The sequence below is a fragment of the Candoia aspera genome, chromosome 1 (assembly GCF_035149785.1).
Source record: "Candoia aspera isolate rCanAsp1 chromosome 1, rCanAsp1.hap2, whole genome shotgun sequence".
Taxonomy (NCBI): domain Eukaryota; kingdom Metazoa; phylum Chordata; class Lepidosauria; order Squamata; family Boidae; genus Candoia; species Candoia aspera.
The window spans coordinates 157,531,692-157,603,780 of record NC_086153.1 but is presented as its reverse complement, the minus strand read 5'-3'; the positions used below and the strand labels follow the sequence as shown (position 1 = coordinate 157,603,780).

Sequence of the window (72,089 nt, the reverse complement as noted above, 5' to 3'; positions counted from 1 at the left end):
CTGTCTAGAGAGAAAACCGCCTAGGCACCAGTGGATGAGAAGGATGCAAAATGTTTGAAAATGAGAGCGGCCTTTCTCGACTGAGCACAATCATCCTCAGTGGCCAGACAAAGTTGAGAGCTGTTTTCTCAGGGCATTGGAGGGGAGCGGGGTATAAAATGCATCTGTTTCAAAATAACATTGGTGAGCGAGTTTATGTGGTATATGTTAATTATGTGTTATTTTCATTCTGAGTTGTAATGCTACGCATCAAAGAAGAATGTTAATTGTTCACGTTCCTTACCTAGCACACCACATTATAATAATTCTCTGCCAAGCCTCCTCTCTCTTGCCTTTCTTCCAAAGTAAAGTGTCCTAAGTTTTTAGCTTTCATAAATCAGTTTCCTCACAACTCAGCAACACGCTTACACAGAGCTCTTGCCCCTTTTTATTTAATGCAAAAGTCGATTGCAAAGTTGTGTTTTTAATTAAGCTGAAGATGAGTCTGCCTGATTTTTTTCTTTAAGGTAATTTTGTTAAAAGTTACAGTTAAAAAGATAAAATTTAATACAAGCTAAAAAAGAATAAAAAGAATAAATGGAAAGTGCAGAAAAGAAAAAAGAGAAACAAAAAGAGAAAAGAAAGAGAAAATAAGAATATAGTAAAGAAAAAGAAATATAAAGAAATGACTTCCCCCTTCATCACAAGTATAAACAATTTTTGTAACCTATCACCTTCTCTTAAAATACAACAAATGATCTCTTCTTCCCATATCCCATCTCTTATCTATAAACAAATCCTTAAAAATCCTTAATCCTCGTCATTTCAGTCCTCATCAGCAAAAGTCCATCAAGGGTTACCAGAGAAAACAACATACCTATTTTGTTAACCTTGATCAAATAAACCAACTTCATATTCCTTTTACTTTTATCCTTGATCTAATAATCCAACTTTATATTCCTTCCTTTTACTTTAACAATCTTGATCTTTAGTCCCTTCAAATAATGTTGTAGAACTTGATTTCTTTTCATTTTTTCTTTACCCCTTCTCATAAAATTCTTCAAAGATTTAACAAGCCTCTTTTGTAAATCCAATATAGGAAAATTATCCAGGTCACTCTCTTGGTTTGTTATTTGTATATCCCTTTTAATTATTAAGACAGCAGCAGGTTTCTTTTGTATGTCCAGTGTAACATCTTTTTCCCTGTTATTGTTGTAGCCTGTCACTTTTAAATCCACTGTCAATTCAGCCTTGATCTTGTCAGGTAGAACTTGTTCCTCTTTCATAACATCTTTGAAATACTATCTATCTATAGAGGCAGACACTGTTAAAATTAACTTCTGGGTCCAGTGTTCAAAAATATCCTTCAGTATGTCCAATGTTAAAATATTTTGCTTTATTCTATATTAGTAAGTCAAATTTAAGTGTTCTTCTCCTTTAATTGTAATCTTTAGTTCCTTCTGGTCTCCTGTAGTGTCCTACCTTCAAAGTCTCATCCGACCATGTACTTTTAAAAAAGAGAATTCAAAAGTATTTTCCCATGGGAGGGATTCTTATAATTAATTCCAAAATCTTATTTCAAATCCATCTGGACCTTTAGTCCATTTGTAACTTTTCCAAAATCCAAGTTCTAATCACCCGTTTGCTGTTTATTCCAAAAGAATTTTTTGAAGTCCTTAAACTTGTATTTAAAACTTCCTTTTGCTAAGAATTGAAGGAAACCTAGCCAGTGCTGTAAAATCCAAAGGTTCCTAATAACTGAAAAGCATTTAACAAGCAATTTCTGAAAGTGATTAGAAAGGAAGTATGTGAACCCAGTGTCCTTTTGAAGATGCCGACTGTGGTTTAAGCAAGATGGCTATTCCCTCATCTCCTAGACCCACCAGAGGCACCTGTCTTGAGGTTTCCTCACGAGGGGCAACTGTCTGGAGCACTTGTGGGCAATCTCAAGTCCTCTCCTTGTCCAGAGAGGAATTACGAATAGCCAGTCTACTTGCCGGCTCTTAATTCAGAGCTGTCTTCAGTTTGACATTTCTTCCCTGGAAGTCCAAGACTGCATGAATGTTGACTGAAATTCCTTTCAGGGAGAAGAGCCACTTGGAGCCATTCACTTGAGGGGCTGTGTAGTGACGGCGATTGAAGACACATCTGACGGTAATCACTACGCAGGAATACCTAGCTTATAAGCAGTAGTGCGATTTTGGAGAGATGCCCCTTGCCAGAAGTGAGGAGGTCCCTATGAGATTTTGCACAGAGCCTGTCTTGCCTGATTTTCAGGCTAGCGTTCTGTAAATTATACCATGCCTGTACCATATTATCTTTTCACCCCCAATTTCTGGGAAAAAGTTGCTTCCAAGACATGCCTCATGCTCAAGTTCATTTATTTATATATTAACAAACATATGATAAATATGAATAACTATATTAATATTAATTTACACATTTGCGTGTTATATAATAATATATTTCATAGATTATTATCCTTGTATTTCTACTGTCAGGAAGGAGGTGAAGTGCCAGAAAGATTCCTTCCTTCCTTCCACTTTGGGTGGCAAAATAATTTGACCACTCTTGGTTATGACCCAACCTGATTCTGGGAGGTGGCAGGGCTTAATTTGCAGCTCAATCTTAGACAGTAAAAAGTTTTAGAGCAGCTCGTTTGAAGAAGGAGAGGCTTATATATGCAGAAATTCTGTATCTGGGTTAAATGGAAATGGGAAGAGTTTCATTTGTGCTTGTTATCCAGTAAGAACAGAAGTGATTATTTCTTCTGAGGCAGAAGTGCTGAAACAACCCTTCTCCCTGATCCTTTGCTCACTGTTTTTTCTCCCCCCAATCAGGCAAGAAAAATGAAGTGGAGGGAAACCTGTTTGAGATTATTACTGCAAGCGAGGTGCACTACGTCCTTCAAGCAGCCACCTCTGCAGAACGTACAGAATGGATCAAGGCCATTCAGCTTGTCTCTAGAACTGGAAAATGAAAGACTGTTGATTTTAGCAAAAAAAAAAAAATTACCAGCCCGGCAGCTCTCTCAAAAAGGAGTATCAGGCTGGTTTTACATTTAAACTGTTATTTGACAATAGCTTGTTTTAGAATTCACACAATATTTAATGTTGTGTAGATCAGGTTTTTCTATCTCGATTATCCCAAACAGGAATGGTAATCTATAAGACTTGCAGATGTTGCTGACAAACCACACCTAGCAGCCAACTAACATGGCCAGCAATAAGGGATGATGAGAGAAGGAGTTCACCAGCATCTGGAGGATCCCAGTCCCCCCCCCCCCCGTTTTTTCTTTTTGTTTAAAATGCTACCATACATATAATTAAGCTCTTCTATTACACTTTATTTTCTCTTATGGGGCAACTCTGAAGCAGATGAATGAATAAATATGATAATCTGTGTTACGATTGCTGCATATGGTGGTTGGGGAGAAAAATGTTTTCTTTGTAAAATATATATTTTTAATAAAGTCCTTTGATTTTCACCTCTCCAGATATCTTTGCAAAATTCCCACAGGAATAATTAGAATTCTTACTATGCCAATAATGACAATACAATCACAAACCATGGACAATATTCTCATAGAACTATGCGTGGGAGAGGGGGAAACACAAAACACACAGACATATATGGGTGAAGTAATGAGAATAATAGTGTCATGTTTCAGAAGTATTGGTTGATTTATCCAGCAATATTGTGTTTGCTAAAAACACATACCTTCAATTCTTCTATGTCAGTGTTTCTTAACCTTGGCAACCCTAAGAAGTGTGGACTTCAACTCCCAGAATTCCCCAGCCAGCAATTCTGGGAGTTGAAGTCCACGCATCTTAAAAGTTGCCAAAGTTAAGAAACACAGTTCTGTGTCATAAACATCTGAGGTCTTGTAACTTAAACACAAAACCATAAGTCAAAGATATTTTTCTGCTTGATAATAGTAGTAAGTATCTTACTAACCTGTATTTCATATGCTCTATAACAAGTTCAACAAAAATACATTTTAGAATGTTTGCTAATTTAAGGTGTAAATTCGATTCCCCTCCAATTTTTGCATAACATAGTTTTCTGGCATACAGTTATAAAGGTTTTTCCAACAGATGTGCGGGGACTATAACTTCCAGAATCTTTGCATTCTCAATACATCTGGAGGGTATCATATTGGAAAAAGCTGAACTGCACTGATCCCTTTTCATTTCAAGACTCTATATATAGCCAAGTTGTGAAAACACAACTACCACAAACTAGTAAACAAGAAATCAATTTTTATAACTTTACAAGCCAGAAGAGCAACGCTTGCAAAGCCAGCAATCTTAACGGCAGCTTAAGCTACTTCACCCTTGGGAGAAGAGCAGTGACAAATCTCGATAAAATAGTTAAGAGCAGAGACATCACACTGACAACAAAGGCCCGCATAGTTAAAGCAATGGTGTTCCCCGTAATAACACATGGCTGTGAGAGCTGGACCATAAGGAAGGCTGAGAGAAGGAAGAGCGATGCTTTGGAACTGTGGTGTTGGAGGAAAATTCTGAGAGTGCCTTGGACTGCTAGGAGATCAAACCAGTCCATCCTCCAGGAAATAAAGCCAGACTGCTCACTTGAGGGAATGGTATTAAAGGCAAAACTGAATTACTTTGGCCACATAATGAGAAGACGACACCCTGGAGAAGATGCTGATGCTAGGGAGAGTGGAAGGCAAAAGGAAGAGGGGCCAACCAAGGGCAAGATGGATAGATGATATTCTAGAGGTGACGGACTCGTCCCTGGGGGAACTGGGGGTGTTGACAACCGACAGGAAGTTCTGCTGTGGGCTGGTCCATGAAGTAACGAAGAGTTGGAAGCGACTAAACGAATAAACAACAACAACAAGCTACTTCACACATCAGCTTATATTTTCCATATAGCCAAGTATGTGGTGTGACCAACTTTAATCAGTCACTCATTCTGGGAAAGTATGTGTGAAGTAGCTTAAGCTGCCGTTAAGATTGCTGGCTTTGCAAGCATTGCTCTTCTGGCTTGTAAAGTTATAAAAATGGATTTCTTGTTTACTAGTTTGTGGTAGTTGTGTTTTCACAACTTGGCTATATACACAGTCTTGAAATGAAAAGGGATCAGTGCAGTTCAGCTTTTTCCAATATGATACCCTCAGAGTCATTTTATTGTTCATTTTTACAGCCACTTGGTTGAAGCTCCACCTATATAATAACCAATCCCCTACCACTGATTTGTAGACCCACCACATGATTTGGGGCCCACTGAGAAATAGAAGATCACAAGAATGTCCTCAACAGATTTTTTTTTTCCTATGGGAAGGATAGCCATACGTTCAGAAGGAATTCAAAAGAAATGAATAGGAAAAAAAGAGATTCCTTCATTGTCAATAGGAATATTTGTAACTAAGCGCTAGTCCACCTGCATACGATGAGAATTATATGAGCAGCAGAACAGGGATGACAGCTTGCCCTCCTACCCCTTTTGTTATTTTCTTATCACCAGTCTTTCCCACCTTTGCAGCCAGTCTTTGAAGAGAAGCCTTGAATAGCAGGGAGACTTCTCCTGCCAGAGGGTTAGAGAAAATAAGATCCAGGAAGGAATCAGATAAGCAAGAGTGTTTCACATCTTGATGTTTGTGCTGAGCCATTCTAACCATGGTGAAAGTTGAATGAGTTCAAGACTGTCAATTTCCTAACTGCAGAGTTTGGTCACATAAAGCAAAGTAATCACCAGAAACAAAATGTTGCATCATTAATTCTAGGTCAAAGAAAATTGATTCTCCTGGTTTACAGGAGAAAATCAGGCTACAGAACAGTTGATTCTCAGACAAGTTCTGCAGAATTGTAACTAATCCTTTTCAAGAACTGACACAGTGGACTTAAATTAGTCATTCTCCATCAGCCTGAGTTCTCCCCTCCAATAGAAGTTAGGAAGTGGACATTTTCTAACAATTGGCCAGAAGCTATCACTACTTTCTTTTCCGGAACTGATGCTAGGGCCTAGTTTGGAAATATGTATTGGGATTTATAAGGAAACATCACATGTGTAGGTACATGTGTAGACAAATTTTTTTACCCAGTCATCTGAGAACTTTTCCAAAGTAGCTCAAGCATAAATAGAACAGAAATAATATTATAATGTATTCCAGAGGCTCAAAATGCTGCACATGCATTGCTTTATGAATAAACAACAGCTCTAAGAGGTGGACTAGTATTATTAACATCTATTGGTGGTGAGAACTCAGGCTGATGGAGAATGGCTAATTTAAGTCCACTTAGAAGTTGTAGTTAAGATATTTGTACTAAGGAAGGATTTTCTAATTCACAATTTAGTCTTTTTGAGTCATGACACTGTAACACTTCTCAGATGAAAATATATCATAATATTTCCACTCAACTGGTATATACTTACATTCTTACTAGAGAGTAAACTCTGCTAAACACAATGGAACTGATTGTTGACTAAACATGTATCACATTACAATGAAAGCCACTAAATCTGGTTTTCCTTAATTCAAGCAATTGTTACTATTATACCCAAACTTGTTTTGAAATTCTCTCTCTCTCTCTCACACACACAGAGCTATATCATAACTACATGTAAGCAGTCAACACAAGGCAAGATGAAGCCTCTTGTCCTGAGCTAAAAGTAGGGGAAGCCTCATCAATTCTGGGCTGTACAAAGCCAGATAGAATATTGATAACATGTGTCAAAATACCCCATTTTAAAATATTCCAGATTTACATGCATCTCTTTCATTAAATAAATAAAAAAAATTAAAATGCAGGGGAATAATAATGGATGTACTGTTGTTCATGCCTAAGTAAATAAGCATCCCATTTCTCTGCTTTTAAAGAGGCATCAAATGTTGACATATGTTGCATTTCTGTGCTGTGCAGATAAAAGCTGGGTATTTTGAGGTGTAAATACTGTAGATTTATTTATTTTCCATGACTTCTATACCACTAGAATTTCACATCACTGGATGGTTCATTCAGAAATCTACATTATAATGCAGTGGAAGCCACATTATAATACACATTAAAAGGAGCTCAAAATTAAGATAACACAGTGCCAAACTGATGGCTCACAAAGCACAGATACTAATCTCTAAAGGCTGTTCAGAAAAGCCAGGTTTTGACAGCTTTCCAAAAGATGACTGAAGTAGAATCCAACTGGATCTTGGACTAAAGTACAGAAGAGTTAATTCCAGAGTAGCAACACAGAAACATCATTTGGTGCCCCAACCCTTCACTTCCTGGACTAAAGGTTTAATTTAATCTTTATTTTTATTAATTTTAATTTAATTTAGTTTTGCTTTGTTTAGTTTAATCTAATGTAATCTAGTCAAGTGTAATTAATTTTAATTTAATATCATTAATAATTTGAATAATTTCCATTATCAAATGCTAAAGGATAGGTCAGAATTACAAGGCCCCATAAAATGGTGTTGCTGCTGAAATCAGCCACCTGATTCTCTCAATCATTTGGGCACCAAAACTAAGGTGGGGGGAGCACAACAATACAAAGGGGAACAATGGAAATCCACATTCTCTGGTTTCTTTACCCAGAAAGTGTGTTTCACTTCTATAAAGAGTCACTTTCATGAGATGGGCGGCTATATAAATATGATTGATAAATAAATAAATAATGAGGCTGGTGATCCTCAGCTTAGAGTTCTCCAGATTAGTTTAGCTCTCTGCTGTAGCAGACTTTACTTCATATTGTACCTTTCTAATTTTGAAACTGCTTTTTAAATGAGAAACAGCTCAGGAGAAGTGATCAATTGGACACTCATGCGAAATTCACCCTCATTTAGAATGAGTTGTAAGTATGTGCCTTCCAGAGCAAGCCATTATCGTAAATCTTCCATGCTGACAGAAACATGGGTATCTCAGTGGCTCAAAACTTTAAAGGAAGCCAGAGGACGAAAATAAAGCTTACTCACAGAGTGACTGCCTTCTTGATAATTTGCAGTGTGGTTGTTAACAGTCAAGTGTTCTCACAACTAAAAATATGCTATCATATGCTGCAAAACAAGGAAACAGGAAATTAACTAATTTATTACAGCAAAGTGTCTGTTTTAAATAGTTAAAAGAGGTCACTGGGGCTAACCTCTACAGAGATTACAGTGGCCACCAATGCAAAAAGACAGAAAATGTATCACCCCATAAAACGTAACAACCTGCATTAAAATGTGCGTATGCTAATAGAAAGATATAAATGTAGTAACAATGATTATACTTTCAACAGAAATGCAGTACCTCTCAGCAAATGGAGAAACCATGTGACCAGCTGGCTGTAACCTCCAGCTGAGCATAATTGGAATAGCCTTCCAGATATGTTGAATTGTTCTGCTTATCATTAATCTGGCTTGTGACTATGGAAGTTGTAATATATTACACTAGGAAAGTGCCAAGTGAGGGAAAACTGGAAAAGATATCTTCAACAAAAGGACTGTCTTTTCCAAACAGGAAACCAACCTCTATAAAGTAAGATTTATCATAAGCTCTCCCATGGGTTTCATTCATTCATTCATTCATTCATTCATTCATTCATTTGCAGGGCTTATATGGCCATATATCTCATATGATGACTTTAGGTGGTTCACAACAATCCATAAAAAAAGTTAAAAGCAAAAGCACCTTTTCCCCCAGGTGCCAGAAAAATCAACCTCACAGCTCAACCCCCATCCTAGCCCAATCAGGTCTTCACAGTCAGGTCTTCAGAGCCCCCCAGAAGGCTAAAAGGGTAGGGATCCCTTGGATCTCAGGTGGGAGGCTGTTCCAAAGGGCTGGGGCAGCCACGGAGAAGGCATACCTCCAAGGTCCCATCAGATGGCAACATTTAAGGGAGGGGACCTGGAATGCACCCACCCTAACTAACCTAGTAGGACAGGCAGATACCCTCAGGGAGAGGCAGTCCTGCAAGTTACCTGGCCCTCATTCCATTATTATGCTTAGTTTAGATCAAGACTACACAACTTCTGTTGGTTCAAGGACCATACTGAGTTTGTTGAGGGCTGTAGTCCAAAAATGTAGAGTATGGAACTCAATGTTCACCCAATTTGGGAAAAGTCTTGGCAGTTTTTTAAGGATTGAAATGGGCACACTATCTCTGCAAGACTTAAGGCACCTATTTTGCCCCTTAAAATTCCTCCATATTTTCCCCAGTGTAAAAACATATATTGATTTGCTGCCCAAAGCCATTATGTGGAAGGTTGTTCTGGGAGCCACAAAAGTGATGCTGGAGTTGCATGTGGCCTATGGGCCCCATTTTGCACTCCTACCTCATATACGTTGTGTGTCATTCTAAAAAGGGAGGTCAAGGGACATCTTTACTAATCGTTAGATTAATCCCATCTAATCTATACTTCGTACTCACTATCATGAAATTACACCTCCTCTGTGAAATAGGTTGCTGTTGAAAATAGGATATTTTCAAATAACTATTTTAGGGTTCCCCAACCTGTTTGCACTAATGATCTTAACATTATTTCCCTTTGGTTCCTCCTCTCTTGAAAAGGTTCCTGCTTGAGGCTGGGCCAGAAAAATGTGTGTTCAAATAAGTGTTTTTGTGTTGCCCTCTGCTTTGTATTTCTGGCTTTGAAGGTACTTGCTTCTGGAAGATATTCTGCTTGTCTCCATCTCCAGCTTCTTTTACTTGTCTATCTGTCAAAGATATGTTCTGTTCTTCCAAAAATACTGATGAAAAAGTAAAGGAAGTGCTCCACTGAATTATTTTGCACTGTAAACCTCCTGAACATAGGGGAGCAAGCACCATTGAATTCGTGTACAAATGTTCTATGGCTAGCTAGAAACAAGTCCTGCTCCTAGCCTAGCCCAGCCAATATCAATATAATTTTCTACTGAGAGTCATGCAGAACTCCACAGTCCAGAACTTCATACCCCAGATCAACCAAATGACTGTGATCCTGTGCTAATATCCTGTGCTAAAATTAATATTTAATTAATTTTTATCCCACCTTTATTATTTTTATAAATAACTCAAGGCGGCGAACATACCTAATATTCCTTCCTCCTCCTATTTTCCCCACAACAGCAACCCTGTGAGGTGAGTTGGGCTGAAAGAGCGTGACTGGCCCAAGGTCACCCAGCTGGCTTTCATGCCTAAGGCAGGACTAGAACCCTCGGTCTCCTGGTTTCTAGCCCAGCACCTTAACCACTAGACCAAACTGGCTCTCTTTTATATGTAATGTAATGTAATGTAATGTAATATAAATATACTGTGTGTATATATAATATAATATAATATAATATAATATAATATAATATAATATAATATAATATAATATAATATAATATAATATAATATAATATAATCTCATTTAGTCATCTGACTTATACAAGCTAAAAATAATTGCTTATGCCCTGGATTACACAAAGGATGCTCTTTGCCTCCAATGAATGTATGTGGTATAAAGGGCAGCTTGTTACAAATGTACAAACGTTTTCATTAAATGCAGTGTCAGGCTTTGGGGGTTAATATAGTGTCAGATGTTAATATACTCGTAAGAGTGCTAACTCAACCACAGGGCTCAACCATATTCATTCAATATTCTATGCTAATAATTGTTGATACAGCTCTATATTCATGTTACACAATGTTTTGAGTATTTCACAAGGACTCAAATTGTTCAACAGTAAAAAATTAAAAATGAAGAAAGAATGGAAGGAAAGAGATCATTGAAGGGACACAAAAAGAATACTTCAAGGAAAGCTCATGCAATAAATTCTTCCTGCCTACCTCTTGTCTCCAAAAATGCCTCTTGGACAAGAAGGAAGTAAGCAGATAGGGAGAGCTATCTTACAGAGCCAGAGTGGGAAATGGCCAATAACAACAACAAATGAAAGGAGGAATTTGCAGTGCTGTTGCAGGCCTGCCAATTTCAATTACTTCCTCTCCTGCTTGTAGCCCAGTATCACTTTGCCCACAAAGTTTAGCAGAACCTTACTCCCTGGGTATCTACCAACAACTTATTTTTTAGGGGTGGGTGGAAGTAGATTCAAGGATCTGAAGGGGCAGAAATTGTTGGGTATCACAAAACACTGTTCTTGATTGCACCAACTTTTTCAGGCTTGAAATTCCCATGAAAATATCAGTTGCTTTTGGGTTGGGGTGGATTTTTTTTCTCTTAAGGCTAACATTATCAGTCTACTGAGCTTAGAAGGAAATTAATTAATAGGTTGTGGGAATAGTTCTTACTAAGGTTTTGACAGTAACCACATGTGGACCTAATCCTCATGAATTCAGTTTGTGGTAAGGTAATAACTATTGTTGCTGCAGAAATGTGTTAGAATTCTTCTGCCTAATGTTCTAATTTTCAGATGAGTTTTTGGAAAAAAAGAATTCCATCCCACTGTTTAAGATGATATAGCCTAAAGACATATTCAATGCGAATCAAGCTTTTTGGCTGAAAAACTGCATTTATCACAATTTTGTGAGTAATGAATTTGGATTTTAATCCTAAGTATAAGAGTTAAATAAAGACAATTGTGTGTGTGTGTGTGTGTGTGTGTGTGTGTGTAGGCCTATTTTAAAATTTTAAAAAATACAGTAGAATTTAATTTCAACTGTATACATTTAATTGCGATCTTCAAACTGAATATTTATAAGCAGATAAATCAAATCAGTCAGTCAGTCAATCTTTATTTTGATCAATGACCAGCATAAAGATAAATCAAATGGTACGTTTAGTAACGATCTTCTAAATCAATGTACCATAAGTATAGCTAAAAGTATATCCTCCAGAAGTTTTACATTACAATTTCCATCATTTCTATCACAGGACTTGCAATCTTGCTTTGAAAGGAATAGCAATTCTAATTATTTGGAAGTCCTACTAGTACACAAAGCCACCAGTTTATAAAAATATTTGACATTATTTGTAAAGTGCTGTCAAAGAACTGTTTTTGCATATAGCATTTCAAATTATACAATAAAGTATTAAAATATTTGCAGTTCTGAAGGTGCAAAATTAAAATAAACACATATAAAGCTGCCACAAAGCTACAGAAAATGTACCTATACACATGTGTGCGTGTGCACAGAGACACACACATACACACCCATGAACTCATCTCTAATTTCCTCTGTATAAGACTCTTTCCAGTTCAGCTTCCAAGATTTCTCCCCAGGTATCCACATCCATAGGATACATACATTTTTCTGGTAAACCACTGCGTGACTGAATATTGCTATATTTTCCACTCAGCCATTCATACTTTACTTTGCTTTTCCAGTAGTTTCTATGTAGTGTGACCTGATAAAAGCAATTGGGGAAAAACAGAAAAAAAGAGATATATATAAATAAAGATGTAATACATAGATTTCTTAAGTATGAAAAGTCCTATCTTGCAAGTGATTCCATAAGTTAGGGGGAAAAAACTCACCTACTTAAAGCTGGCTTCAAGCCAGCTAATTCCTATTTTTTACATGTGAGATTAAAAATCATGCCAGTTGTACTATGTGAAAACTCTGTTTTCAACAGAAAGTACATGTCTATTCCACACCATATAGTTTTCATGTTTCTGTTCAAGTCATTTGAAACCAGTATTCTCAGAATGACTTTTTCCAGAAATTTTTTTTAATTTAGAATGGACTTCTAATGTATTGCTGCCCACTAGTGATTTATGGAAATTATTACACTTTCATGCTACAAGGCCAAGGGCTTAAACCCTCATAACCAATGCGTTTACTGAAATTTTTTTTATAAAAAAAGAAAAGGTACTTTGAGAGGAAGTAGATTAGATTAGACAAGTGGTGAGTGGCAGAAACAGCTTCATTCTTTCTCTTCCTGACCAAATCACATCACCAGCCAAAATGTATTCACATTTTTTTTAAATGTCACAATATGTGTTTGCTGTAACATTTAATTACGCCTGTGCAACTTTGACAGTAGACTTTGTCTGGGCTGCAGTCCCATTTTTGTCACACATTCACACAAACACACCCAGAGCCCCTAGGAACGTGCTGTTACTTTTTGCTGGTAAAATGAGAATTTTAGTGTCATCTCTGTCACTGTCGATTTAAGATATAAAATAGGTATGTTAAATAGGGCTGTATGGATCTTTGATCTATAGTGGTTGCCAGTTGCTTATCAGGCATAATTTAAGGTGTTGGTATTCAGCATCATCTGCAACAAACCATGATGATGACAAAATTACATGCATGTGGTAATCTCATCATGCTAAAGATGACATTAGGTACTTGTACCCCAACATCTGAGGCTAATCTGTAAGTTACAGTATTTGTGTGATGATGTCACTAAGCACGTTTCATCACTTGCCCCCTCCTGTGGATGCCCATTATGGTAAGGTAAAGGTAAAGGTTTCCCTTGACATTAAGTCCAGTCGTCTCCGACTCTAGGGGCCGGTGCTCATCTCCGTTTCACAGCCGAAGAGCCGGCGTTTGTCCGTAGACACTTCCATGGTCATGTGGCCAGCATGACTAAATGGAATGCCGTTACCTGCCCGCCGAAGCGGTACCTATTCATCTACTCACATTTGCATGTTTTCAAACTGCTAGGTGGGCAGGAGCTGGGATTAGCAACGGGAGCTCACCCCGTCATGCGGATTCAAACCGCCGACCTTCCAATCGGCAAGCTCAGCAGCTCAGTGGTTTAACCCACAGCGCCACCGCATCCCATTATCAATACCCATTATGGTATTGATCTTTAATCTATTGATCTCAATGGCTTAGCACTTGATTATTCAAAGTTTTGTATCTCTCATTATGAATCTGTCTAGTTGTTAAAACAGCAGGAAAAATCCTTCTGAAGAGCCCCATAAGAGTACTATCTTTCTAATGGAGAGAAGAGGGCCTTCCTTTGCTCCTAGGCTATGGGGGCATGCTCCCTTGGGAGTTGTGTTCAGCCCCAATTTTCTCTGTGATTAGAAAATCCACAGAGATTCATGTCCCTTGTTAGGCTTTGTACTATTAAGTGAATTTAGGATCTATTTTATTGTTAATTCTAATAAGTGTTTTTAATTTTTTATACCCTATTTTTCTTTTTCAGTTGTGTCAAGAGCCTTGAGTATTTCCAGAGTAAAAAAGGCAGAAAGGAAAAACAAACAAAAAATAAAACTGTGATGACCATTCTATTGTTCCCCCTTGTAGACTTAGAAGGTAAAGATAATGAACAAAGGGAGAATAAAGTGACCCTTGGTTGAAAAAGATATCCACACTAATCATAATCACCCCTATGACATCGACCCATCCCACTGGTCAGGCAGAGAGGGCATGCTACAGACCCTGTCCATGAGGGATTGCCAATTGGCAGGGTCCAGGAGGGCCTTCTCTGCCATTGTGCCTGCCCTTTGGAATAAGCTACCCCCGGAGGTGAGACAGGCCCCCACTCTCCTGGCCTTCAGGAAGGGGTTTAAAACCTGGTTATGCCACCCGGCTTGGGGTGGGGGGAGCGATAGCTATACATGGGGGTGGTTGGCACCATGATGGTGCCAACAGGAAGCTCTCATTTGCCATCTTATATTTATATCTTATATTTGTATTTTTATATGTATACTATGTTTATATATATTTATATTTATTACATTGTATTTTTAATATCTTATTTTTATTATTGTAAGCCGCCCAGAGTCATTGCGTGTGAATTGGGTGGCTGAGAAGTTCAATCAATCAATCAATCAATCAATCAATTAAGATAGTCACAAATTTAGTGGGAGTGAAGTTAAAAAGTAACTGTACTTGAGAGTAAAAATCCAATATAGGTTGCTATTATGTTTCTTTTCTTCCTAATCCTTTTTTTTCCTATCTCTTTTTATGAATACCTACAATTATGGGAACTGCCAGAATATTCAGTCTGTGAATATTCATACAAGAAAGACCTATATCTGTCTATTTAGGCAATAGAGTCCTGACTGATTCTTATAAATATGGCAGCTTAAAAATATGGCAAATAAATAAATAAAGCTTCCGAGATAGTAAAGCATCACTGTTGTCTATAGAACATTTGGTTTTGACAAGGTAATATACTGAGTTGGCCTTCAGTGGAAGAAAAAAGTGGTAAAGAGGGACTGCAGAGAATACTTCTGGGTAAATTTTGCTCCAGAAATGCAGAAGCAAAAGACTGAAAGGATATGCAGTTTTTATTTTGCAACTTATTTCTTGTATGAGAAGAAATAGTAATGTTATCATGAGGCTTCCCCAACTATGAGACTGGTGCATGATAGAAGAGTTTCTTTAAAATAAACCCCCCTATGATTGCCAGTTATCCCAGTACAGTAGACCTTTTCATTAAGTAGAAACTATAACTGAAGCTATGTTCCATTCTGAGAAACTGCCCAGGCTTATTATAGAAAGCAGGCAGAGTACAACTAGATAATTGTACTGTTGAATCAACGCTAAAAGGAACTGCAGCTATGGCCCACTCCATGAGTCTTAGGAAGGTACAGACATTTGGTGGTAACCTTATTGCCATCTACCTTAAAGGATGGGCTCCTTGGACATGACCCAAGAAAGCAAGCTCTCTTGAAACCAATCCTAGGTTTTGTTTAGGCTAGGGATGTGCAACCTGCAGTTCCAAGAACTGGAGGTCAACCCCAGAATCTTATATTAGAGCCTTACAAACTCTTATTCTGGACTCCCTCTGACCTTCTGCTGCTAAAGTTTGGTGGCAGTGCAATTTGGAGAATGGAGACATGGAAACTGGTGTAAGCACTAAAATAGGCTTGTGTTTGAAACAAACGAAAAATAATAATTGCTATCCCAAAACCAGAAAAATCCCAGCCCCATGCATGTGATGCAATTCTGTCCATTTGGAATCCTGCCTCACCCTCTGTGGTTCTTGGCCTCTCAGAAATATAGCTCCTAACCAGCAAAAGATTGCCCATTCCTTCAGCCTAAATTCCTAGAACTGGAGCAATGGGAAGGCAGCTGATGATTTAGATACTCTTGCGCAACGATTCCTATCTTCTACTCTGAGTAGTGATGCTAGCTGAGACTTTCAGGAGCTGTAGTCCAAAAACATCAGGTGTCTTGAAAGCAGTTACTTTCAGGAATATATTGTCTCCTGTCTCCCTCCCTCCCTTTCACCAAAAAATAAGGCAAGTATAGCAACACTGCCTTATACTACAGATTCTCCTGTCAAATAAATAGCCAAGGGCAGTGTTTCTCAACTTTGGCAAGTTTAAAATGGGTGGACTTCAACTCCCAGAATGCTGAGAGAATTCTGGGAGTTGAAGTCCACCCACCTTAAACTTGCCAAGGTTGAGAAACACTGCCCAAGAGGCTTGACAAATTTCAACTGTGCCAAAAGACTTAGTGATACTGTGCATGGGATAGTAGATCTGGATATAAGAGGCCATACTGTAATCAAGCCTCAGTTAAACTTACCTTCCATGAATACCCTTCTCCTCTGTCACCATCAACTTCTCGCTGACAGACAGCCCTTATATTTAAACAGTGGTGTTTCCATAAATCATCACAATGCTCAATGGTTTGGTTCCAGCTCTTGCAGGTTATTGCAGCATTGCACAAGCTCTGAATGTCAAGTTTGCTAAAAATCTTTAAGCTGACTTCTAGTGGAAACAACTCCACAAAATCCCCTTGACTGTTGTTTTTCTTCTGTTTGGAACATTTAAAGAACAATTTCTTACAAGTAGTAGTTGCAACAGTCTGCTGGGTTTTTTTGGATGATTTCTGTTTAGACCCTTTCTTCATAGTTTAGACTTTGCTTAAATACCAGTCACCCTTTCTGAAAAAATAAAATTGTCAGAGATGAGACTATAATCAACTCTGTTTAGAAATATTTGCTACTATTTAGTGTTATTAAAAATTCCTTTCTGGATAAGTTTCAGTGCTATATAAATGTACACAAAAATACTGTATATCCCTATATATAATCACTGTGAGCACAATCATTTTGGGAATTTTGTTTTTAATGCTACTACTTACTGTTTTCCATGAATCATACCTTTCCTTCATAAGGACCATATTGTATAGATATGTGAGTGAATGTGTGTGTGTCCACACAGGCAGGCATAATTCTTTCCATTTAGTTAAAGTGGAGCATCTTGAAATGATACACTAACAGAAAAGTAGCAATTATCCAAAGAAACACATTTTCCATCTGAGCCCCAGGAAATAGTTGCTCTCAGATTTTTGTACATACTGTACATGTATCTGCCATATGGAACAATTAAATTGGCTGTTTTGCTCCAGTGTGAATATGAGCTCCTGGAGAAAAGGCAGGATATAAATCTAATACACATTATTATTACTTTATTCAGTTCCATCTTACACTTGTTCGTTGCCTTGAGGGCTGAATAAAAGTTTCTATGACTGCAACAAAATTGTCATTTTGGCAGCTGGGCCTGAGAAGCTGTCTGCTTGGAGGGAAGCTGTTCCTCCATGTAGAGAGGAGCACAGTCTCACTGGAAACCAAGAAGGGCCATTGAAGATGAGGGTAAAGATACATTCATGGCCTTCCTTTGTCTCATTCATGTATCTTGATTGATTGATTGGATTTACATCCTGCCTTTTCTTCCAGAACTCAAGATGGTTTACATGCTGATCTCCCTTTATTTTTTCACCACAAAAACCTTGTGAGGTACGCTAGGCTGAGATCAACTAGCCCCAAGTCACCAGTGGAGAGAGGATTCGCACTTGGGTCTCCCTAGTCTTAGCTTAACACTTTTATCCATAACCACACTGACTCCACTGTAAGTCATCTCTCAATGAACCTAATTTTATAATAACTGTAGCCATGGCCTGTAAGACAATAAATCATGTTCCTTGTTTTCAATCTGTAAGATTCACCCTTTCACTTATAAATGTATTGACTCTGTCCTGAATATGTAGGCAAATTTATGGCATCATTCAAAGAACTTCTATTTCAAAGGAAGTATAAAGACAGATAGATACTTTGAAATAGAAATACACACTCATGCATACTCTAAGGGTGCACTTGGCTAGGAAAATCTAGGAAATAGGGTTAATGGGTAGCATCTTGTTTGCTTGACTTGTTTGGCTCTTAGGTGTTTTTATTAATACTGTGTGACTTCTAATTCATGGGAGGAGGTATGCATCACAAACTGCTTTAAAAATTTCTGGTTGACACCCCTAACACCAATAGAGAAAAAGGAATTCAGGAGATTGTATGTTTGTTTTGCATAGTACAATTGTTCTGGCTCATTAGTGGGTGAATGGTGCTCCAATAAAATGGAGACATATGGCAGAATCGTATAAATGGGACAGGTAGTGACTACATACTTATGTATCAAAAAACTGTTTTTCTGGTTGAACCAGTAACTATTTATCATTGTTAAAGTTCTGAATCTTCACAGTTTTAAATGACTTCTGCATCCTACATAAAGCTCACAGCCTGACAAGCATGATCTGATTCCTTCTGTTACTGCAGCCTGACAAATTTGGTGGTGTGGTTGGGAGGAAAATTTATTAAGTGAGGCTATCAATGATCTTGAGCCATTCTAACGATGCAAACAAAGAGAGAGGGACCTTCGCCACCAACTGGCCAAAATACTTCAATTTATTTTTCGAAAAAAGATGCCCCTGAGGCTTTTTGCAGCAAAATTGTGAAAGGTGAAAAACCCACAGAAGTGTGGAATGTCTGTTGGGGCTGAGATATTGTGTTGTAACCTGGTGTTTCAACACCAGGAAAAGAAAGCTTGAGAACCGGAACATGGCAAAAGAGGCTGAATTATTCACCAGTAAGCTAAGAAACTGCATGTCTTATGTAAATGTAAATACAGTTCACTCAGTAACACAAAGCCTTGGCAGTTGTTTTGCGCAGTCACCCAAACAAGCAGATCTTAAATATTAAATGCAATGGGAGAGAAAAAATACTGAAGATGTTAAGAAAGCACTGGCCTGATTGATTCCCTACGATTTAAAATTGGGTGTTTTTAAAACATTTTCTTTTGGGTTCAGTGCAAAGCAATTAGCAATGTAAACCTTCAAAATTTTAAATGGATCGAAATGATGTTTCTCTCTCTTTGGAAATTATGTGACCATGAACAGAGTCTTGAGGATTCTTTCTAGAGGAATTTTTTTTAAAGCACTGGACCTTACTTAGTATTATTAGTCATCAAATTTACATACGCCTCAGATAAAAATTCCACGCCTTGAATTAGAATAAAAAACAGAATCAAATTAAACACACTCATTAGCTCCCTCCTGATATATGTAAGCACTTTTTTATTTGCGCTGCTGGAGCTAGAGGCTGAAACAGGATGGGCTGTGTTTGTGAGTGCATATAAGACTGTTACGAATGGCGAACCTTAGATGTTATGACGGGACACCTGTGCGCTGTCCACATCAGCTCTGTATAAACTGAAAGGAATTCGCCTGACATTCGTCTGGGACCAGATTTCCACAACCTCCTCGAGACTCCTTGGTCCCCGAAGGAGGCTCGCAGCACCATCCCGCACACACCCTCCCGCCGCTATTTAACTGCCCCGCTCCCCCAGCTCCGCCCTATTCAGCGATTGGATGAATAAGCAATCGCGACGTCACCGAGCAACGGAGGAGGCTCGAGGCCGCTCACCTGGCTCCCTGCCCTCCGTTTCCGCTAACGGTTTTAACGGCTTCTCCATTCGAATTTGTTTATTTACTTTTCCTTCCTCGTTGCACAATTACGTAACCAGAGACGCTCGAAACACCCGCCTTTGCCGACAAGAATTTTGGGAGCTGTAGTTTGGTAGTGAGACAGGAATTTCCGTCCTCGGTTTGTGGCGCAGTTATGTGTGTGTTTCTTTTAAAAGGCGGCGAGCTATTGGCTATACCGGAACGATAGATCTTAGTTCAGCAGATAGGAGGGGCCCATACAAGGACGGACGGTATGTTGCTGCTTTCCCGTGTGGAATCTTGCAGTGGGGGAAACGCCAGAGGCCTGTAGTCATGTCTGAGTTTCAGTTAGTGCCGGTGGACGGGGGTTGCCCTCTGCCGCTGCCGCTCGGGGAAACAGTGATAGGAAGAGGCGCTTTTTTGGGAGTAAGTGCCACGGCGGTGCGCCAAAGGAGTGCCAGTTTGTACAGTGCGTGTGTATAGTTGGCTGAGAGGACGAACAGAGTTGACAGTTCGTGAGCGACTCCCTTGTGGACAAGGGCAGGGGACACAGACTTCCTTTACGTTGAATCAGACCGTCCACTCGCGAAATAAGGACGTTTCTGGTTCTTTCCAGATGGCACTGTAGCCTAACATATTGGGGAAGGCGGTACCTTTTTTCTTTACAGATGGAGGCTTGCCAAGATCTTTCGGCATGCTGTGACAGCGTTTATTACCTAACTCCCTTTACCTGGTCATGCATTCTAAGCAACCTGCTTGACCAATGAGACCCGCCCCACCAGTCTATTAGGGGGCTTGTCTTTTGGAAAAGTTTTGTGAAGTGAAATCATTAAATCAATAAGATTTAACAGGCTCTGCTTGCAAGCTAACAAAAGAAAATAACACAAAAAGATGAAAAGGTTAAGAGTAGGAATATTGCTTAACCGAGCATCTTCAAAGTACAGTTAGGAGAGCTCCAGATCCTTGCATCAGATCTTACATGCAAATTGTCATTATATGCTGATACTAATACTTTGTACATGTTTTATCACCACTGGGTAGGACAATATCCTTAGAGCATCTGATAATTTAGTAACTGCTAGCTTGCACCCTGACTTGGTGAAATCTCAGAAAAAAACCACTTGAAGCTCTGTCTCTTTGCCACTCCTTCCTGTAATCTCTCCCACATAATATAGGAGAATAATGATAGGAATAAATGCAGAACAATATACAGTGTAAATTGGGTAATTGATCTTTGGATCCCAAGCTCCTTCAATCCTGCTCCTAACGGAACCCTCTCATACAATGTCATTCCCATGACATTGGGAAAACCCAGCTAGAATGTTCTGCTGTAAATTTTCCTCTTCCAAGACTGGAAGAGGATTTCTCACTTCTGAGAAGGAAAACTGATACATTCTGTGGTTTCTGGGACATTGCCTGGGATATCATGGGACTGCAGTCTTAATTAATTTTCTATAGAGGTTATAAGGAGAGCCAGTGTGGCATAGCACTTAGTTGCAAAATGCAAAGCCCAGATCAAATCTCAGTACAGCCATAAAGTTTGCTGGAGGTTCATCAGTCGACAGCCACCTCTCGGTCTAACTTACTTCACAAAGAAGGGATGAACCATTTAGCTTTAGAAGTCCTATGCAAGTACCTTAATAAATGCAAAGAAAACAGATTTATCCCAAAGGGTCCTATATCTTTCCTAACCCTCATTTTCACCATATAAGTAGTTATGTATAACTAGGTATGTATAGTCCATGCATTATACTCATTCCTAACATGCAGTCTCAGAACTAGTGCCAGTGTGATGCTGAATGTTCTTTGGTCATTTGAGGAAAATGTAACAATAGCTTATATAAGGAATACCTTTTTGATGAAGGCAAAGATTCAATAGCTGAATACAAATACTACATACTAGTTTTGTCTCATTTTGGCCCTAATTTTCCAATGTTCATTCTTCTGTTCAGTACAATGTGACATACTTTCATTCTGGGTACTTTTGTTGGAAATGGGCTAACTTGTGTTTGTTTAGTAATTTATGTATGCAATTTAGAGGCCACCCAACTCTATAAGATTCCAGGCAGCTTACACTATTTTAAACAGAAAACAGTAAAATGAAAAAGCATTGGCCAGACACTAAAGCAAGAACTTAATCAATTCCACAGGGGCTTGACACCCATCCTGACCCAAAGTCTGGGAGAACAGCCAAGTTTTCCGAAACTTTTTGAACATACATATTTCTGATACTTTTATTAGAATAAATGCTTTTATATATGTGCGTGTATGTGTGTTAACATTCATATTGATTGATTATGTGATTGATCAAGTCAGTGTCGACCCTTAATAACCACATAGAATTTGGGTTGATTTGTTTGATGATCCATTTGTTTGTTTTCCTGATTGTCTGTGGTATTCTCAGGAGCCTTCTCCAATACTAAAGTTCAAAAGCATCAATACTCTTTCTATCCTGCTTCTTCAAAGTCCAACCTTTGCTTTTGTAGGATGTTATAAGGAATACCATTGCTTGCAATATTTTGATCTTTGTGTATAGACATACCCCGGTATCTGAATATCTTTCTAAGCCCTTCATGGCCACTCTATGAAATGCTAGTCTGGAGCATATTTCTTGACTGCTTGTTGCTTTACTCATGATGGTTGATCTTAAGAGGCAGAAGCTGTCTATCAGTTCGGTATCTTCATTGTCAATTCTAAGGCTGGTTGTGGTACCTGCTGTCATTAGTTTAGTCTTCTTTATGTTTAACTGTAGTCCCATTTTTTTCACTGTGCTCTTTGAGTTTTATTACTAGAGTTTGCAGAGCCTTTGCATTTTCAGCTATCAGAGTAGTGTCTCACTTCTTTTCCAACTTGGAGCCAGTCTGCTTTGCTATGTTCTTTCTGTACTGTGGCTTCCAGACCTGTATATAGGTTTCACATGAGGACAATGAGATGTTCTGGGATTCTCATTTTTCTTAGCACATTCCACAGCATGACATGATCTATATGATCAAAGGCTTTTCATGAAGCCATCTTCAGTCTGCCTTTTCTTCCTCTGGAAACCATTTGTTCGATCTTCTTTGAATCAGTTGCTAAGTGTCTACTGGCATCCTTGAGCATACCAATTCAAGGTCGGAACCTCCTTCTGAGTTCAGAAACATGCATATACTCATTTATTGTAATTTCAAGAAAAAAAGGAAATTAGCAATTCTGATACAAATAAAGATTTAAAAGCATATAAATGTATAGTGAGAATGCAAAAAAGGAGGACTAATATAAGCAATCAAATACAGATGGATAACCAAGATTTCTCAAACAGCCAGGAGATTAAAAAAAAAACTACTGGAATAACATACCAATTTTCAAGTTTTCTGAAAGTTATGTATAACATTTTCTTAAAAAAAACATTGCTTGGTCTGTTTTTTATTTCATAAACCTCAGTGTGGTGGTGCTTTATAATATGCAGATAATTGTTTATTTTCAGTAGTTCAAAGAAGACTGTGTGTCAATACTAATTTCTTATGCTGTGTTTTATCAAGTACAGATATCTGTATTGCCCACTAGAGGTCACAATATACAAGTACTGTGAATGGACCCCTCTCCCACAATTAATCGTACTTCTTGAAGTATATATAGTATGTTATAACAACATACTATAACATATTTTTAATTACATTCACTATTTGCTTTTTTAGTTTTATAAGGGTTTTTCCAATTATTTAGGACTTTTTAAAGCTTCCTAAGTTGGAGACATCAACAAAAGAAGCTACAGCAAGACAATTTGTTATATTTCTTTTGGTGTTCAAGTGTCATGGGTCACTGTTGAATCATTTAGCAAGCAAAGTCCTTTCAAGCTTTTATTCTGACCCACTATCCATACTCTCCATGGACGGTTACATACAAAAAAAAGGACAAGGTTCCTGTATCTTTAATAGGAGTACAAAAAAGGAATTTTAGTAGTTGTAGCTTGCATGATTTTACATACCTTCTGAGCTCCCATTCTATATTGCTGTTAAGTTGGAAGAGCTCTGGCTTTAGTTGTTTTCACTGTCTATTTTCTACTGTTTTTTTTTTTTAACTTGAAAGCAGCTCTTTGAAAGTACCCACCTGCTAATATATAATTAGAGTTCTTTACTATTGCAGTGGGATTATTATTTTTTAAAAAGAAGAAAAACTAAAAACGTTATTTCTGCAGTAAGATTGTATGCTAGTTTTATCCAATATTCTAAACATTCATCAAGAAATACAATCAGTTTTTGAAAATTGTAGATGTAAATATATGTTTGTAGGTGTATGTGTGTGTTAGTATACACATACTGTACACACCTGTGTGTATGTGTATTTGCTTGGGAAGACTCCTGAAAATACCATGGATAGCCAAGAGAATAAACAAATAGAACATCAAACCAATCAAACTAGAATTCTCACTTGAGGCACAGATGACCAGGCTCCTACTGTGGACACATTATGCAAAGACCTAGCTCTCTGGAGAAGGCTCTAATGCTGGGAAAGGTGGAAGGAAAGAGAAGAAGAGGATGACCAGCAGCAAGGTGGATGGACTCGAATACAGTGGCAATGGGTGCAGCATTGGAAGACTTGAAGGAGCAGATTAGGGATAGATCATCATGGAGAAAATCTGTGTGGTTGCTAAGAGTCAACACTGACTTCATGGCACATACTCAATGAGTTTGTTCAAATAGAGATGTTCTTTTGTTTTCTTTTTATCCATTCTCTCTGCCTCAATCTGAATATGTATTTAAATATAGCCTTTTTAGTTCTTAATTGGATATCTTAATCTGTATTTTGCATGACTTGCCACACGTTTTACTGTGTGTAAACAGGATGAACAGTATTTTCATTTTAAAGGTAAAGCAAAACAGTTTCTCTTTGAAGAAGATTATTTATTTCTACAATAATTTTTTGCATCACATTGACTGTTGAGAAATAATTGCATTGTCTATTTCCAGGTTACGGATAAAAATGGCTCCAGGAAGCATGCTATACTGAAAGTAGTTGATGACCAGCTTAGCATCAGACCGGTGGGTACTGTTTCCTGTTTCTCAGTGTAAAACAAACTGAAAAATTCTAATTTTGTATTGCTCATTTTAATGTTGAATGTCCCTTTCATTTTTAGCCCAAAGTAGAAATGGAGGTTAAGATGATAGAATTTAAAATTAATAAAGAGTGTTTTTGATAATACATTGGATTTTCATTAGACTTGTTATCATTCTAACTATATATAGATTTGCAGGATTAAGAAAAAAGTAGAGAAATATATTTTCAGAATGTAATTTTAAGTCTGGCTTGTATTTAATAAATACAGTCTGACTGTCAGGAACTCTTGGGTTTGGTTCATGCATTATTGTAAGCCATAGGTTGTTCAGGAGGCAAGAAACAGACAGTGATAGGATGCAACCATGTGTTGCTGTACTGTTACTACATCATTTCTTCAAATGTATATTTTCTGAAGCCCACATTGATACTGTGCAAACCCAGGAGAAAACATATTTCCTTTAAAGAGCTGCAAACAGGTACAGAAAAGGTGCCTACGCTGGATCCAAAGCACATTTACCCTTTCTGTCCCTCTAGTTCACATGCTATAATGACCAACAGGTTGGCCAATTACATTTGCACCTACCATGATATACCAGCTGAACCCAACTCTTTAGTTTAAGAATCAACTAGTACAACTCTTAAAGAAGCTACATATTTTTCCAGGCTTGCATAGAAACTTGAAAAGGGACATGGCTATTTTAATGAACAACAGAGAGGTGCTGCGCTATGTTTCAAAACTCTTCCAAATAACTTTTGACATGTTTGTAGCCCTAATAACTGAGATGTACTAGTGTATCTTATTATTAGCCATTACTTCAAACAAGTTTCTCTCTTCATTTCCTAGGGTTCTACTGAGTATGTTATTTGGGAGGTGGGATTCAAAGAACAGCTACTTGTCTTCAGTCATCCAGTAGCGTTTAGTTTCCTTCCTTCCACTACAGCATGGGCATCCATGGTGGGGGGAAAATGTTTACACGTGTGTCATGATGTCAGCAAGGAAATGTCATGGTTTACTGGCTTCAGATGTTGTTATATAATTGTGCCATTTGTGCAAAACATCACAATCATTTGACATCATCATGGCTTGTGATAGATATCATTGTGCAGCTCCCCAAAGCTGTTCCCAAAGCCTGAACTTCTGTGTATTGGAATTTGGTAGGAGTGTAAATTGATGGAAATAACTCACGCAAGGAATTTTCTTGATCCTGTATGAGTAAACCTTATCTGTGGTCCATGAATGCAGTTAATATTTCAAATGCGATTAATATATATCATACATTCTCTCACTGTAGTTTAAAATAATAATATCCTACCTCTCCCAAAATTAGCTGTATTGCTGCATTGTAATGGAATCATGGCCCATTTATAATTAATTCTATTCATTCCTACAAGGTCTTCACTGACACCTATACCAAGTGTCTTCTTCTTCCTTGGCAGATCCATGTGAACCCCTGTTTTTATTGGCCTGTTGAAGATGACCAACTATTTCTGTTGGACAGAGATAAGTGGCATCAGTTGTGTCCAGGTGACCGTTTTTCTCTGTTGGTAGACAAATACATCTTCAAGGTTCTGTGTAGCCCACTGGAAAAGGAAAACCTGCCAAGGTAATGAGATTTGATGATGAAAATGTGACAGTGAGTTTCAGTGTCAAATTGCCTCTTACTATATAGTCTGATATGCAGTATGCCAAATGAGTCAAATTATGTTTGAGTCATTATGGTAAATGGTAGCTGAGTAAATTATTCTGTTAATTATCTCAAGTTGCTTTTAATTGCAGGCATTATTCCTTTCTCCTTCACAAAAAATTTAAGTTGATTCCTGTAATAATTATACATATGCAGAATGTAATCTAGAGATGTTGATACCAATATACAGATATAAATATACTAATACTTTAAATATTTGATGTTTCTGTGTTGTTAGGTGATTGAAACTTCAGTATTTTTTCAAAAATGACAAAAAGTAATGAAAGTTGTAATGACAGGAGTTCAAAGATATAAGACAACAATGCAGCAAACTTCTGATTAGTATTTCAAAGCAAAAGAAAATTGTTTTTATCAAATGTTTAGATGTAGAATGAAGTAGGTATTAGCTACGCTAAAATTTATAGGGCATTAAATTCAGAGTATTTAATATAACATAAAATCCTTATTTTTCTTTTCTCTGTGAATAGTGTTTATGTTTTGTGCTATAAAACAGAAAATATTGTTTAGACCTAGTAGCATGAGACTTGTTATATACATGCTAAATAAGATTCAGAACAAGCTAAAGCATACTGTCATGGAGAAATTAACTATAAACTACCAGAACTTTATATAGCACATCAGATTCATTAATTGGATTGTACAAGAGGTCCTTTGGAACAGGCAGGAGCACATATGAAACAGCTTTAAATTGTTATATTTTTCCTGGCTTGCACAGCTGTTTTGGAAGCAGCTTCCAGCTGTCCCTCTGTGTGCACGCGTGCAGACTCACTGTGTTTAGCAGCAGCAATAGGAGCAGCTTTCCAAGCAGCAAACAAGCCTGGAAACAGACATAAAAAAATCTTGTAGATGCTGTTGTGGTTTCCAAGACACTTATTTTAAAAGATTTGTACAGCTGTATTATTTAATGTATGTTTTTCCAAAACTCATATTAGGACACCACCATTTTTTGGCGACTTCAAAAGAAGCAAAATAATAGTCAAGCTTTTAGGCACAAAAAAAAATAAAGACCTCCCTCCCCCCAAAGTGGGAGTAGCATTATAGTGTTTAACATTTATCAGTTTGCATTCATCTATAGTTTTAATGTAGAATATGGAATATGCTGCAAGTATTAAAATTGGGGTGTGTCAAGCATTGAAGTGTTTTCATGATGCATCCAGGACTGTCCTGATCTCTGGTGAAACGATTGAATTTATTTATTTCTTCAAAGTATATGGGTGACTTTGGGCCAGTCACTTTCTTTCATCCCTAGGAAGGAGTCAGTGGCAAATCACTTCTGAAATCTTGCTAAGAAGGCTGCAGAGATAGTCCAACTGACTTGAAGGCACACAAAAAGGAGGGTTAACAACAAATATAACAGCAACAACAACAACAAACAATAAAAATAACTCCACTGATATAATTTGGGGCCTAAATCATAATTTTGGGTAGAATTTTATACCTTTAATTCTACATCTCTTCTACTAACTAATGAGTAGCAACCTGTGTCAATTCATTGCCGTTAAGAGGTTTATTACATGCAATAGGGAAAATAGTAATCTCTGTGTAGAAGACATGCCAGATCAAATCTCCACAACTCTGCAGTCAACCGTGATGTCTCACAGACAGCCTTCAGGACAATCAGCAATCCCTTCTAGCAAAAACCAACTTCCAGAAGTACATTCACTTATGGAAAAAGCAACTGAAATCCCAGAGAAGGTAATTTTCATTGTTGGGGTGCTGCAGTTTTGTTAATGGAAAAGTTAAGTGAATTTTATGATAGGGATGCTTTTCATGTATATCAAGAAGTATGAGGTTATAGAAAACCTATTTTCAGAGAGGCTATAGTGGCAGGGCTAGGCCAGCAGGCTAAAAGGTAGGTCTCAACTTACTATCCAAGACATTCTCAGGTATTACCCACCCTGGCCTGTCTTCTTCCCATGGTGTAGCTGGTACTACCTCCTGTCTTCTAGGAGGATGCCTTTACCTGCCATCCTCCCCACTAACACTGGTGTGTGACAGAAATAGGACTCTGTTTCTATGACCTTCTGCCAAGAGGCATGTGGGTATTGAAAATGCCCCTCCCTCCCCTTTTGTGGGAAGTAAGATCAATAACACAAGATATAATTTTACAATCAGCTTCATTAAGTAAGGAAATGTAAATGTACTTTTAATATTAGGTAGTCACATACAAAAAAAAAACATTAGTGGTGTTGATGAAATAAGAGAAAGAGCACTGATAAAATCATAGTATCTTAAGGCAATCACATAAATAGCTATCAAAGATGCTAAACATGAGACAGATCCAAGGTAAATGGGATTCACTGCTCAAAGAGCCCAAAGTACAACAAGCATAGTAACCAAGCTTGCATAAATACAATGAACTTCAGATACAGTAGATATCAGATACAAATAAAGGTTGTAATCAGCATGCACATTAAAGCAAAGTAATGGTCTGACTGCAAATTCTTGGCTAAAATGTTACCTATATCTGAGAGAGAAAGGATCTCCCAAGCAAACAATTTCCTATTTGTCTTCCTTAGATATTTCCCAAAACTTGTAAATTGCAACCTAAAATCAGAGATTTCGAAGAGCAGTGATCCCTTATTTCTTTTTCCCTGGAGAAATTGTTGTCTGAAACAGATTTTCCTGTCTCAGTTATTTCTGGATCCCCCTGTCCTCCTCAGATATTCCCTGAGGATTCCAGCTGCTCCTCCCTCCATTTCCATTTCCTCTGTTTCTGAGTCTTGGATTTAAAATGACTGAAAACTTTTCTGTTTTATCAAAAAAGGAAGGTGGAGTGTCTTTCATTATATGTGCTGCAGAACATGGACCCCCTGTGCTTCTACACAATGTGGATCCAAATCCAGACAAGTGAATGTGAATTCTGTCTGGATTACTAGTGTAAATCTTGTGATCATGGGTGGCATCCCAAGAGAGGTTGTTCTGAATGAGGTTACTTCTTCTGTCATATAATGATGAGTGTCATTACCCATGGAGAGTTAGGCTGAAAGTATATCCCTTTACTGTGAGTAAAGTAGTCTTAGTTGAACTCACTGGGATTAACTTCTCATTAGCAGAAGTCTTTATAGGTGCTCCTTGACTTACAACCACAATAGGGACTGGAAAATTCGCTGTTAAGTGGTGTGGTTGTTAAGTGAGGCATCACATGACTGCACCCGATTATATGACATTTTTTGTGGTGGTCATTAAGTGAATCATGCAGTTCCCCATTGATTTTGCTTGTTGGAAGCCAGCTGGGAAGGTTGCAAATGGCAATCATGTGACCCCGGGATGCTGCAACCATCGTAAATACGTGCTGGTTGCCAAGTGCCCGAATTTTGAACATGTGACCACAGGGATACTGTGATGGCTGTAAATGCAAGGACTGCTTGTAAGTCACTTCTTTCAGTACTGTTGTAACTTCAAATGGTTGCTAAACGAATGGTCATTACGTCGAGGACTACCTGTATTTGTTGGGGTTGAAAAACATGTAACCATAGTCATATGATCTGTAACACGTTCACTCCAGATGCATAGGTTCCTCTACCAAAACATACTGTATATTTATTTATATCTAAATATTATGTACTTCACTGCTATGCCAAACAATTTCTAGGTTTGAGAAATATGTATTCTTCATCTCCTTCTGAGTTACATTTTAACAAGGTTATTGAATTTGTGATGTGTGCCCTTAATACGTAGCAGATACTTAATCTTCATACATAATCTTTAAATAGTTTAAGTATAGTGGAATGCATTCATCAGCCATTAGGCCGTTAGAGTATGCTGGGTGACACTCTGCTTTCTTCTTTTCTGTGTATGGCTGAATGAAAGGAACATGGGTAGAACCAGTATGGTGCTATGAGAGGGGAACTTTCTTCTTAGCTGGGTTATGATTTGCACGTATGAAATCATGCCCAACAAGGGATATTTCATCCATCCATCCAGTTTAGAAGCTGCCTTAAGATGACCCTAGGCAGTTTGACTACTCTGAATCAAGAGCAGTACTCAAACACAAACATTAAAAGCTGAGAAACAGGTAACAGTCATCTAGAAGAGAACAGAAACCAAACCAAACAACAACAACCTGTAGAGGCTGAGCAACTACCTTACCCCAGGGCCTGGAAGAACAGCTAGGTTTTTAGAACATCCAACCATGAGTTAAAATGGGCACGATGTTGTTGTTGTTTATTCGTTTAGTCACTTCCGACTCTTCGTGACTTCATGGACCAGCCCACGCCAGAGCTTCCTGTCGGTCGTCAACATCCCCAGCTCCCCCAGGGACGAGTCGGTCACCTCTAGAATATCATCCATCCATCTTGCCCTTGGTCGGCCCCTCTTCCTTTTGCCTTCCACTCTCCCTAGCATCAGCATCTTCTCCAGGGTGTCCTGTCTTCTCATTATGTGGCCAAAGTATTTCAGTTTTGCCTTTAATATCATTGCCTCAAGTGAGCAGTCTGGCTTTATTTCCTGGAGGATGGACTGGTTTGATCTTCTTGCAGTCCAAGGCACTCTCAGAATTTCCCTCCAACACCACAGTTCAAAAGCATCGATCTTCCTTCTCTCAGCCTTCCTTATGGTCCAGCTCTCGCAGCCATATGTTACTACGGGGAACACCATTGCTTTAACTATGCGGACCTTTGTTGTCAGTGTGATGTCTCTGCTCTTAACTATTTTATCGAGATTGGTCATTGCTCTTCTCCCAAGGATTAAGCGTCTTCTGATTTCCTGACTGCAATCAGCATCTGCAGTAATCTTCGCACCTAGAAATACAAAGTCTTTCACTGCTTCTACATTTTCTCCCTCTATTTGCCAGTTATCAATCAAGCTGGTTGCCATAATCTTGGTTTTTTTGAGGTTTAGCTGCAAGCCAGCTTTTGCACTTTCTTCTTTCACCTTCATCATAAGGCTCCTCAGTTCCTCTTCGCTTTCAGCCATCAAAGTGGTGTCATCTGCATATCTGAGATGGTTAATGTTTCCTCCAGCGATTTTAACTCCAGCCTTGGATTCCTCAAGCCCAGCATGTCGCACGATGTGTTCTGCATACAAGTTGAATAGGTAGGGTGAGAGTATACAGCCCTGCCGTACTCCTTTCCCAATCTTAAACCAGTCCGTTGTTCTGTGGTCTGTTGTTACTGTTGCTACTTGGTCATTATACAGATTCTTCAGGAGGCATACAAGATGACTTGGTATCCCCATACCACTAAGAATTTGCCACAATTTGTTCTGGTCCACACAGTCAAAGGCTTTAGAATAGTCAATAAAACAAAAATAGATGTTTTTTTTCTGAAACCCCCTGGCTTTTTCCACTATCCAGCGGATATTGGCAATTTGGTCCCTAGTTCCTCTGCCTTTTCTAAATCCAGCTTGTACATCTGGCAATTCTCGCTCCATGAATCGCTGAAGTCTACCTTGCAGGATCTTGAGCATTACCTTACTGGCATGTGAAATGAGTGCCACTGTTCGATAGTTTGAACATTCTTTAGTGTTCCCCTTTTTTGGTATGGGGATATAAGTTGATTTTTTCCAATCTGATGGCCATTCTTGTGTTTTTCAAATTCGCTGGCATATAGCATGCATTACCTTGACAGCATCATCTTGCAAGATTTTGAACAGTTCAGCTGGGATGCCGTCTTCTCCTGCTGCCTTGTTGTTAGCAATGCTTCTTAAGGCCCATTCAACCTCACTCTTCAGGATGTCTGGCTCTAGCTCACTGACCACACCATCAGAGCTATCCCCGATATTGTTATCCTTCCTATACAGGTCTTCCGTATATTCTTGCCACCTTTTCTTGATCCTTCTTCTTCTGTTAGGTCCTTGCCATCTTGGTTTTTGATCATACCCATTTTTGCCTGGAATTTACCTCCGATGTTTCTAATTTTCTGGAAGAGGTCTCTTGTCCTTCCTATTCTATTGTCTTCTTCCACTTCCGCGCATTGCTTGTTTAAAAATAATTCCTTATCTCTTCTGGCTAACCTCTGGAATTTTGCATTGAATTGGGCATATCTCCCCCTATCACCGTTGCCTTTTGCTTTCCTTCTTTCTTGGGCTACTTCTAGTATCTCAGCAGACAGCTATTTTGCCTTGGTTTTCTCTTTCTTTGGGATGTATTTTGTTGCCGCCTCCTGAACAATGTTGCAAACTTCTGTCCATAGTTCTTCCGGGACCCTATCTACTAAGTCCAGTCCTTTAACTCTATTCTTCACCTCCACTGCATATTCCTTAGGAATATTAGTGAGCTCATATCTAGCTGATCTGTGGGTCTTCCCTAATCTCTTTAGTCTGATCCTAAATTGTGCAATAAGAAGTTTGTGATCTGAACTACAGTCAGCTCCAGGTCTTGTTTTTACCGACTGTATAGATGTCCGCCACCTTTGGCTGCAAAGGATGTAGTCAATCTGATTTCGGTGTTGTCCATCTGGTGAAGTCCATGTATAAAGCCGTCTCTTAGGTTGTTGGAAGAGAGTGTTTGTTATGCAGAGTGAGTTGTCTTGGCAAAATTCTATCAGCCTATGTCCTGCTTCGTTTTGTTCTCCCAGGCCATGCTTACCTGTAATTCCAGGTGTCATTTGACTGCCCACCTTAGCATTCCAGTCTCCTGTGATGAAAATAACATCTCTTTTAGGCGTGTTGTCCAGTAGGTGCTGCAGATCCTCATAGAACTGTTCTACTTCAGCTTCTTCAGCATCTGTGGTTGGGGCGTATATTTGGATCACTGTGATGTTAAATGGCTTGCCTGAATTCGAACTGAGATCATTCTATCATTTTTTGGATTGTATCCAACCACTGCTTTAGCCACTTTACTATTAATTATGAAGGCTACTCCATTTCTTCTGTGGTCCTCTTGTCCACAGTAGTAGATCTGGTGGTCAACTGATGTGAAGTGGCCCATTCCAGTCCAGTTCAGTTCACTGATGCCCAAAATGTCTATCTTTAATCTTGACATCTCACCAATAACCACATCCACTTTGCCCTGGCTCATAGATCTTACATTCCAGGTTCCAATGGTGTGTTGATCCTTAGAACATTGGATTTGCCGTTCACCACCAACACCATCGGCCGCTAGCCGTCCTTTCGGCTTTGAGCTAGCTGCGTCATCACGTCTGGGGCTAGTTGAACTCATCCTCTGTTCCTCCCCAGTAGCGTTTTGACCATCTTCCGACCTGGGGGTCTCATCTTCCGATGGTATACCGACATATCTCTGGTTGTACTGATCCATTTAGTTTTCACGGCAAGAATACTGGGGTGGGTTGCCATTACCTTCCCCAGGGATCGCATTTAGTCTGACCTCTCTGTCATGACCTTCCCGTCTTGGGTGGCCCTTCACGGTTTAGCTCATGGCATCATTGAGGCGCTCAAGCTCCAGCACCACAACAAGGTAACTATCCTTTACTGAAGATGGGCACAATACAGTTGCATAAATCTAGGAATATAAGGTATTACAACAATTATGGAGAAAGATGATAATTGATCCCCTGTGTATTATTATTCTTATTTTCTAGCCTTTGTGGAAAATATGTACTAGTATATTAATTTACTTTTTTTGTTAGTTTACTCTTCCTAAAAAAGAAGAATCAAGGTCTGTGCAGCGAAAAAGACAGCTTCCAGAATGGATGCTGCCAGCAGATCTAATAACCTCAACCCAGTTAACCTCAGCCTCTAAGAAAGGTAAGTGTGGAGATAGATTTGCTATGGAAGTCTTGGCAGTTATCTTAAATTCTCCTAAGTTCTTTAGGACACTAAATTCTCCTTTTGGAGTATGGAATAATAGAATTTAATTTACTTTTGCATGAGATTCCACACTATATGTTTAGCAGATTTGTGGTAAATAGTTAAGTTACTTATACAGCTTATGCACTGGAATCAGATAACATCAGCATAAACAGGATTTTGTATTATTGTTGTTTATAAAGTATTGTTGCTGTTGTTGCTTACTAATACAGCTAATACAGGACCAAATAAATATGTTTCTAAATAAGTAATGAGATGGTAAATTGGACATGAGATTGATTGTGGTTCCTGTTAAACACAACGCACCATTGTTAGTTGATTTCCTTCATCTGAAAAAGTTTTCGAAAAAATAATAAGCAAAAATTCTTCAATAATTGATTGTGTTTTCTTTTACTATATGTAGAAGAGGGCAGATTATATCTAAATTCTAAATGTATTGTTAGGGTTAGGTATTGTAAGTGTAAAACGTTTTTTAAGTATTTCAGAACATCAGAAATTAAAATAATAGTTATGTAAACAGTGTGTGCCCTTCAACATGCATACATCTATTAGATTGTACAAAGGGGTAATTAATGTTAGTAGATTGTTTACACACAATAAACCTCACAGAATTCAAGTCTTCTGTATTGTTTATCTGCCTAGGTAAGGATGTACTTAGTAATGACTGTCTATATAAATTACATTGAGTAGTTCAAATCTTTTATTTTCTCATTGATCTGATAATCCAAAACTAAAATTGATTTTTTTTTTACCCTGTTTTGAGTGTAGCCAATATAGTTCCCATGTTTTGTAGCTTTATTATAAATCAGGGATTATGTTCTGGAACATTGGTAATAAAAAGGACCATTAAAATTGGCATGCACCAATCAGTTGTAAATTTTTTTAGATCACAAATCTCTGACTTTATGAAGAAGGTGGGGAGAATTCACTGTGATACAATAAAGTATAATTTATTCATGCTAACATGCTATTTCAGTAACTATAGACATACTGCTGAAAATGGTATTTATTTTAATGATGGATACTTTTTTAATACAAGTAGATCATCATGGCATTTGTGGAGTAGCATAACTTATACAACACAATAATTTTGGGGTTCTCCTTTGGTAAAAAATAGTTTTGTGCAGATTGAGAAGTATTACAAATTTTTATCATGGATTTAAATAGAATCTCATATTAGGAATATTATTCAGTTTTGCATAGTTTTTTGCAAACCAATAGAATTAGTCTTAAGCAAACTTTTGATGCATTGTAGTTGACTTTTTGTTAAAATAAGACAATATGAAATCTTTCTAATATGTGCAATTATTCATAGCTTAGATGTTAAAATTGTTCTATTCAGTGGTTTTTTTTTTATGAAAATAGGTAATAATGAAGAGATAAAGCCAGGTCTAATAAAAAAGCAGAAAATGCTTGGAAGTGAAGATTCTGCCCTAGTAACAGAGGTATTTTTTGCTTTTCTACTTTTTCAATTAATACTTCATATTGTTAATATACAAGGACAGGATTGCAAAAGATATACTATGTTTTGCTGTTTTGTACATAGAAATGCATAATGCTTGTAGGGAAGAACCATGTCAGTAGAGAAGCAGCTATGAAATATCAGAACTAAGAGAGTGATTTGGTGCTAACTCCACAAGGTTCATCTTGTTGTCTTCTTCAGAAGCAGATAACAGTCATTCATTTATTTAAAATGTGTTCCTACTTTCTTCCATCTGACATTTTGTGCTAGTTTTTCTTCCATGAAGGGCACCAATTGCCTTTCATGCTATTAGAAAAGTCAAAATGGAGGTGTACATTCAGATACAGGAAGAATCCACTTTTCTCTCCTTAATACTAGTGACCTCAGTGGAAAGGACTGGTGAAAAGGACTGGTGGACCATTGCCCTGGTATCACTGAGAATAGCACCCCATTTTATTTCATATAACAGGCCACTGCATTCTTGCAAATACTGGTCCATAGTGAAGCTGTGAGTTACAGGAATGCCATTGGCTTCAGGAAGTCAACTACTTACTGAATTATGTCCAGATTTCCTAGTTCACATGACCCTGTGATGCAGAAATATATGTGAGTGGTCAGGTAATTTTGTTGTAGTTGCTTTGATATCTTAAGGTTAAAATAGTGTCACGGAGTTCTGCCTTTATAAAGTATATTACACTTAATATATATTTATTTCCAAATGGTGCCATTTGTGGGGTAACATCTTTTTAATTACTGGAACCAAGAAAAGCATTTCATTTGAGAAGGGAATTTGGGAACCATGGTGCTCAAAGTGGCAAGTCCACATTAATCTTAATAGTTCTGCAGTGTAGCTAAGAGAGTCTTTATGTAAGGATTGACACATGTTCAATTCTTACTACTAGTCATGAGGGAGCACTTTGGGTTGTGTGTTTTTTCAGCACACATTATAGAGATGTATACCTAATATTGGTAACTTTAAATGACCACACTTTTTTTGTTAACTAGTGGAATTATTCTTGGAATTATTTGCATATTGATAATTAGGCACTTTGCAAATAAGTGTCAGGGTCAGCCTCGCTCTGAATAAGACACGGACTCACTTAATAGGGAGTAAGGATTTCCGGTTTATTGGAACGGAATGCTTGACAGAACGAAAAACGGGAATGGAGGCGTGGGGGCATGGTGTCCTGTTTTATACCCCCTTGCCGGACCCCGTGCTCCTCCGCCCTCTATTGTCCCCATTCCCCTGACCGGATGGGAGATTTAGACGTTGATGGGATTTGTGATGGTGGCTTGGGCATTTTCCCGGCTGCCGTCTTTGTCCTATGGATGCAGGTGCGTCCTCCGGGGCACAAGGCGTGAGTCCTTCTGTGTCTTCGATGCTTATCTGAATTACCTTGTGATGTCCTTCTATGAAGCTGTAGATCAGTTCATGGGTGTGGGTGCTTGGGTGATTAGTTGAGCATTGATTTGATTATATCCTTCCTCTTTTCCTGATGATCATGATCCACGTTGTGAGGCTCTTGTGTGCCTTGCAACGGGGTCATGACATGCTGCCCCCCGAAGATGTCTTTAGGGTGCTGGTTTCCCTGGGTAAGCGTTTAGTCAGTTGTTTTGCTAAGACGTGTTGTGCCTGGACCCACTCTGGGTGTGGGAAATGCTTCCATTTAACGAGGTATTGTAGTGTGCCCCTTTGCTTTCTTGAGTCCAGAATCTCCTGTACCTCAAAATGCTGTTGTTTGTCTATCACGATGGGTGGGGGCGGGGGGTTTTCCATGTGCCATTTGGAAGGGCTTGTTGGTTTCAGCAGGGCACAGTGGAATACCGGATGGATCCGTCGTAAATTGTGGAGTAGTTCCAGTTTGAATGTGACCGGATTGATTACTTCTGAGATTTTAAAGGGTCCGATGAATTTCGGTGCCAGTTCCTTCGAGGGTTGTGGGGTCTTTATGAACTTAGTGGAGAGGTAGACCCTATCTCCCACTTTGTAGTTCGGTGCCTCCGCCCTGTGATTGTCCGCAAATTTCTTGTACGTGGTTTGTGCGTCCGCTAGGGCCGTTTGGATGATTGGCCAGGTTGTCGCCAGCTGCGCTGCCCAGTCGTCTGGTGAGCAGGGTGGGGCGTCCGGTTGAGGTAGTTCGGGTATTGGTACAAAGTCCCTTCCGTAGACCACCTTAAATGGGGTGTGGCCAGTGCTCTGATGTACTGCATTGTTGTAGGCTACCTCTGCAAAAGGTAGTAGGTCCACCCAGTTGTCCTGCTGGTAGTTTATGAATGCCCTTAGGAACTGTTCAAGGGTTGAGTTTAGGATCTCTGTAGATCCGTCTGTGTGTGGATGCCACGCAGTGGACAGTGCCTGTTTGGTGCCAATGAGTTTTAAAAATTCCCTCCAAAATTTGGACGTGAACTGTGTGCCCCTATCAGTCACCAAACGAGAGGGGGCGCTGTGGAGCCTGTATATGTGTGTGAGGAACAGGCGTGCCAGTTGTTGCGCGGTGGGGATGGTCGTACAAGGGATAAAGTGTGCTTGTTTTGAAAAGTAGTCTTTTACCACCCAGATGACTGTTTTCCTTTGGCTGGGCGGTAGGTCTACTATAAAATCCATGGAAATTTCTTCCCATGGGCGAGAGGGGCTGGCTACTGGCTGCAGCAGCCCTTGGGGTTTCCCCCCCTTCCGTTTGGAGGTGGCACATGTGGGGCAGGCGGCGACATAGTCTTTGATGTCTTTTCTAAGCGTCGGCCACCAAAATTGCCGTCTCGTTAAATGTAGGGTTTTTACGAACCCAAAATGCCCCGCAGTTTTATCGTTGTGTGAGCAATTTAAAACTTCCCCCCGCAATGACTCTGGCACGTAAAAAACGTTCTCTTTCCAGGCTAGGTTGTCTTTGAGAGATACATGGTGTTGGTTGTCTTGCAACCATGTATCCATTTGTAGTGCTTGAGCGAGTCTTTGTTGCCAGTCGAGCGGAATTGAACAGCGGCTCCGTTTGTTTTCTGGCGTTCGTGCTGGCGTGGGCTGATTCCTCGTCTGGCTGCACGTCACAGCTGGGCAGCCCAGTTGTTTGTCGGTCCCCACGATGTCTGAGGCTTGCGTGGCGTCCTGTGGCCGTCGGGAGAGGGCATCCGCCAGGAAGCTCTTCCTTCCCGGTATGAATTTCAACGTGAAATTGAACCGGCTGAAGAACTGTGCCCAGCGCACCTGCTTGGGGCTGAGGCATTTAGGCGTGCTGAGAGCCTCCAGGTTCTTGTGGTCAGTCCATACCTCGAAGGGGCAGGAGGCCCCTTCCAGTAGGTGCCTCCATGTTTCCAGGGCTGCTTTCACTGTGAACGCCTCCTTTTCCCATACGTGCCATCTCCGCTCCGTTTCGGAGAATTTGCGGGAAAGGTATGCGCAGGGTTTCAGCTGGTTGTCAGAGTCCTTTTGGAGCAGGAGAGCTCCGATGGAGAAATCGGAGGCGTCTACCTGCACCACGAAAGGCCTGGCGGGGTCGGGGTGTTGTAATACTGGCTCTGCTGTAAATAGGTTTTTTAGTCTCTCGAACGCCGTTTGGCAGTCAGCTGTCCAGTTTAGTAGCGCCCCCGGGTTTCTTGATTTGCGAGTGTCCCCCAAGCCCTTGGTCCTTAGTAGGTTAGTCAGGGGTAATACAATTTCCACCAGCCCCGGGACAAACCCCCTATAGAAATTTGTGAATCCGAGGAAACTTTGGAGTTGTCTCCTCGTGCGTGGGTGCTCCCACTCCAGTATAGCTTGGACCTTGCTTGGGTCCATTTCTATTCCTTTTTCCGAAATCCTGTACCCTAGATAGTCAATTTGTTGTTTATGAAACTTGCACTTGGAGAGCTTGGCAAACAGCTCTGCCTTGCGAAGTTTCCTGAGCACTCCCTTTAACAACCGTTTGTGCTCACGCTCTGTTTCCGTGTATATTAATACATTATCGAGGTAAACCAGCACCCCTTTAAAAAGGTGGTTGCGCAGGACCTCATTGATTAATTGCATAAATACACCCAGTGCCCCTGCCAGTCCGAATGGTAGCACCTTGTATTGAAACGACCCCAATGGGCAGTTGAAGGCCGTTTTCCACTCATCCCCCTCCCTTATTCTTATGCGGTAATAGGCTTCCCTTAGATCTAGTTTAGAGAAAACCTTACCCTTTGCCAGGTGGGACAAGATGTCCTTTATTAGGGGCAGTGGGTGTTTATTGGATACAGATGTGGCGTTCAGGCCCCGGTAATCTGTACAGAACCGCAGTGACCCGTCCTTTTTCTCGCGAAAGAGGACTGGAGCTCCTACTGGAGAGTTTGCAGGCTCGATAAAACCCCTCGCCAAGTTCTTATCCACAAACTCCCTTAATGCTGCCAGCTCCCTCTGGGTCATTGCATATATTTTGGGTTTGGGTAGGGGCACCCCTGGGACCAGTTCGATGGTGCAGTCCGTTTTCCTGTGAGGGGGGAGTCTGTCCGCCTCCTTTTCGCAGAAGACGTCTGCGAAGTCCGCGTAGTTGGTTGGCAGGCCGTGTGGCAACGCCGCCTCTCTGTGCTCCGAGGTCGTCGTTGCCCTTCCCATTGCTGCCCGGGGGACCCTGTCCCCTGTGGGTGCTTGGTAGCGCCCGTCAGAAAACTTGATCTCTCTAGTTTTCCAGTTGATAACTGGGTTATGCTGCACGAGCCATGGGATCCCTAGTATAAGTAGGGGTTGCCCCACGGGTGCCACGATGAAAGCCAATTTTTCCTCGTGGCTGCCGAGCCGGAGCGCGATCTCGCTGGTGTATTGGGTGACCGGGCCCCCTCCCGCTGCTGACCCATCAAGCTGCGTAAACACCAAATGGTGCTGAAGTGGATAGCAGCGGAGGTTAAGTGCGGCTACCAGGTCTGGGTGCATTAAACACTTAGAGCAGCCTGAATCGATCAGTGCCCAGACCTTTTCTGTCTTTTCCCCATGGGTGGGGGTAACACGGACATAGAGGGTGGGGCATTTTTCACTCACCTCTCCGTCGGTGCGCCTATTTCCTTTTTCCACCTGTCTTCTGGCGCCCATTAAGCCAGGTGGCTGGCGTTTCCCGTCGGCTCGTCGGAGTTGCTTCCCTCCTTCTCTGAGCTGTAGGGGAACTGTTTGGCTCTGTCCTCCCCATCGCCACCGGCAGTTTTCTTGGTGCTGGGTTTGGCGTGGCTGATGCCCTCCACGTGCTCTCTCTGGGTTTAGTTTTGGGGCAAGCCGCCGCCTTGTGATCGTCCTTGCCGCACTTGAGGCACTGGCCCTTTGCGAATCGCCGGTCCCATTCCACCTTCCACGGTTGGGGTCTCGCCTTCCCCGGCCCCTCAGCTGTGCGTGATGTTCTCGTTGCCTCCACCTGCTGCGCTTCCCTCTTGGCTTGGAGGAAAGTGTCTTGGGCATCCTCTGCTTCCCCCGCCAGACGAATCCACTCGGCCAGGGAGTTGGGGTTGTTGCGGCAGAGTGCCCACCTGAGTACGTTCAGGTTGAGTCCTTCTTTAAATTTCTCGATCAGAGTTGATTGAGACCAAACTTCCACTTTTCCTGCCAGGGCTTGAAACTTGCCGGAGCGCTTTCAAAGTCCGTTTTGCCCTTTCTTTCTCCAGGGGGTCCCTGAAGTGTAGTTCCATCACCCGAAGGAACTCATTGCTGTCCTGCAGCTCCCGGGCGCCTGATTGGCACAGTTGGACATACCAATCCGCGGCCCGTCCTTTTAATTTTATGGCCAGGGCATTAACTTGCCCTTTTCTGTCCTGAAACAGCGGCCCCACTCTTCGAGGTAGTACCTGGCATTAGTCAGGAAAAAGGAGAGTTTCAAGGGGTCCCCATCGAACTTTATGCCAAAGTCCTTGGCTGCCGTTCTGGTCTGGCTCCAGGTCACATCTGGGCCGTGCAGCATGCGTCGCGGGGGCTGACGTGAGTCGTCTCGTCTCCTGGCGCCTGGAGGTGTCGGTGTCCTCTCTCGCCGGGTCTCCTCGTGAGCAGGTCATCCCATCGACAGGGTGGGAGGGTGGGTTGTCGTCCATCTGGTGGGCTCCTGGAACCGGGCTCTCCCGTAGTCACCGCTGTCCTCTGGGTCATCCCTCTGTCTCTCCTCCAGGTGCTCCTCCCATCGTCGGGTGGGCTCCTAGGACCGGGCTCTGCTGTAGTTGCCGCTGTCCGCTGGGTTGTTCCTCTGTCTTTCCTCCGGGTGCGACTCCGGCCATCGGGTGGGTTCCTGGCACCGGACTCTGCCGCGGTCTGCACCGTCCTCTATGTCGCCCCTCCGTCTCTCCGCCGGGTGCGCCTTCGGACCTCTGGTGCCCTCCTTGATGCTGCCGCCGTGGGGTTACTGCGCCGCCGTCAGCCTCTGGAGCAGCAGCTGTACCGCCTCCAGCCTCTCCTCCAGCGCGCTTAGCCTCGCCGCTGTCCGCGAACTCCTTCGGGTGCGCTCGACTCTCCGCTCACCCTCGACTCCGGCCACCGTGGATGACGGTCTGTCCCTCGGTTCCTCCGGGGTGCCGGGCGAACCTAGAGAGGATCCCCCCATCTCATCCGCGGTGGCCCGCGGGCCACGGGACGCCTGGGTGTTTCCCCCCCTTTCCTCTTCCTCCGAGCTGGACCCCGCGCTTACCTGGGCGTTGCACCGCCGGGACCTCAGGCACATCCCGCCCAAGGGGAGGGGAGCTTCGCCGCTGGTTGCCGGGTGGTAATGTCGCCGCACTCCGTTGTTCTCCATACCTAGCTGGGTCCCTCACAAGCTGGCTGGATAGGTGCTAGGTTAAAAGTTTTTTCCAATTCCCGTTTTTATGTCAGGGTCAGCCTCGCTCCGAATAAGACACGGACTCACTTAATAGGGAGTAAGGATTTCCGGTTTATTGGAACGGAATGCTTGACAGAACGAAAAACGGGAATGGAGGCATGGGGGCATGGTGTCCTGTTTTATACCCCCTTGCTGGACCCATGCTCCTCCGCCCTCTATTGTCCCCATTCCCCTCACCGGACGGGAGATTTAGACGTTGATGGGATTTGTGATGGTGGCTTGGGCGTTTTCCCGGCTGCTGTCTTTGTCCTATGGGTGCAGGTGCGTCCTCCGGGGCACAAGGCGTGAGTCCTTCTGTGTCTTCGATGCTTATCTGAATTACCTTGTGATGTCCTTCTATGAAGCTGTAGATCAGTTCATGGGTGTGGGTGCTTGGGTGATTAGTTGAGCATTGATTTGATTATATCCTTCCTCTTTTCCTGATGATCATGATCCACGTTGTGAGACTCTTGTGCGCCTTGCAACGGGGTCATGACAATAAGAGTGTAAAGGATAACGTGAAGGCTATCTGTAAGCATATGGGTAGGAAACAATGTCATCCAGTCAGTAGTTGAAGGATATTTTCTACAAATTCTTTTGTTTAATAACATAAAAAACATTAAGCCCAAATTACTTTCTAATTTGGAACAGTTACAAATTGCATGTGAACACCTTCTCAGTCAGCAACCTGCATCATTCCATTGTCTTCCCTTTTCTATTTGTTCCTTGAGCTAAATTCTCTTTATAACTATTCTATCAAAATTAATTTTTTATCTCAATTCAAGATTCTACTGCCAATATGACTCTCCTTTCTCATAATTCAGACCATATATTTTGCTCAAGTTTATAACTTTACCATCTAAGTCTTTCTTGCCTACTGTTTTTTTGGGGAGAGGTCGGGTTGCCATTGTATCCCTATCTGCACTTAATTATCATCAGCTGCTCAAAGATGTCTTGGTCTCTGACATGACACTACTAATTTCCACATTGCCCACTCTTTTAGCATTCCCCCCATATGGAGTTGGTACTAACTTTCACCCTCCTATTAATTCCCACATTTTTCCTTAATATTGTTATATTTTATTCTCCATCATCCATTGTCCTCATAGTTGTTCTTCATTGTCTTCATAAGATGCATGAGGCAGGGATCTGTCTAATTTTGATTGTGTTGTGTCATGTATACTGATGAATTAATCCAACTTAATTAAGCTCTATTTTCACACCAACAGTAAATTAAAATCTGTTTACTGAACAATTTCATACCAATTTTCACATGATATATAGGGAATATTTATTAAAGATGTTGCAAAGAAAATGCCAAAGAATGGAAGTAAAAAAATATCTCAGGAAGTGGAAAGTTCTATAGAGCAATTTAACAATCAGCTGGATAATGAAGAGCTGAACCTCAACCCAGATGGACAGGCATGTCATCCTACTCAAGTAAATACAACAAGTACAAGAGGAAACAATTTGGAGAGTGTTAGCTCTAAAACCATGCAAGTTTATCAGGAGAAGCCATCCCAATCATTACTTCATCGGGGTGAGATTCAAGAGACTACTCTGAATCAGGCTGTTGGAACAGATCCTTCAAATTTAATGGAAAGTCAAGAGGCGCAACAGAGTTCTAACATAAACAAACCCCAGAGGATTGCTTGCCAGTATGGGAGAAGCTGCTACAGGTAAAATCAAATTGTTAAACTTTTAAATGGCAACTTCCTGATGCATAACCATATAACTTGTGGACATGAAGGCTCTCTCTGTCTTCTTTGTGTTTAAAATCTTAAACAGTAGACAGACTGTATGTTGCTTATGTTAAATACCCTGCTAAGCTAATACAAAAATAACTTTATAAGGCACTAACAGACACACAACTTGAGATTTTGTTGCTTCCATTTGCTCCCTTTGAGTAATAGAAATGCTGTTTTTCTTCTCACATTTTTAAAACAGAAATCTAAGTTATTTTAATATGTAATTCCAAGATCTGTTACTCAGAATAGATAGATAGATAAGAGTTGAAATACTGAGATGCACAGCTTACTCAGTGTTGATGACCATCCCAGTTACACAGCACATCTTAGGTGATTTTATCTAAAGGGACTCGGTGGCGCTGCGGGTTAAACCGCTGAGCTGCTGAGCTTGCTGATCGGAAGATTGGCGGTTCGAATCCGCATGGCAGGGTGAGCTCCCATTGCTAGTCCCAGCTCCTGCCATGCCTAGCAGTTCGAAAACATGCAAATGTGAGTAGATTAATAGGTACCGCTTCAGCGGGCAGGTAATGGCGTTCTGTGTAGTCATGCCGGCCACATGACCACGGAAGTGTCTACGGACAAACGCCGGCTCTTCGGCTTTGAAATGGAGATGAGCATCGCCCCCTAGAGTCGGACACGACTGGACTTAATGTCAAGGGAAACCTTTACCTTTACTATAATTTATCTAAACTGTAATAATATTGAAAAAGGATGTCAGTGTTTATGAATAGGCAAAATAATGTTCAGGAGTTTTGTAAAAATATCTATATTCTATAAGTAATAGTGAAATACAATCTGTTCAGTATAGTATGCATAGAGTTCAAACTACCTCCACTCCAGAGGTTTAGAGTGGAGGTAAGAAGAAATGGCATGCATGCATGCATGCATTCATATGTATGTATGTATGTAAAAATAAGTAAATATAATAGTTCTCTTCTTGTTTTTTTGTAAATGGATTGAGTTTCTTTATAAATAAACATATGGGAAGGAGCTGTCTATATATTGAAAGGATATTGAAAGATACCAATCGAAGCAAATATTTGTAGCTCAGGGTTGAACTGTGGAGCCCTTGGTGCTCTCTGAGCCTTGTTGTTTTCTTGCAGACTTTTCATTGCCAGACTAGGCAACATCTTCAGTGCGAAGAGGGAGTGGGCCTTGCTCTCAGTTTATATACCGGGCTTGCCCTGCTTGTGTTGGTAGGGGTATTGTTCTCTCCTTGGGAGTTCTTTGATTGGGCTGTTGGTCGCTGCTTGGTTGATTGTCTGAATTAATAGTTCCTTGATTAGGGTATATTGTGCTGCTTGATGGTTCATCTGGTGTTAATCCTAGTGTTGATTTTTTGGTCTTTTGGCTTTTCTATTGTCTCTTTTGAATGGTATGTAAATATTGTTTACCTCTATGTGTCTGTTGATGGCTTCTTTGTCTGAGTGCCAGGCTCCCAGGAATTCTCTGGCATTTTTTGGATTTGGCTTGGTTTAGGATGCTCACAGTTTCCCAGTTCAAACTATGGTTGAGTCTGTCCATGTGTTGTGAGATTAAGGAGTTCTCATTGTGTCTGACTGCTAGTTGGTGTTCATGGATGCGCTCTGCTAGTCTTCTGCCTGTCTGTCCTACACAGTGGCTGTTACAGTCTTTGCACTGTATGTTGTAAATAACTCCTGTTTCTTCTTCTTGGGTTATTGGGTCTTTTGGGTTGCTTAATATGTTTTGAAGAGTTTTAGTTGGTTTATGTGCTTCAGTGATGCCGTAGCACATAAAGAAAAAGAACATCTGCACAGCATCTTCCAACAAAATGGATACCCACTCAACTTTATCAAAAAGTGCCTCACCACCCAACCCACTACAACCCAACCAATGGAAACTATGAAAAGGATAACACTGCCATACACCAGAAACATCTCAGAAACCACCAACAGACTGTTACAACCACACGGCATCACTGTAGCACATAAAACAACTTAACACCAGATGAACTATCAAACAGCACAATACACCCTAATCAAGGAACTATTAACTCAGACAACCAAGCAGCAAACAACAGCCCAATCAAAGAACTCCCAAGGAGAGAACAACACCCCCACCAACACAAGCAGGGCAAGCCACAGTATATACACTGAGAGCAAGGCCCACTCCCTCTTTGCACTGAAGATGTTGCCTAGTCTGGCAATGAAATGTCTGCAAGAAAACAACAAGGCTCAGAGAGCACCAAGGACTCCATGATATTGAAAGGTTATAAGAGAAATAGGATACGTCAAATTTATATTGTAGCCATTTTATTTGATTTAATGCTCCTATCAAAATTATTTATACTATTAGAGCTATCTTACATTATTCTATTGCTAGGAAAGAGGTCTCTGAACTGTTAAAATAACTTCCAGGTAAATGTGTGTAGTTGTTACTACTATTTGTTTATGGGTACTATATTTAATTGCATGTGAAGTTTGTCTTGAGTTCTCTATCAAAACAGTTTGTCTCTTCATAACAATAGCACCATTAAAAATAAGAGTATTTAGTCGCACATGGTTGCATCTTAAGTAGCTTCTGTTTGTGAATGCTATAGTTCTGTAAAAACACGTCTCTCAAGGCGAAGTTGGTTTTGATTTTTTTAGAATAAATGGTAGCAAGGAGAAAAGGACAGAATGCCTCTTAAGAGAATAACTGTTTCTCTTTGCACACTAAAAGTACATTGAAGCAATTGGAAGATAGACATCGGACATTTAACTATTTACCCTTGAGCAAAATCAGGGGCTAGGGGAGTTGTATAATATCAAATTGTGTTTTCATTGCCCCAAGTTTTAAGTTTTTCCCATCACATAGAAGGCACACTGTTCATATATGTATCTATATGCATGCTTGTAATACCATATAAGAATAGAAGAACATAAACAGTGCTCTGTTAGATCGGACCCCTGGCTCATCTTGTCTAGAAGTTGGTTCTCACAGTGGCCAGCCAACCTCACTGGAAGCCTACTAGTCTCCCAGCAGATGGCCTTCAGAGGCAGTCACACTGCCATCAAGGCTAATAGCTATTGATCCCCAGGACTTCCATGAATTGGTCCAAGCCTTTTTTTGAAGCCAGCCAAACTGGTAGCCAGCACCACATCTTGTGGTAAAAGTATATTTTTTGACTGATGCTTTTGTGTCTTGGTCAGGTTTGGTCTCCAGGCAGTAAAAATATAGTAAATCCACTATCATCAAGTACATCTCAGGGCTTGAAGAGCTGGAAGGAGAGGGGAATTCATCTGAATCTTAAAACATAAAATGTTGCTATTCTTCATGGGTTCACCAGGACTAGCATTGCCAGATATGTGCTGCAAAAAAGAGAGAGAGAGGAAAAAAACGAGAACAAGAACACAACTAGACAGAGCTTTCTGTAATTCTGTAAAGATTTTCTGCCTTTTCAGTTTGCACTGTCTCATGCTTATCTAGCATCAGCTTTATGGGAGACAGTGTATTCTCCCACTCCAGAATTTTGATGGCTTGGCAGTGTAGTATGTTACTATGTTTGGACTGTGTCTGAAACGTAGAGGTTCATGGGGCATTTTGCTAGCGTCAGTCAGTCAGTTCAGTTTTTAGAACTGATGTAATAAGAACAAATTTGGATAAACCACTTCAAGTACTGGCAGTAACACTAGCTGGTGTTTCTGTTACATTCAAGCAATCTCACATGTAATAATCCAACTGCAATTACTAAACTTTCATAGACATAAATGTATATTACATACATTATATAATATTTCATAATCTTTTGTGGGCTGTATAGTAATGCTATATTGATCCCTAGGAATTTTGGAAGGTATTTTATGTTTCACTATCACTTCACTTTCACTTTGTTATATCATCATTACTATTGAATGGTCATTGTTCTTCCCCTCTTAAAATAAGGAACTGAAATAGGGCTGAATCATCCTATCAACTGGTTGTAGCTTGAAGCTAGACAGACTGAAAATAGCAAAGCAAAGTAATAGTTATCCTATTTTAAATAGTTTTACAATTAGTGAAGAATATGATTTTGGCCTGGATTTTAATCAGTAATTGAAGATTCTTAGTCCTAAAGTAATATCTTAACTTCAGCTTGTTCTTCTTTTGAAAAGGCTTTTCATTCACTTGAGTTAAAAGTCAGATGACAGTAAAAGCAGTCCCTCCTGCCCTTTCAAAATAATGGAGGAGGGAAAGTTTCCTGTGTGTTATAATAATCTGTAAAGGGCAGTAAAAAATAGGGAATTCTGAATAGTGACCTCTGCTCCATGAAATTCCCTCATACTGGCCAGCCCCATTTGGCCAACCCCAATTGCGGTGGGGTTAAAAAAGAAACTACTTGCTGCCTTTAATTTTAATTGAAATGTTTCTATTGTATATGCTCCTTCTGGTTTTTATTGTTTGTATTAGCTTGTTTTAACTGTTTCATTTCCATTAGTTTAATTGAATTAGTTGTGTTGAATTTCCCCCAGCTGCGTCCATTTGTAATACATCTTGATAGTTGATGCAGTATTTCTAAATTTCAGAAAGAATCCTATACATTTCCAGCAATTTAGTCACCCTGGTGATAGCGATTATCATGACCCAGAAGCTGTAACTCAGGTTGATGATGATAGGCCTGAATGTCCTTATGGAACTGCTTGTTACAGGTAAGAATGATCATTTGGTATAATTTTGAAGTTTGGATGATAAGTATTTCACTTGCAGAGTACATCATTGTGAGTTGCCAAGTGTACTTTCTACTGATTGACTCAAAAGTAGCATATAAATTTATGGAAGTTGTGTAGACTCAACTTTTAACCATGGGTAAACATTATATCTGATTATCTAAGTGGTTATTAAAGGTTCACCACAACCCCTGAAATGAAATCTAAAATAAAGAGATTTCAAACCACAGGAAACAATTATATGTATACCAAAGCAAAAAGTGGCTTAGACAGTTCACCCAACCTGTTGCTGGTAGAGATTATAGAAGCTGCAATCAAATACTGCAGGAGTGAATCCAGCCAGACAGAAGTGAGAGCCTTTGTTAGAACCTGCCTTGTGGCGAAAAAGGCTTATTTCTCCATCCTTATTGCATTCTCCAAGTATTGGCCAGTGGCCCTGTTCAGGGCAACCTAATCCCTTCTGGGTCAGGAGGGATTAGTAGAGCATCTGCAGGGTCACTGTGAGGACTATTCTTGACACCTGGTGGATAAAATCAGTTGAGTGAATTGTCCAACAGGGGTTTTGCTACATACTTCAGTTCTTTTGGTTCCAAGTCCCATCTTTAATTACAGTTTGCAGCAAGAAATTATCTTTTACAAAGAGTCTTGGTAGGCCACACTTTAAAAGCATTTGTTCTATGGGAAACATTTTTTAGCAGCTTGTATTGCAAATGCCAATTATCCAATACTTTGGTTTAAAAAAAATACTGCTCAGCTCCCATTCAAAGCTTTTGAAAACTTTTGAGTTTATGTTGTGGCTTTTCTATATGACATACCTGGGATGATGCTCTTTTATGGGACAATAATGGAACTTTCTAAAGCTTTGGAATATTTTAGCTGGAAGCTTATGCTTTGCAGTATGTACTACTGGGTTTGTTCTTGTCTTCAGTTTTATTTTGATTGCCATATCAGCAATATCATCTGGATCCTTCTCTTCGTTTGCCATTTTTGTCTTCAGTGTCATGGAGAATTTATTGATTCTTTTTATCTCTGGAAGATTAATTTCTTATTGACTTTTTGGCAGCAGAAATTTTGTTGCATTGAGGTGCCTATGGCAACAGGTGTGTCTGCAAATTGTCCACCACTAATAAGCATTCATTTTGCTTCACTGGTTTAGCAGAAAAAACCAGTTAAGACTTTTGCTCATTACTGGTAGCTCACTAAACAGATCAGAAGGAATTGTGCCTCTTGATTCCAAGCACTTTTGTAGGAATTACAAGTCTTACCGTGACTTCTGCAGCTTTGGATTCCATAATGGTGATTTCAGTACAAAAGCCACCTAACTGGCCTTCTCTTGTGACCCCTCAGCAGAGTTAGGTTTAATGGTTCAAGCCTCAGTAGATGTCATTTAACCACCTACACTGGACAAATATCTTGCTCTTCCCTCAAAGCTGAAGAACAGTAAGTCAGAATGGCATAACCTCCCCACCCCACACACAGACACAGATACAAATCCTGTCACGTATCTTGCCAGCAAAGAAAAAATTCTCTACTGCTTTGTTTATAGAGCCTCCATTGATCAAGAGGAGAGCAAGACTCAAGGGAGAGCAGTTGCTTTCCTTGCATCTGGGCACACTTACTCTGGCTGCACATGCCTAAGAAGACTAACATATTTCAGTATTTTTTTCCCAAAGCTACACTTCAAGGAGGAGTCTCAAACGTAGGAGCCTGTGACAGATGGAGAAATGCCTGGAACTTTCACCAGACAAGATGTGACAGGCTAAAGCTTCCACTCCCCTTGAGATTCAAAGTTTCACACCTAGTTACTGGGCTCCAGGAGTTAACCTGACTATTAAACCTGACAATTACTATTCCTGGCCATGCTTACCAAGAGTTTCAGCATACAAACCATTACTGTTCGCAATACCCATACTCTCCTATTAAATTCCCTGCATCCTATTTTCTATTTTTTAAAACAACAACAATATTTCTTCATATTGTTTGCTACCAATGTTTTTCATTTTTGATAATAGGCTCATTGCTGGTCTACTCAAATGTGTGAAGAAAGAGCATGTAAAACCTAGGAAATGGATGGATCAAATGTTATTTCTTTGAAAACAAGAAAATCATACTTCCAATATGTTTATAATTTATTTGCCAACCTTTGAAAAAAAGAGGAAAATAATTTGCTTTGCATTTCATTTTTCCTTTCATTCAGAGCTTCAGGCTATTAGATGAAAAACTCAGATTCATCTTCTCTGACTCTTTTTCCTTGCAGGAAAAATCCACAGCACAAGTTGGAATACAAACACACGGCTCCTCCAGGTAAAGTGTTTTTATTCTAATGTATGTGAAGAACAGATCTTTCCTAATGTAACTGGTAAGAAGATATGGTGTTAAAGAATGTTTCTAGGCAGTACTGTGGAAGTGTGGGAATTGATGTGATTTGGGGAGTTTTGAACATTCCTTATTCTAGTTCAGGATAGTTTGATTTTGGTTTTTGACTATAAATCAATTAAACAATCAGAAACCATGTTGCACGTTATTAAAGACTGTACACTAAAATAATGCATGAAAATACATTTTTAGTAAAATTAACAGGTATTAAGGATTGAACGTAAGTGTCATTTGAACAGAATTTGGTGAGCATTCTGGAGATCACAGATGACCTGCCAGCTAAGAAAAGGGTTCCCCTCTGAGCTACCATACATTTGAATTAGTAGAAGTATTTTTAGGTCAGATGATCAAGCAAAACAAAAGGAATGCATGAGAATATTGTTAAATTTTCCATCCAGCAGAATATTAAATCAAGCAGATGTAAGGACTTTCCTATGAGTTGGGTAGAGGTTATTAACTAGTAATTGGCAAGGGAAAAGGGTCTTACAAGCTGGCCTGTTATGATAAGGGTGGAGAGTTATATTTAAGATATATTGAATGCTGTTGTCAAGAGCCTATTGCTTCAGGTCTAACCAAGCTTTCTCAGAGCCAAATGAGGTCAAGTATTGAGCTGATAGCTGTAGCATTTTAAATCTACTGTAGATTAGTAACTGCCTTCCATGATGACATAAACTTATAAGGTCAAAGAATCCAGGGAACTGTGAATGAAAACTAATCTGAGCCAAAACTTCAGGCAGCAAAGCTGCATGCAAGTCTCTACAGAAATTAGACCAGATTCTAATCTTAGTGTAGAATTAGCTATACATTGGAGAGTTTGCAACAGGGATTTTAAATATTAGATTGGACAGCTTTGATATAATTGAATTATGATAGTAACACATTTACACTCCATATAAAAGATGGCTGATATATTAGCTGTATATATTTACACATACAGATTTTTTTCTTCAAGATCTCTCAGGACTGGAGTAAACATATCACAGTATCAATATATAAAAAAGGAGATGATAAGATCCTGCAAATGCTTGCCCTATCAGCTTGCTGAATATAGTAAGCAAGATACAGGGGCAACTTTGGCAGGTGGGGAAGGGGTACAAATAAGTCAAGATGGTGAGCATGACTGTGCGATTAAAGTCCTGCCCCTTTTTAATGTGGATTGATACATGTAACAAGGGGTGGGGCTTTGATCACGGTCATGGTTACCGTGTTGCCTTTTTTACTAGTTCCACCTGTGTGGATATCCCTGGCAAGCTATATTCCAGCCAAGTGCATAGATGATTGATTGATTGATTGATTGGAAGTGCTCTTGGAAGAGTAAGCTGGATTCAGAGAATGGTAGTCAATGCTTGATCAATGTCTTGTTTTTCATGTTCTAATAAAAATTAATTATCCCTCAGGTATCATCCTTTTGCTTTCATTGGCTTAAAATTAGCTTTAGAACCTAAGCTGGCCTGAGATGGAGCCTTCAAGCTCTTACCCTCTAATGTGGAAAGGAACAACTAGTTGTCAACTGTGATAAAAGCAAAACAATTGCTTTCTTCAAAAGACCTCTCATCACTGTAAAAATCAGTGGTGTTAGTATCAAATTTAAGTGTCTGCATAATTTCTTTTCAGGTATGAACAGTCAAGGGCTGTTGCTACCCAGGCCAAGAGCTGTAATCACTCCCCATGGTTTAAATGCCATATTTCAGTGTGCCAATTGCAAAGCAATCATTACATCCCAGCTGCAACTTCTTGTTATAGTTACATGTATTCCATATACTGCATACCTGAAATTTGCCCTTAATGTGAGCAGGTAAATTTGTTACTTAATTTTTCAGGCGTGGTGAAATTAATACACTTTATACAACATAGTATAATTGTGATAGCTTACATGTCCAACATATTCTTTCCATGAAAAAAGAGCTTATTTTACTTACAGAGATATCAAGTTCTAATAAAGGCTTCTGTTGGGAAGAGTAGGAAGAGTTTTCCTCTTTCCTTTAAGCTTCCAAAAATCTCCCACACTGCTTTGGAGAGTCCCCTACCCTGTGCAGAAACCTTTCAGGTTATAAATGGAAGAAATGGATGGCAATCCCATTCCCACCTTTTGCAAGGTGTCCCAAGAGCAGACTCAACTCAATGCAATCAAAGTGAAAATTTAAACCAATAGTTAAGATGTAAAAAATTAAATTTACATATGTGCTCCAATTTTAATTTGGTTTGGACTGAGGATAAAGTAGCAATTTTATTATTTACAGTGAAATCCTATGCAGTCTTACTCTGCAGTAAGTCCAAATGAACAGAAGGGGGTTTGCTTCTTTGTAAAGTGTTTAGAGTGCACACTTGGACCTGTCTGTCATAAACAGGAGTACTCCTTTACAGTTAACTGCTTTTGAAGTTAATGGAAGGTCAGACTGAGGTGGCTATGGTATGAGTCAGGTATAAAATTTTCAAGAATTACTGACACATCTTTCATAAAGATTAAATATCACTCTGAATGTGTGCATGGTGATTGGCTTGTTGGATAAAAGAAGTGAAATTGAAAGAGCCCTGATTCAGAATGCGTTTGGTTGTTCAGTGAACCAAAATAAATATGTGAAGAAGTTACAATGCCTCTTTGCGGGGTTTGGTGGACCTATGAAAAGGGATGGAACTCCTCGCAGGGGATGCAGATGAATAGGAGAATTTTAACAAAGGTTCCTTCTTCAGTTTTAATAAAATTTGGGGTTGTTTGGGTTGTTTTCCTGATAATAATTTCTTTTTCTTTCTCTAGAATCTGAAAGAAGGCAGATGAGATCAAAAGTTACAAGAAAAGGTGAGGATTCTGTACATTTTCAAATACTACTGTTCTGTGAAAGGGTCCTCTTCTACCAGTAGTTCACGTTTTCTGAATACTCGATTGTTTGAATCAAAACTAAATATTTGTCTCCATTTTAATGTACAAGATACAGACCACTAGTAAACATAAGGAGATTCAATAATTAGCTTTGATCACCTGATTGCCCCAGGTAAATTAGTATAGAAATGACTAAACCCATAATTGTGAATGAAAATAAAAATGGCTTCTAGGAGAAATCCTAGTTTGTGTGTTTATGTAGATGACACTGTTCAGAGGCCCTATAAAGTTTAGAAAAGAAGTTCGTTTTTCTTAAATTAGTATCCTAACTTTATATGGATGTGCTGTTCCTGTGTACAACCTTAAAGAAATTCCTTCGTAAATGTATCCATTTCCCTCATGTGAATAATGAAATGTTTTAATCTATTCATGCAGATCAACATTTCTGTAAGCTACCAGTTCCCCTAGAAAAAAGGGTTAATTTATTTTAATGTGATGCTTGGATTTGGCATGCAGTTTGTATTGCAAATAGTTTGAGCAATTTAATGTGAAGTAGTGACCTTTTTAATATGTTTCTTGTGGATCTGTAGACTAAGCTACAGATTCATTTATTTTTTTAATTATAGAAGTGATCTCTTGGAATGTATCCTAATATCCAGAATTCCACACAATTTTTTAAAAGTAGCTTGCTATTTGGAAGCCAAATCTCCAATAGCATTTGTTTTTAAATTGCATAAATTTATTGGGAAAGGAAGAAATGGGAATGTTATTAGTATTTCCCCCAAACATGTTCAGCACTGATATTACATGTGGTATCAATTATAAAATGTCTGTAAATTACTTAAATGGCTGAGGCTGAAGAGGGGGAGAATTAACTTAAAAGCTCTAGGGTAAGGATGAACACATGCTTTCTAGAAGTGGGACAAACTTTTTAAAATTTGCATACTCTAAGGGCTGAAAAAGGAGTTGCAGTGACATCACCAGATAAATGCACTTTTTCTGCTTCCTAATTTTGTAAACCTGTACCCATCATGGAAAAAAAATCACATAATTTACTTTCAGTGGTATGATTTTTAGAAAGAGAGCTATGTACCATTGTGCTAGAGAAATAATTATCCATAGCAACTTGAATTCTGCAACTTGAATTCGGGTTATGTCCAACCATAAAGCTGACCCCATAAGTAACACATTCCCTATATAAAAAGAACACAACACAAGTGACTTCAGATCACTTTGTCCAAAGAATGGAGTGTTCAACAGAGATGAAATCAGAGCTTTTCCGGAAATGAGTTTTATTTTTACTATTTTTTAAGTGTAATAGCAATTCAATAGTTAGCTGTTGAAGGTGCTTCAAAGAAGCAACAATAAAATAAAGGTAGACAAGAAGCAAAGAGGCAACATTTACTCTATGAGATGATTTATTTCACTCTGCAAAGGGGAGGAAAAGGAGAGTTGCTCTTGAAACTGAAAAGCTGGCAAAAAGAGCAAAAAAAATTATGCTTCTTTATGTTCTGTTTAAATACTGGTAGAGGAAGCAGTGATCCATTAGTGAAAAGAGAGGCAGCCAGTCTTATGCAAGGGTAGAGGGGGCAGAAAACTTAAAGGGACTGAAAGAGATGTTGATTACATTAGAATGCAAAAAAGAGGATTTAAGTTTCATCACTGAGCAGGCAAGAGGTTCTCTTTTCCATGATAGTGGAAGATGACAACTGGTTATGTAATCACACTCTGATTGCCTGCTCTTGCCGACTATATCGTTTCAGGCAAAATGATGAATGAAAAATAAAATGGGAGTACTGGGGCAAAATTGTGATGAACTCACTCCCTTGTCGACTGCTTCCTAGTGCTTTTCTGAAGGTTAAAGCTTGTCAAAAGTCAGGATTGATGTTTTGCATTTCACACAGTCCATTCCAAATATGCTTGGAAGAACTATGTGACCTGGCTAAAGTCTCTTTGCAGTCCTGCCACAGTAGTTCTGCATTATATATTGCGGTAGAGGAAATTGAAAAGGCTATTCTTAGGAATGCTGCAAAGGGAGTTTTCGTTCCAGGATAGCTGACTTGAATGTCTCTTTAGAGAAAAAACTAAGGACATACTGGCATGCTGGGAAAAGGGAACCATATTTGAATATAGTAATTCTTTTTCTTCAAGAGTGCCTTGAGAAAGGAAAGGAAAATTAAGTGTTAAAAAAAATTGAAAACACCTTTGACTAACCCAGCTAGTATATGCGTATCTTGGGGCCACTCACCTAAATGACAGCTTTCTAAATACGTTGGTAATCTGCCATCTGTAATGTGAATATGTATGGTCCCAATAGCATTGGTACAGTGCAAAATTATTCTATTTCAGTAGCGTGCAGGTTTATGATTTGTAAAATGGAGGTTGAAATGAAAGAGATTTAGGTTGAAATCTTTATTTAGACTGCTGTTGATATGTATATTTATATCAACTATGGCTGTGGAGCCCTTTGGATTCAGTCTCTAAACCAGTGTTTCTCAACCTTAACAATTTGAAGATGTGTGGACTTCAACTCCCAGAATTCCCCAGCCAGCCATGCTGGCTGGGGAATTCTGGGAGTTGAAGTCCACACATGGTTGAGAAACATGGCTCTAAACTGTGCTTTGAAACATGTAGGAGTTCGAACATAGCACTTGTCTACAACACCTTAAAGCAGCTTTGCCATTTCCAGGGATCACATTGCAGCTGCTGTTCCACTGCCTCCCCAATATACAGCTGTTTTCAGGTGTTGCAAAGCGCAAAGCCCCATCTGGAGATCAAACCTGAAGTACTCCAGAGCCCTAATACTAACTGTGAAGAATGTGTTTCTAAAAATGTAATCCATTCTGCTAGCCATTCTAAATAGGTTATAATATTTAGTTTTTATACAGTAGTAGGATACAAAATACCAAATAAAATGATGGAGTATATTAAAACTACACTTTGAACCTAGGTAGGTTTTATACTATTTAACTGTCATGATTCTTCATCAGGAAGGTTCCTTCCAAATTCTAGCAAAAAAAAAATTCTTATGATTTTAAATCTCTTTGCTGCATTTTTTTTTGTTACTGAAAATCAGTAATAGTTGAGAAGGAAGATGTGGTATAGATTTTGCCTTATTTGCTAAACTCAAGTGTTCAGAGCATCAATTTCTTTAATAGTTAACACTTTAAAATAGTACTACAAGCCCTCCCTACTACCAGATCACTACTCCAGAAGAGTAAAATTTGTCTATAGGCTACTGGGAACGCTAGTAAGAAATACTGGCTGGTTGGACTGTGTGAATATTTGATTCAGGAAAAAAAAGGTTCAAAGGGGTTTTAGATGATCTAATGACATCAGTTAAATATTTATTTATTACATTTGATAATACCAGACCACAAGAAATAGAGAGCAAATTGGTTGTCATCAATTTGGAATAATGACAACCAATTCAACTGCCTTTTGCGCATACAGAATGGATTTTCAAATCTATTTGGAAGTCTGGATAAAATCAAATAGACATTTTCCAAATCAGAATTTGGGTGATTTGCACTGAAGAACATTGAAGCTGGAGTGAACCCATTAGCAAATAAGATGAGATACCAGTGGAATTGTTGTCTTGTTTCACTAATTAGATTGAGGAGGCAAGGTACCACCAGTTTACACATTTTCATGCAATTTCTAATAATAACTAACACTTTGTCTCACCTGTTCAAACTGTGTTTCTGTATTGCTAGCAAAACCAAATTTATTTGAAGATCAAGAATGAAATGATATAATTCAGTTCTTAAGGTGGGGTATGTCATTATCATTTTGCATTGGTCACCCGAGGGTTTTAATTTTTTTATTGTTGAAAATTATATAGTAAGAAGTGTTCTTGCGAATGAGAGTGATGATGACGGTGAACCAAATGAATACAACTTGAATGACAGTTTTATAGATGATGAAGAGGAGGAAGAGTGTGATCCTACTGATGAAGATTCTGACTGGGAACCAGATTTTCAAGACAATGACAGTGAAGATATGGACATGCTTCTCAAAGAAGCAAAGAAATTTGCTAAAACCAAGAACTAACTGTATCCAAATATTTTGATAGAGTTTATCAAATGTCATTCAACTACATGAAACTCTCTTGAAATTAAGCTAAGTATTGTCATCTTAGAATTAATATCTGTTATATTTAAACATTCTCTGGTTGAAACCATTTGTGCTCTTTGAAGAAGATGCAGTTTGAAAGGTAGTCATAATGGTTGCTGGAGAACAATTCAGGCTTGTTGCTGTTTTGAAGACACATTAAGGATTGATCAGTCCAGATGGAACTAAGCCATTTGAATTTCTATTCAGTTTAATAAGGTAAGCTAAAATACCAAACACTTTCCTCATTGAAGTGAGTGTCATAAAATGTGCAAAGATCTGGCTGCAGTGTTGCCAGTATCCCATTAAGTGGCAATTTCACTAACTGAGTGGCTTAAATTGATGTTACCTCATAAAATTGGATTATGTATGTACATTTTCAAAATTACAATTGCTCCATAGCTGATAATGCTTGTGAAAAAATCTTAAGTGTTAGGCAGTACACCTAACATTGCTGGATTAATATCATCTATGTAGTGGTAGATAATGGCTTTATGATTTAAAGTGAGGGATGCTTTCCTAAACTTCGTATTAACTCAAGAGCACATTCCTTTGCACATATGGATACATAATAATGCCATATTGGTAATGGCACTAATTTGGATTTCAGTTCATTTCTTTATTCTGTCAGGCTGACAAAAAAACTGTAAATAGTAACTGCTTTTTCCTGTAATATGCTGTTTAAGACTAAAAGCAGTAGTATTTCTATTTGAGAAGAAAGTGTATAAATTTATCCTGAAAGACAATTATGTTCCAAATCTCTCTCCAATATTTTAGTTCCTCTGAAGCTACATTTACACTATTACATTCAGTTGGCTGAAGCTGAAACAAATCCTAAGTGACTGGCTTTACACTAGAACTTGAGACACAGTTCTTCATAAAATGTCTGAATTGCACTTTGAATCTCCGTATGCAGATAGCAAGTGTGAACATCTGATCTTTAAAGAAAAGATTCCGTTTGTCATTCTTCTGGACAAAAACAGTCAACTCTGGCAGACACTAGTGTCTTGAAGTGCAGTACTTTCTTAAGATGCCAGAACTGTGTTGTAAGACCTGTACAGCTATGAATCTTAACTCTTAAGAGCAAGGAAGTCAGTAGCTGTTCATGTCTTGTGCTAAACCATACTATGATTTGTATAGTTTTGGCACACCATGTTCTGCAAACCCAGCAATTCTGGTTTGTAAACCAAACTTTGTAGCTTAGAGTAATAGGGGAACCTAGCCAGTGTTTCATGGAATGTTTCCAAGTCACGGAAAGAATACTGCAGGTCTATTTGAGCTTTCTTTTAAAAGCTTTTAACAGTGGTTTTAAGTGGCACAGACAGTTTATTTTTATTCTTTTTAACCCATAGAATAAAAGAGAATATAGGCCATTCCCCACCCCACCCCACCCCCATTCTAAAGCATTATTAGGGTGGGGACAGTTCCATTTGTACCACTTGAAAGAATCAAAACACAAAAATAACTTAGAGTTGTATGGGAAAGGAGGAAATAAAACATCCAGTGGTCTTGTATAGGAAGGAAGGTGGCAGAAATAATAGATGCAAAGAGGCACACTTAGGAAGTTAAAGTTGATTTAAAGTTGCATATTAGAGCCTGGTAGCCATTCTCATGGGTTGAGACAAAACAGCATTAATTGCCCATTTTTTATCAGCTTATTGAATATTGTTTAGGACTAAGAGAAATTTGGATTTGAGCAAGATTTTTAATCCCCTGATCTTTCATAATTAGAAGATTCTTTTTTTATAACAGATTCTACACTGCGTGCACAATTATTAGGCAAGTTGTATTTTTGAGGATGAATTTCATTATTGAACAGCTACAGTGCTCTCGGTCAATCCAAAATGTTAATAAACCTCAAACCTGAATATTTAAGAAAGTAAAAGTGAGGTTTTGGCTTTCTTAGGAGCATATCTATGTGTGCACAATTATTGGGCAACTATTAGTGTGCAGAATTATTATGCAACTAAATGAAAAACGAAAATTCCCCCATCTCGTTTGTTTTCATCTGTTAAAGTGAGAATAATAACTCAAAATTTACAAATAAACATTTCTGACATTTCAAACAAAAAATCAGCGACCAATATAGCCACCCTTCTTTGCAATAACAGTCATAAGCCTTCCATTCATGGAGTCTGTCAGTTTCTTGATCTGTTGATGATCAACTTTTTGTGCAGCAGCAACCACAGTCTCCCAGACACTGATCAGAGAGGTGTACTGTTTTCCTTCACCGTAAGTCTCCCATTTGAGAAGGGCCCACAAGTTCTCAGTAGGGTTTAGGTCAGGTGAGGAAGGGGGCCATGTCATTATTCTTTCATCTTTGAGGCCTTTACTGGCTAGCCACGCAGTGGAGTACTTCGATGCATGCGATGGAGCATTGTCCTGCATAAACATCATGGTCTTCTTGAAAGATGCAGACTTTTTCCTGTACCACTGCTTGAAGGAAGTGTCTTCTAAAAACTGGCAGTAGGTTTGGGAGTTGATTTTGAATCCATCTTAAACCTGAAAAGATCCAACTAGCTCATCTTTAATAATACCAGCCCGTACCAGTACCCCACCTCCACCTTGCTGGCGTCTGAGTCGAAGTGGAGCTCTGTGCCCGTTACTGATCCAGCCACGGGCCCATCCATCTGGTCCCTCAAGAGTCATTCTCATCTCATCAGTCCATAAACCTTTGAAAAATCTGTCTTCAGATATTTCTTGGCCCAGTCTTGTCGTTTCAACTTACGTGTCTTGTTCAGCGGTGGTCGAGTTTCAGCCTTCCTTACCTTGGCCATGTCTGTGAGCACTGAACACCTTGTACTTCTGGGCACTCCAGGTAGGTTGCAGTTCTGGAATATGACAGCACTGGAGGATAATGGGTTCGTGGTAGCTTCACGTTTGATTCTTCTCAAATCTTTGGCAGTTAATTTGCATCTTTTTTTCTCAACACGTTTCTTGCGACCCTGTTGACTGTTTGCAACAAAACGTTTGTGGTTCTGTGGTCACACCCCAATACCGTAGCAATTTCAAGAGTGCTGCATCCCTCTGAAAGACTTCTTACAATTTTTGACTTTTCAGAATCAGTTAAATCTCTTTTTTGGCCCATTTTGCCTGAGGAAAAGCTGCTGCCTAATAATTATGCACACCTTGATATAGGGTGTTGATCTCCTTATGCCACACCCTCCCTCATTACACAAATACACATCACCTGATACGCTTATATCCAATAAGCATTCAGGTTTATACAGCTTGGAGGTGGAAAATATGCATAAAAATGATGATATGGTCAAAATACTCACTTGCCTAATAATTGTGCACACAGTGTAGTAGCATTATAATCCCTTGCTCTCATTACTAACAAATTTCTTCTATGGATCTATAGGTATTTGAGGAATCATTCAATTTCTCATGAAATATCTCTTGATTAAATATTGTATGGTACATAGAATAATAAAGCATTCATAGGTGGAAAAGGTGTAAATATAATGCCATACATTTTAAAAAAAATGGTTCCTAGCTAGGAAATTACTAGCAAAATCAGAATTAATAGCATTAAAAAATGCACCTCTAAATCTAATAGAAAAACTTTCAATGTCATGTAGCTGGAATAAAGGACAAACTATAGGGTATACGCTATTTCTGGAAGTCCCATTCACCTCAAGTCATTTCAGTATGTTCAATATGGTTGCACAACATGGTTTCTTGAGTTACCATATGTAGTGTTTTCAGGAGAAAGAGAAATGATTCTGTAGCCCCAGATTTTTAAATAAATAAACTCTGTGTATGTGTGTATGTGTGTATAGATAAATAAATAGGCTGAACATGTGCAAAGTTAAATCTGACTTTCCCAATCGGCAGATTTAGTTTACACAGTGAAATGTCAAAGGCTGCTTCTAACAAATAAAGTTATGTAATGGACTGTATTTAAAAAACGGTGAAGGAATAAAAATAGAAGACCTCTTAAAATACACATCAACTTCAAAGTGAATCTCATCACATTTATTTTAACCCAATTACTGAATGGAACTCTAGGCTGTGTTTAATTTGTGCCAAAAAGTGGGGTTAAATTCAATTTTTCTCAGTGGAGAATATTTCCTAGGAATTTTTCCTAGGAAAGGAATCAGAATTCATCCTAAAACTTCTAAATATGTCAAATTGTTATAAAGATCATTGGCATGAACTCTGATTTACTTGAATAGACTTGGATGGAATTTCCTGGTTTATCTGTAAAATATAAGGAGGTATCTGTGCACAACAGAGTCATATCCTCTGCCTAACAAACTCAAATATCCTTTAGGTTTTCAGAATTCCTAATGATGCAACTCTAACAGCATTCCTTTTAAACAGGAGTCTCCCTATGGAATAATTTGTCTTAAATTATGGAATATCTAGGGTGCAGGATGAATGGGCAAGGATAAACTAGGTGGAAAGATGGGATGGGAGCAAAATCACTGTTGTTTATGTGACAAGGTTAGCATGTACAATTTCACTGCTGAAATGCATTCCGAAATGGTTGCCAGTAATTCAGAGTTTGGTCAAAGTTGACTGTATCCCACTAATCAGGTTATTACAGCAAGGGGTTTCAAACGTCTTCAGGCTGCAGAACCAGTTTGTTAAAACAAAAATTCCCAGAACCCCTGATCAAGAAAGTTGGGGCTTCTGAAAGTCAGCTAACAGGACCTGCCCTTTCCACTATACCTTAGTGACTAAAAGAAGAAGAAAAAAGTCTCTGCAAGGGACTGATGGGAACAAAACCCTCTCTTCAAGGGACTCAGCCTTTGTCCCTTGTGGAGGGAGTATTTTTTCTCTAAGTTCCTTACGGAGAATCTCCCCGCCCCCCCCACATCCCACGGGACCCATTCAAGACCTTGTGGAACCCCAGGGTTCGTGGAACCCAGTGTAAAAAACTCCATCTTAGAAGACCATGTCATAGGTTTCTATACACCCTGGAAACATGCAGCTAGTCATAGTACTGGAAAGGTACCCTGAACTTCAGAAGTATGGTGAGAATTAACTTTATTGTCAGAAGGGTACCACCAATTTGATTGATTTGGCAATTTCAGTATCCTTTGCAGTAGGGTGTTGTCCAATTCAACAGCTTCATACTGAGGGTGTCAGTCTGGATGTTGGAATAGGATTCTGTGTGAAAGAAAAGGGGGCATTTTCATTCTCAGATAAACAGGTCGTAGACTATGTCTATCAGCTCTTCCTTGCTTGCTCGGCTTTATATAATTAAGCAAAAGTTTTCCAAGACACAAAGAATATATACTTGAAACTAATATTCCTACAAATAATAATGCTTCCTTTAAGCTGTTAATTGCAATGCTAGTCCTTATTATATTGTGGGAGCTACAATGCTTTTGCAATGATGCCTGGAGCTTAACTTTATACCTAATGTATATAAATTTTATTTTTCCTTCCCATCTTCTGCTCCGAAGCATTCATCATTTATTAAGGGATGTTGGTTTTCTGTTGCAGTTTGCAGGAAGGCATGATTTCTTTTATTAAGGGCAGAAGGGACAATTACTTCCCAACAGAGCACATTTTCTCTTTCCCCAGATAAGACCAAGTCTAGCTTTGCAATATTGATTTCTCTGGTCTCCCTCTGACTTTCATTAATGCTGATAGAAGCTGAACTTCCTGACAAGCATGTCCCCGTGTGCTCTCTTTCTTCGTGTGCTTCTCCATGAATTTCTATAGCATGCAACGAAGTGACCAAGAGAACTGCTGTGACCAATTTCCATATCTGGTGATGGCCAGTTCTACTGAAACAAATTACAACTACAACTTCATTGTTGGATAGGGTGGTCCTTCAGGATTCCTTCAGCTAATTATTGTACTTTAAAAAAAAAATCTCATTCTTGCTAGATTCACAGAGTTTGGAGGGAATAGGGAGCTGAAGCAACCACTGTATGTGTGCAGTGTCCTAAAACTATATATCCTTTATTCTTTTTTCTTTTTCTTTTCCTCTTTTTTCCTGCTTTTGAGTTGGATTTCTTGGTTTTGCCTTATTTTGCCTTTGTCGTACATCACATCAGAAAAACGTAGCTTCAGTGGCATCATGTTACTTTTTGGGCCACCTCCCCCTTCTCCTTTGCACTCATGATTCTGAACTTGGGTCTTTAAATTATTCTGCTGATCACGATCTCTGAGTTTTCCTACTATTACATTTGTTTCTCAAGGCTCTTCCTGCAGTTAACTATATTATCTTCCAACATCGGGGGTTCTAGTGCTTTTTATCAACTATTTCAAGGCTAAAAACCAATTTGTGAGAATCTGGTTTTTCCTGTTGTTTATGCCAATCCTTTAAAGCTTTGCCTGAGAAAGAGTGACATTTGGAAGCATTGCTTGTTGCAAAACTCAAAGCATGCCTAAAACTGGAGAGAAATAAAATGATCCAGCAGAGGGGATACTGTTAATCCTTGAGAAAATGCCTTTAATGAAATATATGAGATATTACGTATTAGGTTACTATACAGATTCTTAAGTTTTAGCTTGATCCTGGCTAGTAAGCATTATAATGTCACAGCTCCCTGTTCTGTCACAACACCTGCTAAACAGATCAGGAATGAAATGTTAAAACGATGGGAGGGACAGGCTGGAGTGAAGAAGAAGCCTTATTTAGCAAACTAAGATTCTGATCCTTTCTCAGAAGGTGTCATAGATAAGAAATTGCAGCCTGATCCCTCTTATTAAACTATTTTGTTAATGTTACTTTTTTCCATTACCAACTTACTTATCTTCCTCAGTGGAATTTGACTTCAGAACATTCAAAAGCATAGGTTGTCAAGAGTTTAAAGCAAAGCTTGTCAAAATGCTTATCTTCCCCTCCCTCCATTCCCCCTGTATAGGTTTTATCAATTTAATTGTAACACTAAAAATAAACAATAGAACAACCTTAGAAAGTTACTTGTAGCAAAACAAAGGTCTGGCTGGTGAGTGAAGGAGAGAGATACACCGTATCATTTTGAAAAAGTAGCTATCAAACTGCATGGAAAAGGCAAAATCTACAGAAGTATACTTTTAGGCCTGCCTTTTTCACATCCAGCAACTGAGCAATACATACCCCATGCTCAACAAAGCCATTTTAATTGTGTCATGAGGTCTGTACATTAAAAATACAAGGGTTGAATGAAAAATAATGCCTCCACCTCCATAACTTTAGTTTAGATAGGGATATTTTAATAAATGAAACAAACTTTTCTGTTCCTGTATTTACTTCTCCACATAATCCCCATTCTCTGTATGCTTCTGTTGATGATGTACAAACTTCTCAAAGCTGTCACAAAAGATCCCTACTTTCTGGTGTTCAACCGGGTTCTGACAATACTTTTCACCTCTTCATTTGAGTCAGACAGATGCCCCACAAAGAGGCAAAATTATTCCTTCCATTTTGGAAATTGCATGGTGCCAAGTCTGAACTGTATAGCAGAGGGGTAAGACAGTGAGATCCAACTTTGTAATTGCTTCTTGGGTGAGCTCTTGTCAGTGCACTTGAAGCAATACACTATGATTGACTGCTGAATAAGTCCCTCCAATTGAAATTCATTGGCAAATGCACATTGTTTATAGTGGTGATGTGTTAATCTGAGTACTGTGTGTTGCTAGACCAAAAAATGCAAAGCTATTGAATCAGGAAGAGCTGATTTGTGTGATTAAGAGCCAAGTAGGTGACCTGTGACAGCAACCAATGAGTTTCACATGAGAAATACTGAAATGAGGTGTGAGGCTTAGTGTTGTCATGTTGCAGCAAAATTTCCTTCTTCTGCTTCCAAACTCTGCTTAATCATTGTTTCAGGGTATTGAGTGTTGCAGTGTAGCACTCTTGAGTTGATAGTATACCAAGTTAAAGGAAATCCATGTGACTAACGTCTGTGTCCCCAAGAACTACAACAATGAATTTTCCTGCTGAAACCTGGGTTTTGATCCCCCACTTATCCAGTAAAACTTTGTGACGATATTCTATAGACTGATTTCTGGCTCATAATGATGAACTCATGTTTCACTTACTGTCTGATCCCTCACCTTCATTCTTGTAGCATGACAACAATTGCTGGCAAATTTCAGCTTTTGAAGATTTTGTCTCTGCTTTCAACATATGAAGGACCCATCTTGCACAAACCTTTTGATATTGAAAAGCATTAATAATGTGACTCATGCATTTCTGTGAAATGCCAAGCTTGACAGCAATTTCCCTTTGAGTGATGCTCAATTGTCCTTAATCAGTTCATCAGTATTTCTCATGTGAAACTCACTGGTTGCTGTCACAGGTCACCTACTTGGCTCTTAATCACACAAATCAGCTCTTCTTGATTCAATAGCTTTGCATTTTTTGGTCCAGCAACACACAGTAATCAGGTCAACACATCACCACTATAAACAATGTGCATTTGCCAATGAATTTCAATTGGAGGGACTTATTCAGTAGTCAATCATAGTGTATTGCTTCAAGTGCACTGACAAGTGCTTACTGTCAGCTTCCATTTCATGAACAATAGGAACACAACCTTTTCTTACAACAACTTCCCACCCACTGAAGTGAAAGAAAAGATGTTAAAGAACACATCAGAGCTGCAATGTGTCATAACTGCCGTCTGTTGGTGACTTACAATATTGGAAGCATTACTTTTCAATCAACCCTTGTATGTTCTCTGGACACACTTTTTTTTCTGTTGCAACAGTTGAGCAACACAGATCCCATCACCCAAGTAAACTGAGACAATCATCTATAAAAGCACAAAGTGAAAAGGAGGCACAGCCACAAGTGATCTTTTAGAGCCGCCATCCTTCCCTACCTTCCTCCCAAAAGAAAATTAAAAGGAAGAGGGAAATATTTATTCCTTCCTTCCAAATGCCTTACAAATATAATTAAAAAAACAGTGCTTAACAGGAAAAGGGGATTGATGAGAAAAACAGCTCTTTTTTTAAAGGATCTGGATGAATAGAATCAGAGATACAGTGCAATGCTATTGTGCTCTTAAGACTTGCCATAATTTATTTGATGTTTTTGTCAAAGAAAAACGTTTTTCTCTGCTTTCAGGATTCTGTTTAGAGTAACAATCCTTCCTTTTGAAAATTTGTATCAGATATTGGGATCTGAGAGAAAGCAGGTTTATCTTGCTTTTTGTTTTGAGCATCTGATGTTTTCTGACCAACATTAATGCATCAAGCAATACATAAAAAGAATTTGGCTGTTGAAAATACATTAGCTTTGAACTTCTTATTATGCCTTCTTAACTAGATGCTCCAAGGTCCTGACTGTTGCAAAAGTGCTTTTTCTTAGCTATTTGTTTAGCCAAACATATGCTGGACCATTGCACATTAAAGAGTGATATGCAGGAAATCTTTTTCCATAAAGAAAGGCAGAAACAGCAATGGAATTCTTGATACTATCTTGAAAGCCACAGTATCATTCCCAAGCAGCACTGTGACAATGTTTCAGAAAGGATGTCAATATATTAAATCAATATTCAGCTGAGATGACAGTGATACTTATATTTTTCATTTAAGTTTGTTTGTTTTTTTTACTTGTTGGTGAGTCTGCCTAGCTTTATTATTTTCTACCTTTCAAGAAAGGAGATCACAGGAAATGCAAATAATGGCTATTCTGTGAATATATAAATGAAGGAGGTAAATAGAAGAAATATGGTCATGCAAGGAAAAAATCTTCAGAATGAATGGGATGAACAATGAAAGCTTGACCAGAACAAAATGGAACTGACTTTTCTGAGCTAGACCCAGGGATAGGCACTAGGTGACTCTTTAGATGTTACTGGTTTACACCTCCCATCGTCCCTACCTAACAAGGCCAATGGTAAAGGGCAGTCTGATGCTATGTCCCTTCCATGAAGAATGAACTGACTGGTAAAGAATTTCTGGAATTCTGCTTGCCCTGTAGGAAGGAGGAGGGAGGTAACAATTATGATGTCTCCTTCCATCTGCAATTTCCTGTGCCTTTTGAGAAGATGCAACACATGAAGCCATATAGGGCAAACTAGCGACATGTCAACTTCACACTTCCTGCTTCCATTAGGAAGTTTCCATTGACCCCATATGCCTCTGGTGAGTGGAATGGCTTTTCTATTCATAAAATGAGCAAGCTGAATCCATTCCCTCATTCTGCAGTCTGTATCCTGAAGGGGTATTAACTGCCATATTTTAGGTGGATAGATATGTATCCATTTGAAATCTTTGTGGATTGTTCTCCAGAGAGAATTTCTCTTGAAGTCCTGGGAAACAGAATATTTCTAAAGAATTAAATGCACCATTACTTTTCCAGCAACAGCTGGTCCACATGCGTTCATCTTATCAAGTGCACAATTACGTTGTATAAAATAAATTGTGTAAAATAAACAAGATTAGAACTGCAGTTAACTTTAGGGTGAGGTCAGCAGAATTATAACTACAGAACAATGACCTTCAGCCATTCCCTGAAGTAGAACAAAGCTTCTAAAAGCAGTAGAGAAAGAAAGCATAATAGTTAACAATCCTGAGGATTGTTTCAAACTCCTGAACATTTAAAAGATGAGCTCTTGCCATATGGTCAATTCAATGTATGTTGCTATAACTCACACAGTCACAAAGTTATATAAACCAATAGCCTCTTGTCTCATTTTTAAATCATCATAAAGTGAACGTTACCTTCTGATGAATAAAACAATAAGCTAGCTGTTACAGGCTGTCATGCTCCTGCTTTAAAAATGGCACTTATATTGCACAGATATATGGTTATATAATTGGATCTTATTTTTACCATATGATTTGCCTTTTGTAACCTTTTTTTTTTTTTTTCATCTTGTAGGATTTACTTTATGGTCCACCAAGTGGAGCCAGGAGTAAACTTGTGGCAGACTCGTATAGACTCAGGTCCCAAAGTGTGATTATTTGTTAACATTTTTTATTTACAAATGCATATATTACACAAATGGACACAGACACGTACAGCATACATGGATATGGATATGGATATATATAGTATATATAGTATGTGTGTGTGTGTATATATGTGTGTATGTGTGTGTGTGTGTGTGTGTATGTACACACACACACACACACACACACACACATATATATATATATATATATATATATATATATATATATCAGCATAAATTCACTAAAAACTCTGAAAAGCCTGGGTAAGGAAATGGGTTTGAGTCTGTCCTAAACTATAACAGATATATTAGTATGTATAATAAAGTGAATACATTACAGTATATTCTACTAAAGTACTGGCTCTGTTCTGACATATTTAGTAATATCTTTTTAGTAAAGTCTTACAACGAGTTCCTTTTTTAGATCTCTTCAGATGATTAATGCTGGCACTTAAACTGATTAATCATCAGGGCTCCCCTTGAGATAGAATGAAAGTCTCAGTTCCTGTTATTATGTCCTCTTCATTTATAGATACTTTAAAAATGAAACCATTTAACTCCCTTGTTCTATGACTGCCACTGAGCCAACTACAACACATGCATTGGCGGCACTGAAAAGTAATCCTGCTTTTACCAACACATTGGGTAACAATCACCCTAGCCCAGGGGGGAAAAGCTGCTTTGGAGGGGCCGGGAAAGCTGATAGAGCTTATTGACTTGGAAGTCTGCTTTCTAGAACCGGGAGAACTCAAGGGTGAGGGAGAGAAAGGGGCTGTCTTTTGCAATCTGAATAAAAGGCAGGCAATCAGTTTTGAACTTGGAAACAAATGTGGAAAATGTGTGCCAGCCCCATCCCTTCAATGTCAGTGGGAACCTTTTAAAAATGCCAAATGGTGGGTGGGATGGAAAACCATCAGCCACCTCCTGTTTTTCATCTTAGCTCTCCAGCTATTACAGAATTTCCTCTTCACTACTGCCATCATCACCCCTTAGGACTGGCTAACCAGCAAATTGTAGGTTATTTGACTTTCAATAAAATCATGAAAGAAGTTTGTTTGAGTCAAGCAGCCTTTGCTTTGCTTGATTAAACTATCCATATGGATAGCTATTTTTGAAATAGAAGGATATTCAGTAATAATAGATACACCACAGGGAACACTGTTTAAAATGAGAACACAATCACAAAACATCTGTAGATAACATTCCCATTATTAAAGTCACTGAAGATGTATTGTGAACTATCAGTTACAGATGTGTTCCAAATCCAGCTCGCCAAAATATCGGGCCTATTCATATAATACTCTAAGTAGGCTAATTGTCTATGTTGCGGGGCGGAGATAGTGAATTGTGAAAACATCCAAAAAGATTAAACATAGCCCTTTTGAGACACAGTTAAGCAGAAAGACCCATTTGGCATACCAAGTCATAGGATCATAGCGTGTACAGTAAGAGTTGGAAGGGACCATAGAAATCACCTAGTCCAATTTCTTCCCAATGCATGAATCAACTTCTAGGGCACGCTCAAGAGATGGCCTCCAGCCTTTGTTTAAATACTTCCAGCAAAGAGAATTCTCATCATCTCCTAAAGCATAGTTCAAAAACTTGTTAGAAAATGTTCTCTGATGTCAAACAGAAACCTACTTTATTATAATGTAAACCCATTGTTTCTTGCCCTGTCCTATGGAACAACTCTGAACACTTCTGCCCTGTTTTATATGTGACAGTCTTTCACATGTTTGAAAACAGCTATCATACCTCCCTGCAGTCTTCTCCAGGCTAAACATACCAAAGACTCAAACTGTTCCTCCTGCGTTTTTCCCTCCAGGCCCTTGTCATCTAATTTGTTAATGTTTACCCTAAAATGCAGTGCCCAGAACTGGACAAAATACTCTAGATGTGGTCAGACTAATGCATTATAGAGAGCAATGGTAACTTCTCTTAACCTTCCTTCCTTCCTTCCTTCCTTCCTTCCTTCCTTCCTTCCTTCCTTCCTTCCTTCCTTCTCATCCACAAAGGCATTTAAATCATTTTCACATGTATTTCTGTCTCCTAAGGTCCCAGCTCCTGTTGAAATTCATCTTGTTGGTTTCTGCCAATAGGTCTGACTTATCACAGTCTTTAATACTGCCTTTTAAGGTGCTTTTCTTGTTTGCAAATTTGAGAATCTTAATTAATTCTCTCATATGAGCTACTTATTTATTGAACAGTACAAAGCCTAGAACCGAACCCTGTGGTACCCTTGTCCTGACATCGAGCCATTGAGACATACACAGTGGGGATGACTATTTAAGCACCTCTGTATCCATCTAATGATATTAAAAATAATAAAAGGCAGGATAAAAATCAAATAAATAAATAGATAGATAGTCCAGCCCCAGTTTACCATCCTCTCTACAGCATCTCACTGCAGACTTTGTGACTGCTGAAAAAGCAACTGTCTCCATCACAGAACTTACAGTCGAGGCTAGGCAACAGAGGATATACTGCACGTACCTCCAGTGATTGACTGCAAATTCAGTTCATTATTAAAACCTCCATCCTCGGGTCACATTTTTTGAAAGGATCTAAGCAGAAGATTCTCACATTTGGGGCATTCATATGTTTCCTTAATAAGTCGGTCAGCTTCATTTTGAAATTCAGATTTGAATAAAGAGGTAGAGAAGGATTCTCCATTACAAACATACAGATACTTTGCCAAAACTTTGCAATTAGAAAACCTTATTGGATGCAATACATAGGCATTATGCTAAGTGGAAAACCATCACATTTAAAGGTTTTCTGTTATTTGAACTATGAAGCTTTTATCTTCTTTCATGAAAGATGTGTAGCAGTGATCTCTCTGCTGTGTTGGACAGCTCTTACTAACCAGCTTTTATTAATTAAATAGAAATGGGAAATTCTAGTCCTTTTGGAGTCAAAATTGTCATCAGTGGGTATTGGATGCAGGAAGTTTAACAGGTATGTCAGCCCTACAAGGTAGACCGGACTAAGAAACCAATGCCATGTAGGTTAGTACTACTTTTATTAACAGCTAGAGTAATAGAACCTTGCAAGTCTGAATGTACTTCCTCCCTCCCTCCCTCCCTCCCTCCCTCCCTCCCTATATCTTCATGCAAACTAGGGAAGGGCTTGTCTGAGATGTTTTCTCAAGTTACTTTCATGACCTAGGCTAAGCCCCCCTTTTAACTGACAGTTGCCTTGATAGCAGCTCTTTCTCCTGTCCTTAAAGACCCTCTCTACATGGTACAATTGTGTGACAAAGGTTGACAATTGCTGAGTACAATTGTTGGATGATTTAATATTTCTTTTGTGTC

The 72,089-nt window shown here is 39.2% G+C and overlaps 3 protein-coding genes across 3 annotated transcripts in view; 2 read left to right on the top strand and 1 right to left on the bottom strand.

Annotated features, from left to right (window-relative positions):
* PLEK (pleckstrin) overlaps positions 1-3,444 on the top strand; it is a 22,790-nt gene extending 19,346 nt beyond the window's left edge. The window contains exons 8-9 of the mRNA XM_063316530.1: positions 2,064-2,133; positions 2,820-3,444. Of these exons, the coding sequence (XP_063172600.1) occupies positions 2,064-2,133; positions 2,820-2,959 (210 nt within the window). The 3' untranslated portion in view covers positions 2,960-3,444. The remainder of the gene's footprint in view (positions 1-2,063; positions 2,134-2,819) is intronic.
* An 8,622-nt stretch (positions 3,445-12,066) lies between these two features.
* On the bottom strand, positions 12,067-19,697 carry FBXO48 (F-box protein 48). The gene is made up of 3 exons (XM_063316518.1): positions 19,517-19,697; positions 16,345-16,705; positions 12,067-12,253 (listed from the first exon to the last, which is right to left on the bottom strand). The coding sequence occupies exons 2-3, from the start codon at positions 16,669-16,671 to the stop codon at positions 12,074-12,076; spliced, it is 507 nt and encodes a 168-aa protein (XP_063172588.1). The 5' UTR covers positions 16,672-16,705; positions 19,517-19,697; the 3' UTR covers positions 12,067-12,073.
* APLF (aprataxin and PNKP like factor) lies at positions 19,697-58,665 on the top strand. The gene is given in 12 exon segments (XM_063316506.1): positions 19,697-19,793; positions 19,796-19,962; positions 24,483-24,554; positions 26,008-26,174; positions 27,800-27,971; positions 33,806-33,923; positions 35,352-35,431; positions 43,503-43,897; positions 48,472-48,594; positions 50,870-50,916; positions 53,744-53,785; positions 57,651-58,665. Coding segments are annotated over 12 exon segments (1,674 nt in total). The 5' UTR covers positions 19,697-19,711; the 3' UTR covers positions 57,860-58,665.
* Positions 58,666-72,089: the final 13,424 nt, after the last annotated feature.

Bases quoted from the DNA above. Each gene is read 5' to 3' on its own strand.
- FBXO48 (XM_063316518.1), bottom strand. From the start codon at position 16,671: ATGAAGAAAGGGTCTAAACAGAAATCATCCAAAAAAACCCAGCAGACT. The intron at 12,254-16,344 runs GTAAGTTTAACT...TGCTTTTATCAG, and splicing joins GAGAAGGGTATTCATGGAAG to GTCACACTACATAGAAACTA.